The 72,089-nt window shown below is 43.4% G+C and overlaps 1 protein-coding gene across 1 annotated transcript; it reads left to right on the top strand.

Moving 5' to 3' along the window:
- The first annotated feature begins 18,976 nt into the window (after positions 1-18,976).
- On the top strand, positions 18,977-55,937 carry LOC123990829 (contactin-associated protein-like 5). The gene is made up of 22 exons (XM_046291758.1): positions 18,977-19,024; positions 20,501-20,648; positions 24,431-24,634; positions 24,865-25,049; positions 25,347-25,490; positions 26,493-26,760; positions 27,631-27,774; positions 27,935-28,103; positions 29,822-29,928; positions 33,951-34,070; positions 35,577-35,777; positions 38,055-38,211; positions 38,690-38,817; positions 38,956-39,126; positions 40,298-40,516; positions 43,218-43,457; positions 44,588-44,812; positions 44,895-45,028; positions 46,878-46,965; positions 49,003-49,203; positions 49,459-49,533; positions 54,517-55,937. Exons 1-22 carry the CDS (start codon positions 18,977-18,979, stop codon positions 54,756-54,758), a joined length of 3,618 nt encoding a protein of 1,205 aa, XP_046147714.1. The 3' UTR covers positions 54,759-55,937.
- Positions 55,938-72,089: the final 16,152 nt, after the last annotated feature.

Below are 72,089 nucleotides of genomic sequence, written 5' to 3'. Positions count from 1 at the left end.
AAATCAGTTCTACCAATTCTATCAACATGTTAAATGTGCAACCAGAGGGAAAAAATTCAAGATCACCTGTACTCCACACACTGAGACGCGTACAAAGCTCTCCCTCGCCCTCCATTTGGTCAATCCAACCACAATTCTATCCTCCTGATTCCTACTTACAAGCAAAAATTAAATCAGGAAGCACCAGTGACTCTGTCTATAAAAAAAGTGGTCAGATGAAGCAGATGCTAAACTACAGGACTGTTTTGCTATCACAGACTGGAACATGTTCCGGGATTCTTCTGATTGCATTGAGGAGTCCACCACATCAGTCATTGACTTCATCAATAAGTACATTGAGGTCGTCGTCTCCACATTGACTGTACGTACATACCCCAACCAGAAGCCATGGATTACAGGCAACATTCACACTGAGCTAAAGGGTAGAGCTGCTACTTTCAAGGTGCGGGACTCTAACCCGCAAGCAACACTGAGGCATGGATGAGAGCATCAGCTGTTCTGGACGACTGTGTGATCACTCTCTCCATAGCCGACGTGAGTAAGACTTTAAACAGGTCAACATACACAAGGCTGCGGGGCCAGACGGATTACCAGGACGTGTGCTCCGGATGAGTGCTGACCATCTGGCAGGTGTCTTCACTGACATTTTCCACATGTCCCTGATTGAGTCGGTAATACCAACACTTTTCAAGCAGACCACCATAGTCCCTGTGCCCAAGAACACTGAGGCAACCTGCCTAAATGACAACAGACGCGTAGCACTCACGTCCGTAGCCATGAAGTGCTTTGAAATGTTGGTAATGGCTCACATCGACACCATTATCCCAGAAAACCTAGACCGACTCCAACTTGCATACCGCCCAAACAGATCCACAGATGATGGAATCTCTATTGCACTCCACACTGCCCTTTCCCACCTGGACAAAAGGAACACTTACGTGAGAATGCTATTCTTTGATTACAGCTCAGCGTTCAACACCCTCGTACCCTCAAAGCTCATCACTAAGCTTAGGATCCTGGGACTAAACACCTCCCTCTGCAACTGGATCCTGGACTTCCTGACGGGCCGCACTCAGGTGGTGAGGGTAGGTAGCAACACATCTGCCATGCTGATCCTCAACACTGGAGCTCCACAGGGGTGCGTGCTCAGTCCCCTCCTGTACTCCCTGTTCACTCACGACTGCATGGCCAGGCATGACTCCAACACCATCATTAAGTTTGCAGACGACACAACACTGGTAGGCCTGATCACAGACAACGACGAGACAGCCTATAGGGAGGAGGTCAGAGACCTGGCCGTGTGGTGCCAGAATAAGAACCTATCCCTCAATGTAGCCAAGACTAAGGAGATGATTGTGGACTACAGGAAAAGGAGGACTGAGCATGCCCCCATTCTCCTCGATGGGGCTGTAGTGGAGCAGTTTGAGAGCTTGAAGTTCCTCGGTGACCACATCAACAACAAACTAGAATGGTCCAAACACACCAAGACAGTTGTGAAGATGACGAAGCCTATACCCCCTCAGGAAACGAAAAAGATTTTGCATGGGTCCTGAGATCCTCAAAAGGTTCTACAGCTGCAACATCGAGAGCATCCTGACTGGTTGCATCACTGCCTGGTACAGCAATTGCTCGGCCTCTGACCGCAAGGCACTACAGAGGGTAGTGCGTAAGGCCCAGTACAACACTGGAGCTAAGCTGCCTGCCATCCAGGACCTCTACACCAGGTGGTGTCTGAGGAAGGTCATAAAAATTGTCAAAGACCCCAGCCAACCCAGTCATAGACTGTTCTCTCTACTACCGCATGGCAAGCGGTACCGGAGTGCCAAGTCTAGGACAAAAATGCTTCTCAACACTTTTTACCCGCAAGCCATAACTCCTGAACAGGGTATCAAATGGCTACCTGGACTATTTGCATTGTGTGCCCCCCCAACCCCCAAAACCCTCTTTTTACACTGTTGCTTCTCTGTTTATCATATATGCATAGTCACTTTAACCATATCTACATGAACATACTACCTCAATCAGCCTGACTAACTGGTGTCTATATGTAGCCTCGCTACTTTTATAGCCTCGCTTCTGTATATAGCCTGTCTTTTTACTGTTGTTTTATTTCTTTACTTACCTATTGTTCACCTGACACCTTTTTTGCACTATTGGTTAGAGCCTGTAAGTGAGCATTTCACTGTTGTATTCGGCGCACGTGACAAATAAACTTTGATTTTATTTGAAGACCAAAGCAAAAGTAATATGATGTTTGGGACAAGTCATGCTTTTTGATAATCATAGATGGATTCATATTTCTCCCAAAAATTAAATTAGTCACATGACCACATGGTTTTGTTCAGGCATTTTAGTTCGCTTGACATTTGGCAATGTGAAACCAAAAGGACAAAATGAATCAAATGCAGATAATCAAGTTCTGATTTGAACTCTCAGAAAGAGGTGTGAAAACCCCCTTTTTGTCCTTAGCCTCTGGGGTGTTTGAGAGCGAGCAGAAGGTTAAACCTCTCTGTCTTTGTTCTGCTCTCATCAGAGATGCCACACTTTGTGGGGAAAACCATTAGGAGGATTCAGACTGTAAACTTGCTTTTTATCTCATTGCTTAAAATCCTTGTGAAGGAGACATTTTGTTAAGTTTGACGGTAGTGTGGGATGAAGTGTGGCTGTACTATACTCACTGACTCATTGCACATTCATCCTATTCGCCCTCTAATATGATTGTATCGCTAGTGCTTGGTTAGCACGTGTACATAATTGAGTTAACAACAAAAAATAAACTGTTCATGATGTTTTAGTGGACATACATTATTTAAAACCGGTTGTGTTCACTCCATTTATGTCAAATACAACTCAACATTCTTGCATTTTCTGCCATTCAGAATTTTTCTTACGATATCTCGGGGACAAATGTGTTTGCACATTAGCAATTCTCAAGAGTTTCTATCACATGGTGTATAATTTACAGTAGTTGAAGTTACAAGTGCAGACAGCATGTCCAGTCCACTATGGCAATATCTATTGAATTATTTATTATCTTCTATGTCTTTAAAAATACATGATTTACACTCAAATGTGGGATAATGTAGAAGTAATGGTGTAGTGTATGAACAATCCTTGACATGCCTTGAAATTGTTCTCAGTGATTGATTGTGACTGAATTGGGATATAGTAGTGAAGTGCATTGTGTTTTTTCATCTCTGTCTTTTGTGTTAAGTAATGGTATTTCAATGTTGTACTCTAACATACTGTTAGGTTGGGCCTTGGAATAGTCCCATAATTTGTCTGTATTCATACAGAGTGCATTTGAAGAGTTTATATGCTATACAGTGCATTCTGACTTGACTTTTTCCACATTTTATATGAGATTGTGTGTCACTGGACTACACACAATACCGCATAATGTCAAAGTGGATTTATGTTTTTCGAAATGTTTAGAAATGAATAAAAAATGGATAGCTCAGTCAATAAGTATTCAACCCCTTTGTTATTGCAAGCCTACATACATTCACAAATAAAAATGAGCTTAGCAGATCACATAATCATTTGCATGGTGTGTTTAGCATGGTTTTTGAATGACTACCTCATCTCTGTACCCCACACATATCATTAATTGTATGTAAGGTCCCTCAGACAAGCAGTGAATTTCAACCACTTTTGGAAAAAGTCAAGGGGTCTGAATACTTTCCGAATGCACTGTATATGCCATTTACCAGATGCTTTTCTCCAAAACGACTTAAGCATGCGTGCATACACTACCCTGGTATTACCAGCACCATGCTCCCACTACCCTGGTGTTACCAGCACCATGCTCCCACTACCCTGGCGTTACCAGCACCATGCTCCCACTACCCTGGCGTTACCAGCACCATGCTCCCACTACCCTGGCGTTACCAGCACCATGCTCCCAACTACCCTGGCGTTACCAGCACCATGCTCCCACTACCCTGGCGTTACAAGCACCATGCTCCCACTACCCTGGCGTTACCAGAAAAATGGGTGTGTGGTGTTAATTGGAATGATTCTTCAGTACGTTACAGTAAGTGGCTGTAGAGGGAGTTACAGTAAGTGGCTGTCGAGGGAGTTACAGGAAGTGGCTGTCGAGGGAGTTACAGTAAGTGGCTGTCGAGGGAGTTACAGTAAGTGGCTGTAGAGAGTTACAGTAAGTGGCTGTCGGGAGTTACAGTAAGTGGTTGTAGAGTGAGTTACAGTAAGTGGCTGTAGAGAGTTACAGTAAGTGGCTGTAGAGGGAGTTACAGTAAGTGGCTGTAGAGAGTTACAGTAAGTGGCTGTAGAGGGAGTTACAGTAAGTGCTGTCGAGAGGGTGTTACAATAAGTGGCTGTCGGGAGTTACAGTAAGTGGCTGTAGAGTGAGTTACAGTAAGTGGCTGTAGAGTGAGTTACAGTAAGTGGCTGTAGAGTGAGTTAAGGTAAGTGGCTGTAGAGTGAGTTACAGTAAGTGGCTGTCAAGGAAGTTACAGTAAGTGGCTATAGAGGGAGTTACAGTAAGTGGCTGTAGAGGGAGTTACAGTAAGTGGCTGTAGAGTGAGTTACAGTAAGTGGCTGTCGAGGGAGTTACAGTAAGTAACTGTCGAAGGAGTTACAGTAAGTGGCTGTCGAGGGAGTTACAGTAAGTGGCTGTCGAGAGAGTTACAGTAAGTGGCTGTCGAGGGAGTTACAGTAAGTAACTGTCAAAGGAGTTACAGTAAGTGGCTATCGAGGGAGTTACAGTAAGTGGCTGTCGAGGGAGTTACAGTAAGTGGCTGTCGAGGGAGTTACAGTAAGTAGCTGTCGAGGGAGTTACAGTAAGTGGCTGTCGAGGGAGTTACAGTAAGTGGCTGTCGAGGGAGTTACAGTAGGTGGCTATCGAGGGAGTTACAGTAAGTGGCTGTCGAGGGAGTTACAGTAAGTGGCTGTCGAGGGAGTTACAGTAAGTGGCTGTAGAGGGAGTTACAGTAAGTGGCTGTAGAGAGTTACAGTAAGTGGCTGTAGAGGGAGTTACAGTAAGTGCTGTCGAGAGGGTGTTACAATAAGTGGCTGTCGGGAGTTACAGTAAGTGGCTGTAGAGTGAGTTACAGTAAGTGGCTGTAGAGTGAGTTACAGTAAGTGGCTGTAGAGTGAGTTAAGGTAAGTGGCTGTAGAGTGAGTTACAGTAAGTGGCTGTCAAGGAAGTTACAGTAAGTGGCTATAGAGGGAGTTACAGTAAGTGGCTGTAGAGGGAGTTACAGTAAGTGGCTGTAGAGTGAGTTACAGTAAGTGGCTGTCGAGGGAGTTACAGTAAGTAACTGTCGAAGGATTTACAGTAAGTGGCTGTCGAGGGAGTTACAGTAAGTGGCTGTCGAGAGAGTTACAGTAAGTGGCTGTCGAGGGAGTTACAGTAAGTAACTGTCAAAGGAGTTACAGTAAGTGGCTATCGAGGGAGTTACAGTAAGTGGCTGTCGAGGGAGTTACAGTAAGTGGCTGTCGAGGGAGTTACAGTAAGTAGCTGTCGAGGGAGTTACAGTAAGTGGCTGTTGAGGGAGTTACAGTAAGTGGCTATCGAGGGAGTTACAGTAAGTGGCTGTCGAGGGAGTTACAGTAAGTGGCTGTCGAGGGAGTTACAGTAAGTGGCTGTCGAGGGAGTTACAGTAAGTGGCTGTCGAGGGAGTTACAGTAAGTGGCTGTCGAGGGATTTACAGTAAGTGGCTATAGAGGGAGTTACAGTAAGTGGCTGTAGAGGGAGTTACAGTAAGTAACTGTCAAGGGAGTTACAGTAGGTGGCTATAGAGGTAATTACAGTAAGTGGCTGTCGAGGGAGTTACAGTAAGTGGCTGACGAGGGAGTTACAGTAAGTGGCTGTCGAGGGATTTACATTAAGTGGCTGTCGAGGGAGTTACAGTAAGTGGCTGTAGAGGGAGTTACAGTAAGTGGCTGTAGAGTGAGTTACAGAAAGTGGCTGTAGATGGAGTTACAGTAAGTAGCTGTAGAGGAGTTACATGAACTGGATATGGAGCCAATAGAATTAGAACGAGAGCCCCATCACATGCTGGGGCTCCTGAGTGGCGCAGCGGTCTAAGGCATTCCATCTCAGTGCTAGAGGCGTTACTACAGACAGGTCTGATTCCAGCTTGTATCACAACCGGCCGTGATTGGGAGTGCACAATTGTCCCAGCGTTGTCCGGGTTTGGCCCGTGTAGGCCGTCATTGTAAATAAGAAGGTGTTCTTAATTAACTGACTTGCCTAGTTAAATAAACGTTTAAATAAATAAGAAATTATGATAAATGCGCGGAATACAACAGGTGTAGACCTTACCGTGAAATGCTTACTTTACAAGCACTTAACCAACACTGCAGGTCAAGAAATAGAGTCAAGAAAAGATTTACAAAATTGACTAAGGTAAAAAATGTCATAAAAAGTAACATAATAAAATAACATTAACAAGGCTATATACAGGGGTTAGCGGTACCTAGTCAATGTGCGGGAGTACAGAGTAGTCGAGGTAATTTGTACATGTAGGTAGGGGTAAAGTAACTATGCACAGATAATTAACAGTAAGTAGCAGCAGTGTAAAAACAAAGGGGGGTGATGTGGATGTAAATAGTCCGGGTGGCCATTTGATTAATTGTTCAGCAGTCTTTTATGGCTTGGGGGTAGAAGCTGTTAAAGAGCCTTTTGGATCTGCCTTGGCCCTCTGGTACCTCTTGCCGTGTGGTAGCAGAGAGAACAATCTATGACTTGGGTGACTGGAGTCCCTGACAATTTTTTGGGGCCTTCCTCTGACACCGCCTAGTATATAGGTCTTGGATGGCAGGAAGCTTGGCCCCAGGGATGTACTGGACCGTACGCACCACCCACTGTAGAACCTTACGGTCGGATGCCGAGCAGTTGCCATACCAGGCGGTGATGCAACCGATCAGGATGCTCTCGATGGTGCAGCTGTAGAACTTTTTGAGGATCTGGGGACCCATGACAAATCTTTTCAGTCTCCTGAGGGGGAAAAGGTGTTGTCGTGCCCTCTTCACGGCTGTCTTGGTGTGTTTGGACCATGATAGTTTGTTGGTGATGTTGGACACCTAGGAACTTGAAACTCTCAACCAGCTCCACTACAGCCCCGTCTACGTTAATGGGGGCCTGTTTGGCCCTCCTTTTCCTGTAGTCCACAATCAGCTCCTTTTTCTTGCTCACAGAGGTTGTTGTCCTGGAACCACACTGCCAGCTCTCTGACCTCCTCCGTATAGGCTGTCTCATAGTTGTCGAGCATCAGAGCCTGTGTAGTAGGATTCAATATTAGTCCTGTATTGACGCTTTGCCTGTTTCATAGTTTTTCTGAGGCCATAGCGGGATTTCTTATAAGCGTCCGGATAAGTGTCCGGCTCCTTGAAAGTGGCAGCTCTAGCCTTTAGCTCTGTGAGGATGTTGCCTGTAATCAATGGCTTCTGGTTGGGATATGTACGTACGGTCACTGTGGGGATGACGTCGTCAATGCACTTGTTGATGAAGCCGATGACTGAGGTGGTATACTCCTCAATACCATTGGATGAGTCAAGGAACATATTCCAGTCTGTGCTAGCAAAATAGATGATAATTGTTCAATTTCTTTTATGAAAGCTATAGCATTTTAGCCATCAAACCTACCCCTACCTCTCTACTCTTGTTATAAATGCAATGTGCTGCTTTGAAATCAGTCAAATAGTTAATGATTTTTCAGTTAGTTAATTGAAAACAAAGAACATGCCAGTTGCCTGGTGTCAATCAACAAGACACAGAGGAGACAACATCTGCTGAATAGTCATGCCATTCACTTCTTTGTTAATGTAAGAAGACAAAAGGTGTCATTTGGTTTTGAAACCTGCCTACAGAAACAGAAGTGGCAGCTAATTAGTGAGACAACCCTAATAAAGCGGACCAGAGGTGGGCGACCACAGTTTGACACTGTACGCCACACAGAGAATTGACATCTGTCTGGGAAGGGAAGTTGGAAGGTAATGGCCTGCTGATGGCGGTGCCGGCTGAGAGGGCTAATGAGAACACCAGCTGCCTGCGTCTGCCAGGTTGCAGCAACTCCTGTAAGTTTACAAGGTATTATGTGCTGCGTATGAAAATAGCAGTTTTGTTGCACTAAAGATTTACACACATTGACATAGGCACTTTCTCAACACTCTCCATCTCTCCTTTCTCTCTGTGACACACACATAATAACGTGCATGCACTGCAGATACGCACATATGCACGCACACAACCACATCAACACCCACAGCCACAAGACAGAGACAGAGGTTCAGTCCTTTTATCTCTGCCCTGTGCCAGACCAGGTCACAAGGGCAACATGATTATCTATTCTTGCAACTCTCAGCTGTCGTTGTCTTTTAGAGTCACACAGCCAGGCCAGCACTGCAATGGCACAACACGGAGTTCTTCAAGTTATGAACTACAGGATGGCACTCATGAACCAGCTGCTATTGATCCAATTAGAAAAAGTCAGGGAGAAATGAAAATGACTGATTGTGAGTGAGTGAGTGAGTGAGTGAGTGAGTGAGTGAGTGAGTGAGTGAGTGTGAGTGAGTGAGTGAGTGAGTGAGTGAGTGAGTGAGTGAGTGAGTGACCAGCTAGCTATTAGGTGATGAAATCTTGTATTATTTTGTGCTATGAAGTCTAATGATATTATTTGTACCTGTGGTGTGTTGGAAATTAGTTCACTTTTGTTTTTTGTGCTTCAAATCAGTTCATTTGAGAATGTAAGCTCAGTACAGTCTTTGGTTTTCAGAGAAAATGTATGCGATCTGCTCCAAATGTGCATAACATCATAAAGCTCTGTGTGCAGTTCCAATGTTAATGTATGTTCACGAAAACCCCTCTGAGCTTGTTAAGAAAGTACAATTGTTCCATCAATTTGCCAATTGTTCTACCCCTGGAGTGAAACAGTGTGTAGAACACAATCTAATGAGCTTAGTGTGTTGTGCTGTTGAAAACATACTGTTACAGCTGCTCTACAGTAATGAGGGGATATAAACCTTATTCAGATATCATCTCTATGATCCTTGGGGAAGAGGCTGTTGAGGTGCTGTTGTTTTTGTCTCCTTCTTTACTTGTTGCCATATATACACTCAGTGTACAAAACATTAACACCTTCCTAATATTGAGTTGCACCCCTTCCTTTTGCCCTCAGAACAGCCTCAATTTGTCGGGCAGGGACTCTACAAGATGTTCAAAAGTGTTCCACAGGGATGCTGGCCAATGTTGACTCCAATGCTTCCCACGGTTGTGTCAAGTTGATTGGATGTCGTTTAGGTGGTGGACTATTCCTGATGCACATGGGTAACTGTTCAGAGTGAAAAACCCAGCAGCGTTGCAATTCTTGCACAAACCGGTACGCCCGTCACCTACTACCATATCTCGTTCAAAGGCACTTAAATATTTTGTTTTGCCCATTCACCCTCTGAATGGCACAAAAACACAATCCATGTCTCAATTGTCCCACGGCTTGAAAATCCTTCTTAATCTACACCGATTTAATTGGATTTAACAAGTGACATCAATAATAGATAGCTTTCACCTGGATTCACCTGGTCAGCGTACAGTATGTCATAGAAAGAGCAGCTGTTCTTAATGTTTTGTGTTCTCAGTATATTTTTTATCATTGATTGACATGCCTGTTAGCTATGAATATTAATTCAAAATTTGGTGAAAAAGAGCCACCCGGCTCTATGTATTTTACTGGTTTGTGACCCACTGACACACAGCCTGCTATAAACAACAACACACACTGGAAATGAACCGAACAGCGCCCTCGGCAGAGGGATTCTGTAAGATTTGGGTAATTAGAGTAAATTGCCTTTGTGCCATATCTTCTCTATACTCTAAATACTTTGGTGAACAGAATGAGATAAGTCTTCTGTGGACCCTACAGAATGTTGAGTAAATTACAAGATGCTTGATTAGCTACTGTGTAGTTATTTGATCGGTGGAACTCCGTGCAATGTGTGATTTTAAAATGTAGGCTGATTCGATAATACAAGAACCCATGACATTAGGAAGATTATCAGGATGATATATACAGTACCAATCAAAAGTTTGGACACCTACTCATTCAAGGGTTTTTCTTTATTTTTACTATTTTCTACATTGTAGAATACTAGTGAAGACATCAACACTATGAAATAACACATATGGTATCATGTCATAACCGAAAAGGTTTTAAGCAAATCAAAATATATTTGAGATTCTTTAAAGTAGCTACCCTTTTCCTTGATGACAGCTTTGTACAATCTTGGCATTCTCTCAACCAACTTCATGAGGTAGTCACCTGGAATGCATTTAAATTAACAGGTGTTAACAGGTCTTGATGAAAGTTAATTTGTGGAATTTCTAAACTCAATGTGTTTGAGCCAATCAGTTGTGTTCTGACAAGGTAGGGGTGGTATACAGAAGATGGCTCTATTTGGTAAAAGACCAAGTCCATATTATGGCAAGAGGTCAAATAAGCTAAGAGAAACAACAGTCCGTCATTACTTTAAGACATGAAGGTCAGTCAATTCTGAAAATTTCAAGAACTTTGAAAGTTTCTTCAAGAGCAGTCGTTAAAACCGTTAAGCGCTATGAAGAAACTGTCTCTCATGATGAACGCCACAGGAAAGAAAGACCCAGAGATACCTCTGCTGCAGAGGATACAGTTTGTTAAAGTTAACTGAACCTCAGATTGGAGCCCAAATAAATGTTTCTCAGAGTTCAAGTAACATACACATCTCAACATCAACTGTTCAGAGGAGACTATGTGAATCAGGCCTTCATGTTCCAATTGCTGCAAATAAATCACTACTAAAGGACACCAATAAGAAGAAGATACTTGCTTGGGCCAAGCAACACGAGCAATGGACATTAGACCAGTGGAAATCTGTCCTTTGGTCTGATGAGTCCAAATGTTATAGTTTTGGTTCCAACCGCCGTGTCTTCGTGAGACGAGGAGTAGGTGAACGGATGATGTCCGTATCTGAAGCATGGAGGAGGAGGTGTGATGGTGTGGGGGTGCTTTGCTGGTGATGCTGTCTGTGATTTATTTCAAATTCAAGGAATATTTAACAGCATGGCTACCACAGGATTCTGCAGCAATACACCATCTCATTTGGTTTGCGCTTAGTGGGACTATCGTTTGTTTTTCAACAGGACAATGACCCAACACACTGTTTGTGTAAGGGTTATTTGACCAAAAAGGAGAGTGATGGAGTGGTGCATCAGATGACCTAGCCTCCACAATCACCCAACCTTAACCCAATTGAGATCGTTTAGGATGAGTTGGACCACATAATCAAGGAAAAGCATCCAACAAGTTCTCAGCATTTGTAGGAACTCCTTCAATACTGTTGGAAAAGCATTCCAGGTGAAACTGGTTGAGAGAATGCCAAGAGTGTGCAAAGCTGTCATCAAGGCAAAGGGTGGCTACTTTGAAGAATATAAAATATATTTTGATTTAACACTTTTTTTATTACTACATGATTCCATATGTGTTATTTCATTGTCTTCACTATTATATCTACAATGTAGAACATAGTAAAAATAAAGAAAAGGACATCTTGTGTTTCGAATGAGTAGGTGTGTCCAAACTTTTGACTGATACTGTACATGTACTTGATCCCCAATTAATGTTGATTTCCTGGCATCCAGGCCTTCAATAGTGATGTTTCACATTGGAGTGTATGTACTCTTGGCTGACGTATGTGACGTTAGGGATCTTGTCATGAGAGAGGAAGAGTAGAGTCGTAATGAACGGGGAGGGAGGCCATCGGTTCAGGGTGGATACAGGATAGAAATCATGAAGTCACTGTGGGGTTAGGAGCTGTTTATGTGGACAGTGACCAACATGAAGCTCTGGTCCAATGGGAGGTCTTTTGTCCTCTCAAGAGTTCCAGATATGTTGGTTTACATCTGCACAATAATTGGACAGAACCTCTAACCTGGAAAAGAAAATGTCATCTTGGAGTGCTGCCTCCATCTGCATAGGAAATGGATATATTGACACCTTATGAAGTACAACTCAACTATTGATTGCAATCAAGGGAATAATTTAATGTCCAGTCAAAATGTATTTCCCAAACTACCTTTGGGAAATAAGAGATTGAATTGTTTTGACTGGATGAGCTCAGTTTCAGCTGTTTTCCCTTGAAAAAAATAGGGATTATTTCAGGGTCCATCCGTTTGTTGCTTCCTCACAGGTATTATATAAATACTGAAAAACAAAAGGTCTACACACTGTTCCTCCCTGGAAAGCAATTATCTGGAATTGCAATAAAGAGGAGACATTTATTTGTCATCAAATACCATTTCACTATTTCTTCTAAACTCTGGCTTTATCCTGGTCGATATTCTGTGCAGAAAACCTCGACTATTATAGTTTGAGCTACTGTAGTAGCTACTGTACTCTACTGCCTGCCTGAAGGATATAAGAGCTTGTTTAGCTGATTTTTCTCTCTAGTAATAGTAGGCCTGTCTTTGGAGGTTATTGTGGTAAATTGCTGTAATCATCTCATGGATATTGAGAAATATATTTTTCTCAGTAATGAATATATATGCCATATTTTGGTGAAGCAAACCATTTTGTAATTTAATTTGCTAAATAAGTTACTTTACATTGTGGAGGATATGCATTCCAGTAGCCTGCATGGTCTGAATGGATGAGTAAACCCTAGCGAGTTTCCAAATGCTTATCTTGCATAGACATGAGTTACAATGCATTTGCAAGTGCTTAGCTTGCACCTCTTCTAAAATACTGTCGCCAGGCTCCACTTAAATGGACTCAGAAAAGCATGTGCATAAATCACAATAACAGCCTAAATAGTTGACTTGCAGGACTGTCTCTTTGTCTACCAAGAGACCAGTTGTTATGTACTCTCCTTCAGAGAGGTGACACTCCACCTCCATTCTACTGCATGCATTCCATGTGTGTGTAATTTGTGCCTCTTATACTACCTCCCCATGTGCTTTTGTGTTTTCAACTGCAGGGAGAAGTGAATTAATGACCCTGTTGGACTATTCGCAAAGTCTGGAGCCCCGGTGTCAACAATCCCTCTTTCCTTTACTCTGTGATACACATCATTATCCATTTAGTTCGTCACCTGCCTTGAATCCGTTATGACAGTCGCTTGTGATCTGTCATCCCAGTTTCTTTTACTTTTTTCTCGTTCTCTTTCACTCCGTTCATCACCCTCAGCCTCCCAATACAGATTGTTGATGCAGTGGAGGTTACAGGGATAGGGGGATGGAAATGAAGAAGAATAATGACATCTCACATTCTCAGAGAAAGGTCATTTTTTATCTCCCTGGGAGCAGATGATATGTGGTACTATTTTTTTTCTTTCTTCACAGTCACTACTTGCCACAGTACTGCCCCCCTGAGTAGTGTGGTCGTGCACTGGTGGAAATTCTCACCATTCCAACCCACGCAGCATGATCCATGCAACGCGACCCACGCAACACATGTGAACTTTTTCATCTTAAAGCAGAGTCATTTGGATAGAGTTTTGCTTCGTCGCAACATAGTAATGTTTCATACCTTTCACATTTCGTGGGAACTACATCCATTTATATTTATGATGCAAACATTTGTCCTAGAAAACACAAACCCCTTTTCAATTCTTTGCTGAAAGCCATTTTCCTAGACAAGATACAAGGTCAGTTCAGACATACGTGGTTAACATCGACTCCTTTGATAACAGAGCTGTAATTGCTCTCCGGTTTTGTTTAAAGAACACAGTTCCCTCAAGATGTTCGTTTTTCATGTATAGTTATTAGTTAGTTACATTACCGTTCAAAAGTTTGGAGTCACTTAAAAATGTCCTTGTTTTTTAAAGAAAAGCAAAAGAAATGTGTCCATTAAAATAACATCAAATTATCAGAAATACAGTGTAGACATTGTTAATGTTGTAAATAACTATTGTAGTTGGAAACGGCTGATTTTTAATGGAAAATCTACATCGGCGTACAGGGGCCCATTATCAGCAACCATCACTCCAGTGTTCCAATGGCACGTTGTGTTAGCTAATCCAAGTTTATAATTTTAAAAGGCTAATTGATCATGAGAACAAATAATACATGGAAATTACACATTAGTATTCAGACCCTTTACTCAGTACTTTGTCGAAGCACCTTTGGCAGCGATTACAGCCTTGAGTCTTCTTGGGTATGATGCTACAAACATGGCACACCTGTATTTGGAGAGTTTCTCCCATTCTTTTCTTCAGATCCATTCAAGCTCTGTCAGGTTGGATGGGGAGTGTTGCTGCACAGCTATTTTCAGGTGTCTCCAGAGATGTTTGATCGAGTTCAAGTCCGGGCTCTGGCTGGGCCACTCAAGGACATTCAGAGACGTGTCCCGAAGCAACTCCTGCATTGTCTTGGCTGTGTGCACAGGGCCATTGTACTGTTGGAATGTAAACCTTCGCCCCAGTCTGAGGTCCTGAGCACTCGGGAGCAGGATATCATCAAGGATCTCTCTGTAATTTGCTTCGTTCCTCTTTCCCTGGATTCTGACTAGCCTCCGAGTTGCTGCTGCTGAAAAACATCCCAACAGCCTGATGCTGCCACCACCATGCTTCACCATAGGGTCGGTGTCAGGTTTCCTCCAGACATGATATTTGGCAATCAGGCCAAAAAGTTCAATCTTGGTTTCATCAGACCAATGAATCTGGTTTCTCATGGTCTGAGTCCTTTAGGTGCCTTTGGCAAAGTCCAAGCAGGCTGTCATGTGCATTTTACTGAGGAATGGCTTCCACTACCATTAAGGCCTGATTGGTGGAGTGTTGCAGAGATGGTTGTCCTTCTGGAAGGTTCTACCATGGCCACAGAGGAACTTTGGAGCTCTGTCAGAGTGACCATTGGTTTCTTGGTCACCTCCCCGACCAAGGCCCTTCTCACCCGATTGCTCATTTTGGCCGGGCTGCCAGCTCTAGGAAGAATCTTGGTGGTTACAAACTTCTTCCATTTACAGTGCCTTGCAAAAGTATTCATCTCCCTTGGCGTTTTTCCTATTTTGTTGCGTTACAACCTGTCATTTAAATATATTTTTATTTGGTTGTCATGTAATGGACATACACAAAATAGTCCAAATTGAAGTGAAATGAAAACAATTACTTGTTTCAAAAAAATATATTTAAACTGGTAAGTGGTACATGTGTATGTATTCACCCCTTTTACTACGAATCTCCTAAATAAGACCTGGTGCAACCAATTACCTTCAGAAATCACATAATTAGTTAAATAAAGTCCACCTATGTGCAGTCTAAGTATCACATGATCTGTCACATGATCTCAGTGTATATATACACCTGTCCTGAAAGGCCCCAGTGTGTGCAACACCACCAAGCAAGGAACACCACCAAGCAAGCGGCACCATGAAGACCAAGGAGTTCTCCAAAATGGTCAGGGACAAAGTTGTGGAAAGTACAGATCAGGGTTGGGTTATAAAAAAATATCATAAACTCTGAACATTCCACGGAGCACCATTTAAATCCATTCTTAAAAAATTGAAAGAATACGGCACCACAACAAACCTGCCAAGAGAGGGCTGCCCACCAAAACTCAAGGACCAGGCAAAGAGGGCATTAATCAGAGAGGCAACAAAGAGACCAAAGATAACCCTGAAGGAGCTGCAAAGCTCCACAACGATTGGAGTACCTGTCCATAGGACCACTTTAAGCCGTACACTCCACAGAGCTGGTTTTTACTGAAGAGTGGCCAGAAAAAAACATTGCTAAAATAAATAAATAAGACAACACATTTGGTGTTTGCCCAAAGGTATCTGGGAGACTCTCCAAACATATGTAAGAAGGTCCTCTGGTCAGAGAAGACTAAAATTGAGCTTTTTGGCCATCAAGGAAAATGCTATGTCTGGCACAAACCCAACACCTCTCATCACCCTGGGAACTTCATCCCCACAGGGAAGCATGGTGCTGGCAACATCATGCTGTGGGGATGTTTTTAATCGACAGGGACTGTGAAACTGGCCAGAATTGAAGGAATGATGGATGACGTTAAATGCAGGGCAATTATTGAGGGATATTCTAAATTCTAAAGAAATCACAGACAGTGTCACCAGCAAAGCACCCCCACACCATTACACCTCCTCCATGCTTTATGGTGGGAAATACACATGCGGAGACCATCCATTCACCCACACTGCTTCTCACAAAGACAGGGCGGTTGGAACCAAAAATCATCCATTTGGACTGCAGACCAAAGGACATATTTCCACTGGTCTAATGTCCATTGCTCGTGTTTCTTGGCCCAAGCACGTCTCTTCTTCTTATTGGTGTCCTTAGGTAGTGGGTTCTTTACAGCAATTCGATCATGAAGGCTGATTCACACAGTCTCCTCTGAACAGTTGATGTTGAGATGTGTCTGTTACATGAACTCCGTGAAGCATTTATTTGGGCTGCAATTGAGAGGTAATTCAGAGGTAATTCTGGGTCTTCCATTGTTGTGGCAGTCCTCATGAGAGCCAGTTTGATCATAGCGCTTGATGGTTTTTGCGACTGCATTTGAAGAAACTTTCAAAGTTCTTGACATTTTCCATATTGACTAACCTTCATGTCTTAGACTAATGATGGACTGTCATTTCTCTTTACTTATTTGAGCTGTTCTTGCTATAATATGGTCTTTTACCAAATATAGCTATCTTCTGTATACCACCTGTCGTGTCTTTGGGTATGCCGGATTAAGTGATATGACATGCTATTCTATAAAATAATTTCTCCGTAATTAATATTACCTGATTGAGCTAATCATGTAAATGTAATTAACTAGAGAGTCTGGGCACCACAAAATAATATTTTTAGTGCTGTTATCTTCCGAATAAAATCTTAAAGACCTAGTCATCACACTCTGACCATTATTTGTGTTGTTTGTTTCTATGTTTTGTTTGGTCAGAGTGTGATATGAGTGGGCATTCTATGTTGCATGTCTAGTTAGTCTATTTCTTTGTGTTTTGGCCTGATATGGTTCTCAATCAGTGGCAGGTGTTTGTCGTTGTCTCTGATTGGGAACCATATGTAGATAGCCTGTTTTGTAATGTGGTCCGTGGGTTATTGTCTATGTGATGTTGCATGTTTGCACACAGTATTGATAACGGTTACGTTCGTCTTATTATTTTGTTTGTTTGTTTAGTGTTCTTCGTGTTCATTCGTCTAACATTAAAATAATTTATTCACACCACGCTGCGCTTTGGTCTCCTCACTACGACGAACGTGACACTAGTAATATTTTACATCAATAGCAGTCAATATTAATCGTCATCTTAATTCAGTCTCATCTGAAAGTTGTAAATTCTTGGTTATCTTCACGAACCCTGGCTAACAAGTTAAATCAGCAATAAAAAATTGGGTTTAATTATTTATTTACTAAATACCTAACTAATCACACAGAATTAGACATACACATAATTAAATCATAACTTGATTACAAATTACGTCATAAAGGAAAACGTCCCTAGCGGGCGGAACAGACATGACAACTTGTTACACAAAAGAAACGGGGCTGGGTTTGAGTGAAAGAGCGGGAAGACTGAGGAATAAAGGGCGAAGCTGTGCAATCGTAAATACAGTATCTTATGCATTCTAAATTACCGCCCATTTGGAAAAGGAAAATGGAATAAATATTTACTCTGAGCTGCACTTCAGTAGGTTGGTGGTAGACGGAAGGCCGTGTTGTCCAGCCGAGTCCTTTGTCCTTTGAAGAATGTCTCTGGTTGTCAATTGGATACGTTGTAGTAACGTCGTTGTGTGATAGACGGGATACTCTTTCTGTTCCTTCCTAACCCTCGTTTGCAGCGGCTGTTGCTAACTCAACGGATAGGAGGTATCACTTCTGTAGTGAATAAGAGTTCAAAGTTCATACCATTCGCAACCAAAGCTCACGCTGATGTTGGCTTCGTTCTGTAGTTATTATCTGAACCATTCTGACATCGGACCGTCGTCCCCACATCCTCGGAACAGGAGGTTATATTGTCGTCAAGGCTTTATATAGGAAGGGAGAGGAGGGCGTGTTTGAAAAGTTTTATAGCCCATGTCCCTTCACAGGGGCGGACCACTGATTGAGCAGAGCCCTACCTTATGAAAACCCAAATCTCACACTTTAGAAGCTAAAATCACATTTCATCCCATCAAGAATAATTTCATATTCAAACATTTAAGTTGAACAACAATTCCATGTGAATCTGATGTGTAGACTTTCCACTGTAGAATTTGTCATCTTATCATTGATGAGAATGTCTCAGATGACAACCGAACTGACATCATATTCATAAGTACCATCATATGTTCAATTGGTCGGATTACCGGAATATTATTCATTTTCCCCCACCTTCTGATTTTCCCAGAATCTCTATGTTAATCAAGGGTTTTGCAAATGTAACATCAGTAGGGTAGAGAGAGAGAGGAAAAGGGGGGGAAGAGGTATTTATGACTCATAAACCTATCTCCCAGGCCAACATCATGACACACTCCTACCTTTTCACAACATAACTGATTGGCTCAAACCCTTGTGTTGTTTTAGGGGTAAAAAATGTCCCACTACTATGTTTAACAGCAGAGAAAATGCCGTAAATTATATTTTTTGCTAGGGTGACCCACAACATGAGAAAAAGTGAAACGTAGCCTTAGTTCATATTTCCATGAAAGCTGTACACCACCAGGGTACAAAGATTATCAAATCATTTACACACCACAAAAACCACACACACACACAATGAGAAATTGAGATTGTGTGCTACTGATTGAACTCAGCCAGCAGCTCCTGAAGAGGAGGATCACCATGGTTGGCACAGTTAGAAAGAACAAGTCTGAGCTCCCCCCTGCACTCCTCACAACAAGGGGGAGAGAGGCCTTCTCATCAAAGTTTGCCTTCACTATCACTCTAGTTTCTTACCTCCCAAAGAGGAACCTGAATGTGGTCCTCCTGAGCACACTGCACAAAACGGCTGAGATCAGAGATCGCGACGACAGGAAGCCCGCCGTCATGCTGGACTACAACCACAACAAAGGAGGCATGGACAACCTGGACAAGGTCATTGGAATTTACAGCTGCAGGAGGATGACTGGCCTCTGGTCATCTTCCATAACATCTTTGATGTGTCCTCATACAATAACTTTGTAGTATGGAACAAGTTCAACCCTACCTGGATGCCTGATAAGTGGAAAAAGAGGAGGGTGTTCTTGGAGCAGCTGGGAAAGGCACTTGTAACCTCACACATTCAAAGAAGGGAGCGCCTCCCCCGCACATCAGCCTCTGCAGTGCTTGTGAAAGCTGTTCAGGGGGCTGAATCTTGTCCTGATCCACCTGAGGCTGCAGCTGGGGCAGGCAAGAGGAGGAGATGCCAATTATGCCCCCCAAAGAAGGACTGGAAAACAAATATGTGCTGCACATGTGAGAAATATATCTGCAAAGTCCATGCACACACACTTGCATATTGTCCTACATGTGCTAATTAGAGTTGATTGAATCATGTTCTTCACGTTTTTGTTTTGTATCTCTATTAATTTATTCTTATTTATTGTTGTTGTTTTTACACCTTGTGGTTGTGAGCATTGGCTCAACAAAATGGTAGAAGACTAGTATTTTGTAGTTGAATTCCTCATTGTACAGTATATAAGAATATATCACTATGTTGCCAAATAAAGTTCAAGACTGTTCTTGTTTCTCTTCAATAAAATGCATTCGAAACTACTTTCTGCACATTTCGGCTACTTTTTTAGGCTTTACAAGTGCTATCTCTTGCTAAAGAATGTATGTTTACACCTATGTAGTAACTTAGCAATAATAATAATAAATCTCTACTTTAGTAAAGAAAACAATCATGACAGGTGTGTTGTAATAGAAAATGAGGGTTTCCACTGATTTAAATGCAGTCTTTCAGCATTGTGAAGAGGGACAAAGTTTGTGATGAATGAAAGGTTGTTTCTTCATGCAAAATAGATTTAAAATTCAATTAAGCTGCTTTATTATTGGGGTTCAGTGAAGGTGGGTCATTTTTGACACTTAGGAAAAGGGGAGTATACAGAATGTTAAGTCTACATAAGGGTTAAGAAGGAAAGAAATTCCACAAATTAACTTTTAAGGTGGCACATGTCTTAATTGAAATGCATTCCAGGTGACTACCTCATGAAGCTGGTGGAGAGAATGCCATGGGTGTGCAAAGCTGTCATCGAGGCAAAGGGTGGCTATTTGAAGAATCTCACATATAATATATATTTTTATTTGTTTAACACTTTTTTGGTTACAACATGATTCCATATGTGTTATTTAATAGTTTTGACATTTTCACTATTATTGTACAATGCAGAAAATAGTAAAATTAAGGAAAACCCTTGAATGAGTAGGTGTTCTTAAACTTTTGACCGTAGTGTATATATTAAATACGTATTTATATATTTATGTTGGCGTTTCCCTGCTGCCTGTTCTCCTCTCACTCTCCTCTCACTCCTCTCTCATTCTTCTCTTCCTCCTCCCTACTCTCTTCCTCCTCTCTCCATCTGTCTGCAGAGGTTTGTGGGGAACGTGAACGCTGACGGTGTCGTCCACCACAAGTTGTCCCACTCTATCAGAAGCCGCTTCCTGCGCTTCGTCCCCCTGGACTGGAACCCCAGTGGCTGGGTGGGACTCAGAGTGGAGGTCTACGGCTGTGCCTACAGTGAGTGATCAGACCACCATCCCTTACATTCAGACCATATAGGCTGTGACTACAGTGAGTGATCAGACCACCAGCCCTTACATTCAGACCAAACACGTTCAGCTAATATCATAATGCCTACAGTAAGTAGCCCCTCCACCCATTACATCCAGAACACCATACTTCTGTGTATAACCTTGAATGAAAGCAGGATGTTTGAGGACAACTGCAGAAATATAGTAGATAGGATTTTGATATTGATGCAATTCTCTCTTTTATCACAAATTCTTAAAGTAAAATGCCGACCAAGAGAGACAGACAGTAACAGCCAGGCAGGCATGCCAGTTGAGATCCAGGGTAATGCTATATTAACCAATCTAATCAAATTAACGTTTATTGGCCGTGTACAAAGATTTTGCAGGTGTTACAACAGGTGCAGCAAAATGCTGAAGTTACTAGCTCCAACAATAAATTAAAATACTCTAATCAACAAGTGAATTACCATCATACTAATATATATATATATCATTAGTGTATTACTGGACAGTTGTAATTATCCCTGAGTGAGCACTTTCATCATGCCGACTGGTTCCACAGCATGATCCCTGTATTCATGTTGGATGCTCTGCTAATAAATGCAGCTCAAAGTACAGTAAATAAAAGGAGGGGCAATACACATCTTCATTTTGAACTATAAAATAGGTTGATCAATTCATGACACAGAGAGAAAAGAGCGAGTGAGGGAGAGAGATGAAAAATAGTTTTTTTGTTGTTGTTCTGCAATGTTCATGTCATTACATTAATGGATATGTAAATAGAGATGAATGTACTCCAGGTCTCTCAGTGAATAAATTCAATGGGTAAGGCTGACAATTCTCCCTATGGCAAACTAATAACTTGCCTTTTTGAACACTTACAGGAATCAATTGTGTATGACAGAAAGGGGTGAGTGAGTACAAGAACTAGATACTGCAATTATCTAAGAAAAATAACAAGTCTATGTCAGAGATTTTCCCTATCCAGTTACACATGGAAATGGCTTCCAGCATAATGTATACTGAAAAAATATATAAACGCAACAATGCAACAATTTCAAAGATTTTTCAAGAGTTACCATTCATATAAGGAAATCAGTCAATTTAAACATTAATTTGGCCCTAATCTATGGATTTCACATGACTGGGAATACAGATATGCATCTGTTGGTCACAGATACTTTTGTTGTTGTAGTGTATGTGGCCTGTAAGACAAATACAGTCTAAATCAATCTTGGATGAGTTCAAACAAATATGTATGTGAATAAGTATTTACTGATGGTGTTAAATCATGTTTTATGGACATAACAAAAGGTGTCCCACAGGGATCGATTCTTGGTCCGGTTCTTTTCAATATTTAAATGTATGATATTCATTTATCTGTACAAAATTGTAACTTTATAGTGTATACAGATGACACTGTGGTGTATGCTATTGCTCCCACAGCTGATAAAGCTCTGTCAGAGTTTCACTCTGCCTTTATTGCCCTGCAGAAAGCCTTTGTTGAACTGAAATTAGTACTTAATGCAGGTAAAAACCAAGTACACTACATGACCAAAAGTATGTGGACACCTGCTCGTCGAACATCTCATTGCAAAATCATGGGCATTAATATGGAGTTGGTCCACCCTTTGCTGCTATAATAGCTTCCACTCTTGTGGGAAGGCTTTCCACTAGATGTTGGGACATTGCTGCGGGGACTTGCTTCCATTCAGCCACAAGCTTTAGTGAGATCGGCTGGCTCGCAGTCGGCTTTCCAATTCATCCCAAAGGTGTTCGATGTACTTAATGTCAGGGCTCTGTGCTGGCCAGTCAAGTTCTTCCACATCGATCTCAACAACATTTCTGTATGGACCTCGCTTTCAGCACGGGGGCATCTGAAACAGGAAAGGGCCTTCCTCAAACTGTTGCCACAAAGTTGGAAGCATAGAATCGTCAAGAATGTCATCGAATGCTGTAGCTTTAAGATTTCCCTTCACTGGAACTAAGGGATGAAAAACAGCCCCAAACCATTATTCCTCCTCTACCAAACTTTACAGATGGTACTGTACATTCGGGCAGGTAGCGTTCTCATGGCATCCACCAAATCCAGATCCCTCCTTTCGATTGCCAGATGGTGAAGTGTGATTCATCACTCCAGAGAATACATTCACACTGCTCCAGAGTCCAATGGGGGCAAGCTTTACACAACTCCAGTTGACACTTGGCATTGCTCATGGTGATCTTAGGCTTGTGTGAGGCTGCTCGGCCATGGAAACCCACTTCATGAAGCTCCCGACAAACAGTTATTATGCTGACATTGCCCCCAGAGGCAGTTTGGAACTCGGTAGTGTGTTGCAGATGAGGACAGATGATTTTTACACGCTACGCACTTCAGCACTCTGCGATTCCATCTGTGAGCTTGTGTGGCCTACCACTTTGCGGCTGAACCGTTGTTGCTCCTAGACGTTTCCAATTCACAATAACACCACTTACAGTTGACCGGGGCAGCTCTAGCTGGGCAGAAATTTGACAAACTGGCTTGTTGGAAAGGTGGCATTCTATGACAGTGCCATGTTGAAAGTCAATGAGCTCTTCAGTAAGACCATTCTACTGCCAACATTTGTCTATGGAGATTGCATGGCTGTGTGCTCGATTTTATACAACAACGGGTGTGGCTGAAATAGCCGAATATACTAATTTGAAGGCGTGTCTCAATAATTTTGTATATACTGTATAGTGTACCTTAAAACAAAAGGTAGGGGCATGGATCAGAAAACCAGTCAGTATCTGCTGTGACCACTATTTGCCTCATGCAGCAGAACACTTCTCATAGAGTTGATCTATGATTGAGGCTGTTGATTGGGGCCTGTGGAATGTTGTTCCACTCCTCTTAAATGGCTGTGCATAGTTGGTCTATATTGGCAGGAACTGGAACACGCTGTTGTACACGTCAATCCAGAGCGTCCCAAAAATGCTCAATGCGTGACATGTCTGGTGAGTATGCAAGCCACTGAAGAACTGGGACATTTTCAGCTTCCAGGAATTGCGACATGGGGCCCTGCATTATCATGCTGAAACATGAGGTGATGGCGGTGGATGAATGGTACAACAAAGGCCTAAGGATCTCATCACGGCATCGCTGTGCATTTCAATTGCCATAGATAAAAAGCAATTGTTTTTGTTGTCCGTAGCTTATTCCCGCCAATACCATAACCCCACCGCCACCATGGGGCATTCTGTTCACAACGTTCTCACCAGCAAACACCATACCATAACCCCACCGCCACCATGGGGCATTCTGTTCACAACGTTCTCACCAGCAAACTGCTCCCCCACACGACACATTGCACACCCCCTCAAAACTTGAGACTTATGAGGCATTGTGTTGTGTGACGAAACTGAACATTTTAGAGTGTCCTTTTCTGTTCCCCGCACAAGGCGCACCTGTGTAATGATCATGCTGTTTAATCAGCTTCTTGATATGCCACACCTGTCAGGTGTAAACAATTCTGTGCACAAGATTTGAGAGAAATAAGATTTTTGTGCTTATGGAACATTTCGGAGATCTTTTATTTCAGCTCATGAAACATGGGACCAACACTTTACATGTTGCTTTATATTTTTGTTCAGTGTACATTTAAATACGACCATTGGTGTAGACACTAGCATTTCCTTCATAGGTATGAAGTGCAGAGAGCTATAGCAGTGTGTTCATAATAGGTTCTTTGTGACAGGGAGCAAGTAATCCAATGCCAAACCGTTTAACTGTCTGTTGATTGCCTTCAGAATCAGACGTGGCAGACTTTGATGGCAGAAGTTCCCTGCTCTACCGGTTTAACCAGAAGTCCATGAGCACGGTGAAGGATGTGATCTCATTGCGCTTCAAGAGCCGCCAGGCTGAGGGGGTGCTGCTCCATGGAGAGGGTCAGAGGGGCAACTACATTACACTGGAGCTGCACCGGGCCAGGCTGGCCCTCTACCTCAACCTGGGTGAGTTAGTCACACCGGGGCAGGCTGGCCGTCTACCTCAACCTGGGTGAGTTAGTCACACCGGGGCAGGCTGGCCCTCTACCTCAACCTGGTAAAGGTCATCTCGCTGAGGTCAAGGAGTCAAAGGTCATGTGTAACAGGACACAAGGAGACTTCTTCTTTCCTCAATATACTGGACTGTGTTATGATCTATATCAAAGTAACCATATTATCTTGCTCTCTGTCTTCAGATGACACAAGGCTGCGGTTCAGCAGTGGTCGTGTTGCGGTCACTCTCAGCAGTCTTCTGGACGACCAGCACTGGCACTCTGTCCTCATTGAGCGCTTCAACAAGCAGGTCAACCTCACCGTGGACACCCACACACAGCACTTCAGGACCAAGGGGGAAGGAGACTCCCTGGAAGTGGACTATGAGGTGTGTCTATCCAAACACCTTATTGTAGAATAGTCAGACACTTTTTTTTTTTTTTTTACCTTTATTTAACTAGGCAAGTCAGTTAAGAACAAATTCTTATTTTCAATGACGGCCTAGGAACAGTGGGTTAACTGCCTGTTCAGGGGCAGAACGACAGATTTGTACCTTGTCAGCTCGGGGGTTTGAACTTGCAACCTTCTGGTTACTAGTCCAACGCTCTAACCACTAGGCAATTTGAATTAATCCTGTATACGTTTAATAGTGATGTCATTGTTTCACCCTTTTTCCTCATCAAAGCTCAGCTTTGGGGGCATCCCACTGCCAGGTAAGCCTGGTACCTTCCTGAGGAAGAACTTCCATGGCTGCATTGAGAACCTCTACTACAATGGGATCAACATCATCGACCTAGCCAAGCGACGCAAGCCTCAGATCTACAGCGTGGTATGACAACCATTGTCAACCAACCATACCATAGATTATTAGTACATCCTTAAAATAGTATGGGGACAAAGTAGTTAATCAACCAAGGCCTCTGTGAACTCAGACTGTTTTAATTGCACTGTTGCAGTGAGATTTCACGTTTGCCTACAATGTGATTCGACTATGTTTAATCACACTTGTATTTGAGTTAGTCACATAGCTTTCTGTCCGTAGAGGAAAACATTGAGTGAGAAAACCAATCTATATTCTCTCTACCGTTTAAGTTATATCTGACCCCCCCCCCCCCCCCCCCCCCCCCCCCCATCAAATCAGACAGAAGCCTAAGTGCCACATAATTGTATCACAGGCACCTTTTTTTCCCTTGAAATTCTGATTGCTATGTTAAAAAGCCTTTACTTACAATTGAGAAAGTGAGCAATTTTTTCTCACTGACTGCCATGATGGAATCCGTAATGGAATTTCAATGTGAAATGGAACCTGAGGTGGTGGTCTGGTGGCGAGGGATCACATTGAGAGTCAAGTGCTGCCGATTGCTCTTCCCTGCCTCTGAGGCTCTGGGATTGATGGGCCGCTGACCTCAATTGACATGGCTGCTCTTTAGCTCCATGTACCACGCAAGGCCTCTGGACCACTTGGAATTAGTGTGTTCTTTCTTTGCCCACCTGACGGCTGACCTAGATTGGAGCGGAGAAACTCAGAAATGTCACAGTTTGATATTGTATTACATTTCTGCATTTGTGGTGGTCTTGTAATGCACCTTTTACATTTCAGATAGTCATTTGGCTTTATATGCCATTCTCAATATTTTTTGGGGTTCTTACAGGCAATTTAGTTATCTAAGTACCATATTCAGTTGATACCTTCCTTTACCAGCCCACTGTTTGTCATTCTGCTCAGATGAACGTACAGTAAACCCAACATGAGATTCATTATGTATTCATCATGTTGTTGATGGTGTGAGTAAATCATTCCGTCATATGTGTGCTCTGTGTGTGTCACCAGGGCAACGTGACCTTCTCGTGCTCTGAGCCCCAGCTGGTGTCCACTACCTTCCTGAGCTCCAGCAGCAGCTTCCTGTCGCTCCCGGCCACGCTGTCTGCTTCGGGGGGCTTCGCTCTGCGTTTCCAGTTCAGAACGTGGAATCCAGATGGGCTACTGCTCTCCACCCGGCTGGCCCTGGAGCCCCAGCGACTGGAGCTGCAGATCAGCAACAGTCGGCTGCGCCTGACCCACCACATGTCAGCCCAGCAGAAAGAAGAGGTCTCCACCGGTGAGGGCCAACAGCCTCGAGTCTAGCTGACCCAGACCCACTCTATGCTGGAATCAGTGGTTCTGTCTATGGGGACTCAGAGTATAAAAGGCTTTTTGTTCCAGTGAAACGGGCAGACAGTGAAAAATTCATCCATCATCCAGGCAGAGACCATCTGTGTTTGGTTTTGCACATTTCATATACATCATTTCTATTATCTTTTGCCACCTATAAACTCAGAGGACGCTTCATCTTCTTTGAATGGTTTGAGTTAAAATGCCATCCTTTATATCTTGTATTTTGGATGCCAGTTCTGCAGGATTGCAGTCAGACAGAAATGTAGAATTACGTTGGATTGCAGAGCCCAGACTTTCAGCAGATGGCAGGCACAGAGGGAATTATAGACCTGCAGAAAGACCGCCACAGCTTGGAAGCCCTTCATTATAAAGGACAGTCAAAATTAATATCCCACAATCCACTGTTACTGTAGGTCTATTTTGAGTTGGCACCGACTGCCAAATCAATGTTTCATCCAACAATAATCACCAGTACAGTCACAGCATTACGTTCTGTCCTCTGGCAATGATTTAGCTTCAATCTGACCAACCACATAGTCATTCATTTGTATTTCCATGTCCTCTTCTCTTCATAGTACAGTGTAGTATGTCGTAGCACGTGACCATAGATTACACAGCCAATGACAGGCTCTGATTTGCAATATGTAGGCCTAGCACGAACAACGTAATCTGAAATATTACATATGTTGGAGATCACAATCCCAACAGTCCCTGAGAGAACCTGCGAGTGATGTCTGAAAAGCCTGTAATAGAGATTGGTGGTGTCTCATTGAAAAGTGACGTGCACAGCAACAACACCTCGCTGTGTCCACAGGTCACAGAGTCAATGATGGACTGTGGCACTCTGCGAGTCTCAGCTCCCGAGGTCTCCAGGTCACCATGACTCTGGACAATGAGCCGTCCTCAACTATGGAGCTGGGAGACCACATGGAGGCAGGAGACAGTCTCTACTTTGGAGGTAAGGCCACACACTTGTCTGCATAACTGTCTCATGACACCAGGTCTTGGTGGTCAGGTTTTGGTGCAGCTTCTGAAGACATCATCTAAAGATGGATACAGGAAATGCAGGATGAGGAAAATATGTTGATTTTGCAACAGTTTTTCAATCTGTGTCACAGGTTGTCCGTCTCTGAACGTCTCAGGCTGTGAGAACCCCACATTGGCATTCCAGGGGTGCATGCGTCTCTTCTCCATCAACAGCCAGCCCATGGACCTGAACCTGGTGCACCAAGGACAACTAGGAGACTACAAGGAGCTGCAGTTTGACACATGTAGCATCCATGACAGGTTGGACTTTAGGGTTTCTGCAGACGTTATACCAAGTAAGGTGGGGCTCCAAATGTTGGTGTGTTTGGATGAGAAACTAAAACAAACGGCATTTATTCTCTCCACCACAGCCAATAGAGATAGCCTTACAGATAGGCTCGGCCAATTAGACCATGCAATGGAGCCTGGTACTGTAGCCTCATCATCCTGGTTGAGAGCCCTGCTAACAAGGAACACTTACAGGGAGGAGACAAACAAGAGAGCAGGCGTTTCTCCTTGTATTCACCCTGAGGGGAATCCTACCTCTGATGTCAGATCACAGCTATACCTGATTGTTCTGTTTGGAATGCGAACCGGCAGATTGAAATTCTGTTGGAGTGTGTGGAACAATTACAGATTAAATGTTAGTTGATGTTAGTTAAAGCAATAGAATTTGTAAAAAGAAGAAATGAGATGCTTGGTGACAACAAAACAGCTGTCTGTGTGTATTGGCTGCCTCTCATGGAGCCTTCCTCAAAGAGTACGCTGAATGTGTTGTAGATTTCACTGCCATGCAATATTATTTAGGGAGGCTAGTGCAAGCAGACGGTTGGAAATGTGTCATCGTCCATCAGAGTGGCGTGTCTTGATGTAACTACCAGAACTATGCTTCATTAAAAGGATTGGAAGATTAACCTTTACGAGTGCTAATCTTCTTTTCTCTGTGTCCAATCAAATTTCATGACGACAGTTTTTTGCAAGTGTTCACTTCTGTGCCGCGGCTTCTAATTTCATGACCTGTGAGGGCAGCCGTGAACACAACACTAGAAACAGTACTACTGTAATGAAACCACGGCGTGTTACCTTATCCACTGCTGCTTATCCACTGCTGCGGTCACTCCGGTCCATAGCAATTCATCGGAGAAAGACGACAGTGTATGAAATTGTAGATGCCTGCTTGTATAGCTGCGTGCTTGAAAGCCGGGCAATTACGCAAAACTGAAGGAGGCTTGAGGAGAATACTATTAATCAGGAAATTGAGGTTAGCAGAGGAATTTCTGTGAAGCGCTGGGTGTTCAAATAACCATAAACACATGTTCTGTGTTTGATGTGATTATGCTGCCGTTTATTTTTTTCAAACATAATAACACAGTACTGTGTTTGTTTACCAGTTGCCCAAACAATCTGAGTTTGAGGGGTACCAATTCATTTGGGATTTACCGAGCGGTTGTGTAATTCATAAATTAACAACGGCAAAAGAAAAATGCACAAACTGTGTCGTCTCACCTCTTGAGTACTCGGTGTCAGACCTTGATAACGACAAATATATTGGGAGGAGTCTCCTTAGCAGATAATGCAAGGTTCAGGATAGTAGGCCTGGACACAAACACAAATCACATTTTGACCGTCTTTACAGAAAGGATTGTGAGATCTTACAGATATGTGTTTGGGCTGTGATTGCATTTCTTTGTTTGCCAACACGTTATCCTTCGAAGACTTTTCGTTGTGTGAGTGTTTGTGTTTATTACTGGGAAAACAAGTTTAGAATCTTTCAAACAAATAACTAGTAAACGTACAGTATGTCATCAATCTCTGAGATTGTAAAAAACAGATTTTGCAGTTGATTTTCTACCTTATCAAATCTTTAGAATGTTTTTTAATTTTTTAAATAATGAACACACTGGCATTTGCTCATGCATAGTATAGATATCTTTATACATGACAACATCATGTATATTTCTGCTTTTGCCTATCTCCAGATGTCTGCCCAACTTCTGTGAACATGGAGGGCAGTGTTCCCAGTCTTGGAGCTGCTTCTACTGCGACTGCTCTGGGACAGGATACACTGGAGCCACCTGCCACAACTGTGAGTCCCCACCTGCTCTTCTTAGCTACACTATATACAGTACCTTACAGTAACACTCACCACTCCTTTCTCAAATGTGTTCTTGACAATACTGCACAATACACCCCATGACGGGATATGCACTATATTTAAATGTATCTCACAATCACATAGAGCTGTTATCCATGTGCTTCCCTCCTTATAAAGTGTCATTCAAAGGGGTAACAACATGAGATGGTTTAAAGCCAGATGGAAGCTGTAGTGATCAGTCCCCTGACTTAACTATCTGGGTCTCAGGTCATCCCTGTTAGTGGTACATCAAGATCCTCAGTCTGACACATGGAAGTTTCTTGTCTCATCTGTCGTCTCCAGACAGATACCCTTTTCGATATTCACCACTGAGCGCTCTCAGAACCCTCTGCTCCTGAATACTGATTTCTTGTTTATTCGCCAGCGGATGCAGTGTACCTTGATATGAATGTGCACCACATGATTGAAAATGCCCCCACTTACTTCGAACATACTCTTTTTAATGTATAATGGTGTCTGGCTTTGTACCTTTTCCTGGTTACAGTATGCATATGTGTGCAATATGACATGCAATATGGGAAGGCGACAACATTAGTATGACAAGGTCCAATTGTATTTCTATGTATTATCAATCCCCATTAGTTCCTACGTAGGCAGTAGCTACTCTTCCTGGGGTCCCCAAAAAATCAAGGCAGTTATACAATTTTCAAAACATTACAATACATTCACAACAGATTTCACAACACGTTAAGTGTGAGCCCTCAGGCCACTACTCTACTACCACATATCTACAACACAAAATCCATGTGTATAATATGTGTAGAGTGCATAAGGTGTTTTTTTATCTGTTTTTTTCTTCTCCTGATTCTGCTGCTTGCATCCGTTACCTGATGTGGAAGAGTTCCATGTAGTCATGGCTCTATGTAGTACTGTGTGCGCCTTCCATAGTTTGTTCTGGATTTGGGGACTGTGAAGAGACCTCTGGTGGCATGTATTGTGGGGTATGGATGGGTGTCAGACAGCTAGGTGCATTCAACATGTCAATACCTCTCACATATACAAATAGTTGTAAAAGTCAATCTCTCATCTACTTTGAGCCAGGAGAGACTTACATGCATATTATTAATGTTAGCTCTCCATGTAAATATGAGAGCCAGCTGTTCTGCCCTGTTTTTCCCTGTTCTGCCCTGTTCTGCCCTGTTCTTCCCTGTTCTGCCCTGTTCTGCCCTGTTCTGCCCTGTTCTGCCCTGTTCTGCCCTGTTCTGCCCTGTTTTTCCCTGTTCTGCCCTGTTCTGCCCTGTTCTTCCCTGTTCTGCCCTGTTCTTCCCAGTTCTGCCCTGTTCTGCCCTGTTCTGCCCTGTTCTTCCCAGTTCTGCCCTGTTCTGCCCTGTTCTGCCCTGTTCTTCCCAGTTCTTCCCAGTTCCGCCCTGTTCTGCCCTGTTTTTCCCTGTTCTGCCCTGTTCTGCCCTGTTCTTCCCTGTTCTGCCCTGTTCTTCCCAGTTCCGCCCTGTTCTGCCCTGTTCTGCCCTGTTCTTCCCAGTTCTGCCCTGTTCTGCCCTGTTCTGCCCTGTTCTTCCCAGTTCTGCCCTGTTATGCCCTATTCTGCCCTGTTCTGCCCTGTTCTGCCCTGTTCTGCCCTGTTCTTCCCTGTTCTGCCCTGTTCTTCCCAGTTCTGCCCTGTTCTGCCCTGTTCTGCCCTGTTCTTCCCAGTTCTGCCCTGTTATGCCCTATTCTGCCCTGTTCTGCCCTGTTCTTCCCTGTTCTTCCCTGTTCTGCACTGTTCTTCCCTGTTCTGCCCTGTTCTGCCCTGTTCTTCCCTGTTCTGCCCTGTTCTGCCCTGTTCTGCCCTGTTCTTCCCTGTTCTTTGTTGCACCTGACCATATGACTGGACAGTGTTCCAGTTGTGACAAAACTAGGGCCTAGGACCTGCCCTGTTGATATCATTGTTAAGAAGACAGAGTAGTGCTTTATTATGGACAGTCCTTAGCTACTGTTGCATCAACATGTTTTGACCATAACAGTTTACCATCCATGGTTGCGCCAAGCAGTTTAGTCTCCTCAACTTGCTCAATTTCCACATTATTCACTACAATATGTAGTTGAGGTTTAGGATTTAGTGGATGAATTGTCCCAAATACAATGCTTTTAGGTTTTGAAATATTTAGCATTAACTTATTTCTTGCCACCAATTCTGATACTGACTGCAGCCCTTTAAGTAATTTCACTTGCTGTGGTAGCTGACATGTGTAGAGTGTAGAGTCATCACCATACATAGACACACAGGCTTTACTCAGAGCCAGTAGCAGGTCATTAGTAAAGATTGAAAAAAAGTAAGAGGCCTAGACAGCCGCCCTGGGGAATGCCTGACTACCTGGATTATGTTGGTGAGGCTTCCATTAAAGAACTCTCTGTGTTCTGTTAGACAGGTAACTGTCTACATTTTTATTTTATTTCACCTTTATTTAACCAGGTAGGCAAGTTGAGAACAAGTTCTCATTTACAATTGCGACCTGGCCAAGATAAAGCAAAGCAGTTCGACACATACAACAACACAGAGTTACACATGGAGTAAAACAAACATACAGTCAATAATACAGTAGAAAAATAAGTCTATATACGATGTGAGCAAATGAGGTAAGATAAGGGATGTAAAGGCAAAAACAGGCCATTTACTTAGTGTTGGTAACAGGCTGATTGGTTGGCTGTTTGGTCCTTCTGTAGCTCAGTTGGTAGAGCATGGCGTTTGTAACGCCAGGATAGTGGGTTCGATCCCCGGGACCACCCATACGTAGAATGTATGCACACATGACTGTAAGTCGCTTTGGATAAAAGCGTCTGCTAAATGGCATATATTATTATTATTATATTAAAGGGTGCATTGCTATTCTTGGGTAGCGGAATGACTTTTCCTTCCCTCCAGGCCTGAGGGAACACTATTTCCTGTAGGCTAAGATTGAAGAGATCGCAAATAGGAGTGGCAATATAGTCCACTATCATCCTCAATATCGTCCACTATCATCCTCAGTAATTTTCCATCCAGATTGTCAGACCCCGGTGGCTTGTCATTGTTGATAGACAACAATACTTTTTTTCACCTCTTCCACACTCACTTTACGGAATTCAAAATGACTATGCTTGTTTTTCATAATTTGGTCAGTTATACTTGGATGTGTAGTTTCATATAAAGCATGTATAAAGCATATATATTTATGTACCATATATTATATTTCTATCTTCAAAGGTAGATGTCTGTGTTTTAGAGTTTCTCAACTAATATCCACTCAGAACTATGGCAAATTTGCCAGCCACTTTGCAATTATGTTACATGCTAGCCAATACAATCATTTTTAAACTTTCTCATCAAATTTCTGTCAGACATTTGAGAGCATGATGTATCCCTGTGTTCCTCTGTAGTCATCTATGAGACGTCATGTTTCCCTGTGTTCCTCTGTAGCCATCTATGAGTCATGATGTTTCCCTGTGTTCCTCTGTAGCCATCTATGAGTCATGATGTTTCTCTGTGTTCCTCTGTAGCCATCTATGAGACATGATGTTTCCCTGTGTTCCTCTGTAGCCATCTATGAGTCATGATGTTTCCCTGTGTTCCTCTGTAGCCATCTATGAGTCATGATGTTTCCCTGTGTTCCTCTGTAGCCATCTATGAGTCATGATGTTTCCCTGTGTTCCTCTGTAGCCATCTATGAGTCATGATGTTTCCCTGTGTTCCTCTGTAGCCATCTATGAGTCATGATGTTTCCCTGTGTTCCTCTGTAGCCATCTATGAGTCATGATGTTTCCTGTGTTCCTCTGTAGCCATCTATGAGACGTCATGTTTCCCTGTGTTCCTCTGTAGCCATCTATGAGACGTCATATTTCTCTGTGTTCCTCTGTAGCCATCTACGAGTCATGATGTTTCCCTGTGTTCCTCTGTAGCCATCTATGAGACGTCATGTTTCCCTGTGTTCCTCTGTAGCCATCTATGAGGCATGATGTTTCCCTGTGTTCCTCTGTAGCCATCTATGAGGCATCATGTGAGGCCTACCGTCTGACTGGCAGCTCCTCAGGCTACTTCTCCATTGATCCAGATGGCAGTGGTCCACTGGCGCCCACACAAGTCTACTGCAACATGACAGGTGAGCTTCCACCGGGGCCCCCAGTTTTGGTAAAAAATATCCGATTCAGTCACTGACAGATCACATTGCTTTGACCCACAGCACAACTGGCAGCCAAGCTATCATGTGGAAAATCATTAGGGTTACTCAATATGGACCTGCCCGTTGGTTACAATGAGAGCTTCAAATAAATATTTGGGTAAATCTCTGCTGTAAATAAGAACGTATTTGTGTAAAAGTGTGCAAAGTTACTAAAAAAGTGGGGGAAAAAAGTGAATACACAAAATGATCAAGGATCTGATTCATGTCTGTGTCTCATGTCTTCAGGGCTTTAGACTTTTGACAGACGGAGTAAAGGAATGAGAGCTTGATGCCTCAACGCTGGCACTCAAGACAATATCCATTACTTGCTGTCATGAGCTTACAGCTCTGACCTTTACGGAGGTAAATGCAACATTTAAGTAATTACGGAGGCTGTTTGGCTGGCTGGCTGGCTGGCTGGCTGGTTGGCTGGGTGGTTGGCTGGCTGGGTGGTTGGCTGGCTGGCTGGCTGGCTGGCTGGCTGGTGGTTGGCTGGCTGGCTGGCTGGCTGGGTGGCTGGCTGGCTGGCTGGCTGGCTGGGTGGTTGGCTGGCTGGCTGGCTGGCTGGCTGGCTGGTTGGCTGGCCGGCTGGCTGGCTGGCTGGCTGGCTGGCTGGTTGGCTGGCTGGGTGGTTGGCTGGGAGGCTGGCTGGCTGGCTGGCTGGCTGGCTGGGTGGTTGGCTGGGAGGCTGGCTGGCTGGCTGGCTGGCTGGCTGGCTGGCTGGCTGGCTGGCTGGCTGGTTGGCTGGCTGGGTGGTTGGCTGGCCGGCTGGCTGGGAGGCTGGCTGGCTGGGAGGGTGGGTGGGTGGGTGGGTGGGTGGGTGGGTGGGTGGGTGGGTGGTTGGCTGGCCGGCTGGCTGGCTGGGTGGCTGGCTGGCTGCCTGTTGATAGTCTGGCAGCTGCCTGTTGATAGTCTGGCTCAATATCACAATGTTTGCCTTTTTTTTTGCCCTCCACAAATCCTAATAATTTTGCATTGAGTCGCCTCAGGTTGACCTCAATTAAAGAATCTATTAGAGATGTAAATAACTCTCAGCTTGACAACCTGGGATGTGAATAATCACAAAGTGGAAGAGGATTTTCTCTCAGGCAAGGTAAACACCAATTCCCCCATAGTACATCAAATGGGGGGATGGTAATGAATAGAGGTTCTCACCTCATTGAATCATGCAAACTATTCACACTTGGTTAGAGAGCCTACAGAAAGTCTTATGTTTGACTGTGGATTACTGTACATGCAGGAAGCCCATTTTTAATCAACCTAATCATTAATTCAACATGTTTATTTGGATATTGGCTTGTACTAAGTCAAAGCTTGTGAATGTATCCAAGGTTTTATAATCAAAAGGTTCACAATGATACAACCAACCGGCTCTGCACATCATTTACAGCATGTTACAGGTCAAAATGTCTTCAGGTTTGTGTTTTGTTCTATGTTGTGTTGTAGAGAACAAGGTGTGGACAGTAGTGACCCACAACAGCACAGATCCAGTCAGGGTCCAAGGTTCTACACTACATAATCCCTACATTATGAAGTTTAACTACAGCGCCTCACCTGAACAACTGATGGCCCTCGTGTCCGGGTCAGAGCAGTGTCAACAGGAAGTAGTATACAGCTGCAGGAAGTCCCGCCTCTTCAACACCAGAGGTGAGTTGGGTTGATAGCATCCTGTTCATCTTATAAAGTCAAACTTAGACATGTTCCCAGATGGACCTGTTCCATAATATGACTGGTTAGTATTCTAAGAATGAACCTGACTCTGACCAGAGTGTGTGAATATACGCTCAATCCTCTAAACATTGATCCCATTATCTTGCAATAACTTGAAAGGCTACCGCCCAGCATGTTTCTGAGCATCAATCTTCAATTGCTTTGAGAGCAAACGGTCTCCCAGGCATCCCACATTTGCTCCTAAATCATGAAAGATTCATGAAGTTCTGAATTCCCTGATTCCCTGGCTGTCATGTGTGCGCAAACAAACAAGTTAATTTTCACAGTGGATCAATAAGAGACAGGAAACAAGTCATTTCATGGGCTATATATGAACAGTGTCAGATGGAACATGAATACTGTAGGTTGTTTTCTGCTGGCTGTCGTGCTTCAACACATATATTCTCTCTATTGAAGATCAATGATGTTCAGCCCCTCTGTCATACACAGCATGTTACTTAGCTGTTCAATAAATATAGCGATCAATAATTGTTAATTATTAGACCAATTTGGCAAATGGATTTATGTAAATTTGCATGATTTAAAAAGTGTATTTTTGTGAACTCATACATCACACCGTAATGAATGTGTAACCTGCACACATTAATGGAATATGGTTCACATTAGTTTAATATGTTTGATTGTTATTAATTTGTTCGTCATTTTCATTTGTTTAATTATGTGTCTGTAGTGTCGGGCACAGGCAACAGCTGCAGCTTGTAATATGACAAGAAAAGGCCAATTAGCATCCCACAATGACACTGTAATTTTGACTCGTCTTCTCGATTCATTATACCGTTTCATCTTCAGGGCATTCGGAAAGTATTCAGACCCCTTGATTTTATCCACATTTTGGTACGTTACAGCCTTATTCTAAAATTGATTAAATTATTATTTTTCCTCATAAATCTACACACTCCTTAATGATAAATGCAAAACATGTTTCCAGAAATTAGCAAATGTTTTAAAAATAAAAAACTGAAATATGACATTTACATAAGTATTCATACCCTTTACTCAGTACTTTGTTGAATCACCTTTGGCAGCGATTACAGCCTCAAGTCTTCTTGGGTATGACGCTACAAGCTTGGCACACCTGTATTTGGGGTGTTTCTCCCATTCTTCTCTGCAGATCCTCTCAAGCTCTGTCAGGTTGGATGGGGAGCGTCGCTGCACAGCTATTTTCAGGTCTCTCAGAGATGTTCGATCGGGTTCAAGTCCGGGCTCTGCCTGGGCCACTCAAGGACATTCAGAGACTCCTGCGTTGTCTTAGCTATGTGCTTAGGGTCGTTGCACAGCTATTTTCAGGTCTCTCAGAGATGTTCGATCGGGTTCAAGTCCGGGCTCTGCCTGGGCCACTCAAGGACATTCAGAGACTCCTGCGTTGTCTTAGCTATGTGCTTAGGGTCGTTGGAAGGTGAATCTTCGCCTCAGCCTGGGGAGATTTTCATCAAGGATCTCTCAGTACTTTGTTGCGTTCATCTTTTCCTGGATCCTGACTAGTCTCCAAGCCCCTGCTGCTGAAAAACATCTCAGCATGATGCTGCCACCACCATGCTTCACCGTAGGGATGGTGCCAAAGAGTTCAATCTTGGTTTCATCTTGCTTCTCATGGTCTGAGACGCTTTAGGTGCCTTTTAGCAAACTCCAAGCGGGCTGTCATGTGCCTTTTTACTGAAGAATGCCTTCCATCTGGCCACTCTACCACAAAGGCCTGATTGGTGGAGTGCTGCAGAGATGGTTGTCCTTCTAGAAGGTTCCATGTTGTGTTGATAGAAGCCTATATCTATGCAGATAACTGAGAGGATACTTCCTGCAGGCCCGGAGTGTCTCTCAGGCAGAGTCATGTTGTGTTGATAGAAGCCTATATCTATGCAGAGAACTGAGAGGATACTTCCTGCAGGCCTGTAGTGTCTCTCAGGCAGAGTCATGTTGTGTTGATAGAAGCCTATATCTATGCAGAGAACTGAGAGGATACTTCCTGCAGGCCTGTAGTGTCTCTCAGGCAGAGTCATGTTGTGGGACAGAAGACTGTAGCAGGGCCACTTACAGATGCTCCAGGAAATGAGCCCTGCGAGTCTAACTGACATCACTGAGGACTCATTGACACAATGCCATGGGATACCAAAAGATTCCCAGGGCTCTAATCACATTCACTGTGCAGATTCTGTTTCTCTACATGTGGACCTAATTGTAATCCTGTGACTGGTCCAGATGGCAGCCCTCTGTCCTGGTGGGTGGACCAGGGTGGAGAGAGACGGACCTACTGGGGAGGCTTCCTGCCAGGTGTTCAGCAGTGCTCCTGCAGCCTGGAGGAGAACTGCATGGACATGAACTACTTCTGCAACTGTGATGCCGACACAGACTCATGGTAACTAGGCAAATATGTCTCTCTGTGTATCTACTGGGCTGTTCGTTGATCAATATAAAGGCTGGACAGACCTTTGCGTTTGTCTTTTTGATCATAATGAAAATGTTTTTGGCGCATTACTTATTTTCCATATAGAACTTTAAATACAGGGATATCTTCATCACAATTCAACTGCTGGAAAACATTTACTATACGAAGGTAGAAATCACTATAAAACATATTCAACTGCAGTTCTTATGATAATATTCTTAATTACATCATTTGTTTTAAACTAGAATTCTGTTGTGTACATTATTTTTTAAACATTTATTCTCACCCTGTGTTCCCCCATGTAATTTTGCATTTCTCCTGAGATACGGTCCAGACCTTGATCACTCCATCTTTATAGGGTTTATTCTGAAGTTTCAATGCTGACTGAGGATTGGATTAGTTTATCAGTAGTGAAATTAAGAGGCTTCTCTCCCTCTGTCTATTGCAGGGCTAATGACACTGGAGTACTTTCTTACAAAGAGCACTTACCAGTGAGTGAGATCGTGATTGGAGACACCAACAGAACTGGCTCTGAGGCGCTCTACAGAATCGGCCCGCTGCGTTGTTATGGCGACAGTAGGTGAACTGTTTTATTTTGTAACATTTTTATCTTACAGATGGTCCCTTTGAACATCCTTGTTTTTCCAGGCAAAATGTTGAGTAACTATTGACTGTGTTCAAACTTAGAAAATACGTGTATTTCCTGTTTTCTAGAGTCTGTGTGGAATGCAGCGTCCTTCTACCAGGAGTCATCCTACCTGCACTTCCCCACCCTCCAGGCAGAGCTCAGCGCTGACATCTCCTTCTACTTCAAGACCAGCGCTCCCTCAGGAGTCTTCCTGGAGAACGTGGGCCTCAAGGACTTCATCAGAGTGGAGCTCAGCTGTGAGTTTGTTAGCCGTACTCGCACGCACATGCACACACTCACACGCACACACACACGCACGCACACACACACACACGCACGCACGCATGCACGCACACACGTACACACACACACGCACGCACACACGCACACACGCACACGCACGCACGCACGCACGCACGCACGCACGCACACACACACACACACACACACACACACACACACACACACACACACACACACACACACACACACACACACACACACACACACACACACCAGGATCCATTTGGAGGAGGCCAGTGGTTTGAAATCATAAATATTCTGTTTTCTGATGAAAGCACTTCCCAGCTACAGTAGCCGACATTTGACATGCAGCTAGAAAAATGTGCAAGATGTCATGACCTGCGCTGCATAATGTAATACTAATGACACACACGGTGCTCTGTTATCAAGATGTCACTCCTGACCTGCGCTGCATAATGTAATACTAATGACACACACGGTGCTCTGTTATCAAGCTGTCACTCCTGACCTGCGCTGCATAATGTAATACTAATGACACACACGGTGCTCTGTTATCAAGCTGTCACTCCTGACCTGCGCTGCATAATGTAATACTAATGACACACACGGTGCTCTGTTATCAAGCTGTCAAGCCTCTAAAAACATTTTCCTTGGCAGCCATGTAAACAGCGGCTGTTGAATAAAATAATGATCAAACTACATTGTGAATGTATTGGCTAGCAATGTCTTGAGTTCAAAATGAGTCTGTAAAAGCTTATCTTGAAGTCTTTCGTAATGTTCCATTTGGAGCTCTGAAATAAGTGCAGCGTGTATGCATATATAATATGACTGTAAGGTACTGTGGTTGGATGGATGGATGGATGGAGACGTAGGATGAGGTTGGGGGTGGAGGCTCACTTCTTTTTATTTATTTTATTTACATACAGGTGGAAGCTATCTTTTCAATTATATTAATTTGTGTATTGCACCTATAGCCCCCGCCTCCCCCCAACAAGAAAATAAATTGTGTAAAGATTTGGTCACAAATAAAGCCTTTGAAGATCAATGCATCACATTTGTATCTCATCGACACAGAACGAAATGGTGTCCCATAGAAAAGAGGAGTCTCAGATTCACTACTAACCTGAATGACTGTCAGCTTGTGTCCCCGTTCTGTTCCCCCAGCTCCATTCGCAGTGACGTTCTCCTTTGATGTGGGAAACGGGCCGGTGGTCCTGGCCATTAAGTCCCACATGCCCCTGAATGACAGGCAGTGGCACTATGTGAGGGCGGAGCGCAGCGTGAAGGAGGCCTCCCTGCAGGTGGACCAGCTACCCCTGCGCTTCCTGGAAGCTCCATCTGAGGGACACCTCCGCCTCCGGCTCAACAGCCAGCTGTTTGTGGGTAGGACCAGCCTCATAGTCTCAGTCTCAACAGCCAGCTGTGTGTTGGTAGGACCAGCCTCATAGTCTCAGTCTCAACAGCCAGCTGTTTGTGGGTAGGACCAGCCCCATAGTCTCAGTCTCAACAGCCAGCTGTGTGTTGGTAGGGCTGGCCTGGCCTCATAGCCTTAGTTTCAGTCTCATCAGCCAGCTGTGTGTTGGTAGGGCTGGCCTCATAGTCTCAGTCTCAACAGCCAGCTGTGTGTTGGTAGAGCTGGCCTCATAGTCTCAGTCCCAGCCAGCTGTGTGTTGGTTGGGCTGGCCTCATAGTCTCAGTCTCATCAGCCAGCTGTGTGTTGGTAGAGCTGGCCTCATAGTCTCAGTCTCATCAGCCAGCTGTGTGTTGGTAGGGCTGGCCTCATAGTCTCAGTTGCATCAGCCAGCTGTGTGTTGGTTGGGCTGGCCTCATAGCCTTAGTTTCAGTCTCATCAGCCAGCTGTGTGTTGGTAGAGCTGGCCTCATAGTCTCAGTCTCATCAGCCAGCTGTGTGTTGGTAGGGCTGGCCTCATAGTCTCAGTTGCATCAGCCAGCTGTGTGTTGGTTGGGCTGGCCTCATAGTCTCAGTTTTATCAGCCAGCTGTGTGTTGGTAGGGCTGTCCTCATAGCCTCAGTCTCATCAGTCAGCTGTGTGTTGGTAGAGCTGGCCTCATTAGTCTCAGTCTTATCAGCCAGCTGTGTGTTGGTAGGGCTTATCCTCATAGTCTCAGTCTCATCAGCCAGCTGTGTGTTGGTAGAGCTGGCCTCATAGTCTCAGTCTCATCAGCCAGCTGTGTGTTGGTAGGGCTGGCCTGGCCTCATAGCCTTAGTTTCAGTCTCATCAGCCAGCTGTGTGTTGGTAGAGCTGGCCTCATAGTCTCAGTCTCATCAGCCAGCTGTGTGTTGGTAGGGCTGGCCTCATAGTCTCAGTCTCATCAGCCAGCTGTGTGTTGGTAGGGCTGGCCTCATAGTCTCAGTCTCATCAGCCAGCTGTGTGTTGGTAGAGCTGGCCTCATAGTCTCAGTCTCATCAGCCAGCTGTGTGTTGGTAGAGCTGCCTCATTAGTCTCAGTCTTATCAGCCAGCTGTGTGTTGGTAGGGCTGGCCTCATAGTCTCAGTCTCATCAGCCAGCTGTGTGTTGGTAGAGCTGGCCTCATAGTCTCAGTCTCATCAGCCAGCTGTGTGTTGGTAGGGCTGGCCTCATAGTCTCAGTCTCATCAGCCAGCTGTGTGTTGGTAGGGCTGGCCTCATAGTCTCAGTCTCATCAGCCAGCTGTGTGTTGGTAGGGCTGGCCTCATAGTCTCAGTCTCATCAGCCAGCTGTGTGTTGGTAGAGCTGTCCTCATAGTCTCAGTCTCATCAGCCAGCTGTGTGTTGGTAGGGCTGGCCTGGCCTCATAGTCTCAGTCTCATCAGCCAGCTGTGTGTTGGTAGAGCTGTCCTCATAGCCTCAGTCTCATCAGCCAGCTGTGTGTTGGTAGAGCTGTCCTCATAGTCTCAGTCTCATCAGCCAGCTGTGTGTTGGTAGAGCTGTCCTCATAGTCTCAGTCTCATCAGCCAGCTGTGTGTTGGTAGGGCTGGCCTGGCCTCATAGTCTCAGTCTCATCAGCCAGCTGTGTGTTGGTAGAGCTGTCCTCATAGCCTCAGTCTCATCAGCCAGCTGTGTGTTGGTAGAGCTGTCCTCATAGTCTCAGTCTCATCAGCCAGCTGTGTGTTGGTAGAGCTGTCCTCATAGTCTCAGTCTCATCAGCCAGCTGTGTGTTGGTAGGGCTGGCCTCATAGTCTCAGTCTCATCAGCCAGCTGTGTGTTGGTAGAGCTGTCCTCATAGTCTCAGTCTCATCAGCCAGCTGTGTGTTGGTAGAGCTGTCCTCATAGCCTCAGTCTCATCAGCCAGCTGTGTGTTGGTAGGGCTGGCCTCATAGTCTCAGTCTCATCAGCCAGCTGTGTGTTGTTAGAGCTGGCCTCATAGCCTCAGTCTCATCAGCCAGCTGTGTGTTGGTAGAGCTAGTGTTAACAGCCCCTCTGTGGATTAATATGTACATAGAGCAGTTCTAAATGTGTTACCATATAAACCATATAAATGAGTTGTAACTAATACAGTATTTTAAAATACAAAGCAAGTACTTTTATGTATGTGGTCTCTGTTTCAATCCCTGGCATCTCCACCATTGTTTGGCTCCCGAGTGGCGCAGCGGTTTAAGACACTGCATCTCAGTGCATATGCAGTCACTGTAGTCCCTGATTGGAATCCAGGCTGCATCACATCCTGGAAGTCCCATTGGGTGGCTCACAATTGGCCCAGCGTCAATTATTTTTTTACCTTTATTTAACTAGGCAAGTCAGTTAAGAACAAACTCTTATTCCTAGGCCGTTTCAATGACGGGGCAGAAGGACAGATTTGTACCTTGTCAGCTTGTGGATTTGAACTTGCAACCTATCGGTTACTAGTCCAACGCTCTAACCACTAGGCTACCCTGCCGCCCGATACCTGAATACCTGAAATATGATTTGAACCCAGGTCTGGTTGTAACATTGTAACAGGCATTATGAACTAGTTATAACCTGTCGTCCCTCCTCCAGGGGGAACAGCAGCTGGTACTCAGTAGAATGTGATGCTTTATATACTAATTGTGTTATAACACTGTAATAAACATATGAACTAGTTATAACCTGTCGTCTCTCCTCCAGGGGGAACGGCGGCTAGGCAGAGGGGCTTCTTGGGTTGCATCAGAACTCTGACTATAAACGGTGTGAACTTTAACCTGGAGGAGCGGGCTAAGATGACCCCGGGGGTGAGCGCTGGCTGCCCCGGCCACTGCAGTGGCTCCAGCAGTCTCTGCCACAACAGCGGGAGGTGCATTGAGAAGAACAGCGGCTACATCTGTGACTGCTCTCAGTCTGCCTATGGGGGGCCCTCCTGCAAGGAAGGTGTGAAAAGCATAGTAACTCCATCACAGAGGTTAAGGGGTTAATTTAGCTGTAATGTTGTTTCATCTATTCATTCTGATGCTGAATCTACGATTCTAACCTTTAACTTCAAGTGTACGTACAAAACATGCACTTCCAGTTTGTATAGTATCATTTCTAACAGCTGGGGGAAAGTTCCCTCGCCAAGTGCAATCTGCTGCAGTCTGGAGAAGTTCCCTCGCCAAGTGCAATCTGCTGCAGTCAGGAGAAGTTCCCTCGCCAAGTGCAATCTGCTGCAGTCAGGAGAAGTTCCCTCGCCAAGTGCAATCTGCTGCAGTCAGGAGAAGTTCCCTCGCCAAGTGCAATCTGCTGCAGTCAGGAGAAGTTCCCTCGCCAAGTGCAATCTGCTGCAGTCAGGAGAAGTTCCCTCGCCAAGTGCAATCTGCTGCAGTCTGGAGAAGTTCCCTCGCCAAGTGCAATCTGCTGCAGTCAGGAGAAGTTGACTAACATAGAGCTGTGTCACGACAGCCCTTTTACAGAAATCTAACGTCGCTCAGAGGTGATGAAAACCTTGAATATTTAGTGTTTTCAAGTGAAATATTCGATGCCAGCAAAGATCTTAGGCCAAAGATCTTATCAAGATCTTATCCTCAGTCCTAATGTTCACTTGCTCTTGAAGTATTGAAGTAGAGGTGTTGAGATCAGTGGCAGAGTGCAGATTGGAGTCCATCTGAAGAAGAGATCAAAGAGGGATGAGATGAGATGACAGATCCTTCATCCTCCGCTGTCTTTGGTCTGTCTCTGCTCTCACATTCACACTAATCTAGGCCTCCATTATCATGGAGCAGACAAGCCTGAAATCTTCCACTGGTCTGAAATACAATAGTCTCACTTTGATCCAATCCCACTACCGTAGCATCTGGAACACAGAACTTACACAATATTGTTATTTTTTTAAACATTTTTCTTTTTACTTTTAGATGGCCATAAACATATTAGCAGAATGGCAGATGCTATTTAAGTTGCTGCCTCTGGGGTAGTTACTGTAGCATGATGGCTAGCAACAAGTAAGAGAGGACCATATTGTGCTGGACTGTCACCCATGATAAAATACATTACCTAACCCATGCTCTCTCTCCCTGTCCCTACAGAGGTGTCTGTGTCGTTTAACAGAGAGTCGTCGGTGACCTACACCTTCCAGGAGCCTTTCTCTGTGATGCAGAATAGGAGCTTCCAGGCCTCCAGTGTCTACAGAGGGAACAGCAGGGCCAGAGAGAACATGGCTTTCATCTTCATGACCACACAGAGCCCTGCCATGCTGCTCACTGTCAGCACCTTCAGCCAGCAGTACATAGCAGTCATCCTGGCACGCAACGGTAGGGACACGTCTAGGATTATCAAGGTAGGCTTCAACCCTTTGAATTCACAGTTTAACCCAGCTTGTGTTGTGGTCTACAGGGAGTATCCAGATCTGGTACCATCTCCATGTGGACAGGAGACCAGATGTGTTCAGTCCCAGACCCTCCAGCCTGGCAGACGGACGCCTCCACCGTATCAGAATCCACCGTGAGGGAAAAGACGTCTACCTACAGGTGAGCAAAGGATAAATATGGGACTTTTACAACAAATGGGATTTCTACATTTGAGGTATGAAATAGAAATGTAGGAACAGGAGAGGGTGAGGAGCAGGGGAGGGAGAATAAGGTGAGGAGCAGGGGAGAGTGAAGAGGGTGAGGAGCAGGGGAGAGAGAATAGGGTGAGGAGCAGGGGAGAGAGAATAGCGTGAGGAGCAGGGGAGAGAGAATAGGGTGAGGAGCAGGGGAGAGAGAAGAGGGTGAAGAGCAGGGGAGAGAGAATAGGGTGAGGAGCAGGGGAGAGAGAATAGGGTGAAGAGCAGGGGAGAGAGAACCGGGTGAGGAGCAGGGGAGAGAGAATAGGGTGAGGAGCAGGGGAGAGTGAAGAGGGTGAGGAGCAGGGGAGAGAGAATAGGGTGAGGAGCAGGGGAGAAATAATAGGGTGAGGAGCAGGGGAGAGAGAATAGGCTGAGGAGCAGGATTAGAGAGAATAAGGTGAGGAGCAGGGGAGAGAGAATAGGATGAGGAGCAGGGGAGAAAGAATAGGGTGAGGAGCAGGGGAGAGAGAATAGGGTGAGGAGCAGGGGAGAGAGAATAGGATGAGGAGCAAGGGAGAAAGAATAGGGTGAGGAGCAGGGGAGAGAGAATAGGATGAGGAGCAGGGGAGAAAGAATAGGGTGAGGAGCAGGGGAGAGAGAATAGGGTGAGGAGCAGGGGAGAGTGAAGAGGGTGAGGAGCAGGGGAGAGAGAATAGGGTGAGGAGCAGGGGAGAGAGAATAGGATGAGGAGCAGGGGAGAGTGAAGAGGGTGAGGAGCAGGGGAGAGAGAATAGGGTGAGGAGCAGGGGAGAGAGAATAGGGTGAGGAGCAGGGGAGAGAGAATAAGGTGAGGAGCAGGGGAGAGAGAATAGGATGAGGAGCATCAGAGAAAGAATAGGGTGAGGAGCAGGGGAGAGAGAATAGGGTGAGGAGCAGGGGAGAGAGAATAGGGTGAAGAGCAGGGGAGAGAGAACCGGGTGAGGAGCAGGGGAGATAGAAGAGGGTGAAGAGCAGGGGAGAGAAAATAGGGTGAAGAGCAGGGGAGAGAGAACTGGGTGAGGAGCAGGGGAGATAGAAGAGGGAGAGAAGCAGGGGAGAGAGAAGAGGGTGAGGAGTAGGTGGTGAAGAGGGTGAGGAGTAGGGGATGAAGAGGGTAAGGAGTAGGGGGTGAAGAGGGTGAGGAGTAGGGGGTGAAGAGGGTGAGGAGTAGGGGGTGAAGAGGGTGAGGAGTAGGGGGTGAAGAGGGTGAGGATCAGGGGAGAGAGAAGAGGATGAGGAGCAGGGGAGAGAGAATAGGGTGAGGAACAGTAGAGATTGAGGAGGGTGAGGAGCAGGGGAGAGAGAAGAGTGTGAGGAGCAGGGGAGATAGAAGAGGGTGAGAAGCAGGGGAGAGACAAGAGGGTGAGGGAGTAGGGTGGGGTGAAGAGGGTGAGGAGTAGGGGGTGAAGAGGGTGAGGAGTGAGGGCAGGGGAGGTGAAGGGGGGCAGTAGGAGTAGGAGGGTGAGGAGTAGGGAGTGAAGAGGGTGAGGAGTAGGGGGTGAAGAGGGTGAGGAGTAGGGGGTGAGGAGGGTGAGGAGTAGGCTAGTGAAGAGTGTGAGGAGTAGGCTAGTGAAGAGTGTGAGGAGTAGGCTAGTGAAGAGTGTGAGGAGTAGGCTAGTGAAGAGTGTGAGGAGTAGGCTAGTGAAGAGTGTGAGGATTAGGGGGTGAAGAGGGTGAGGAGTAGGAGGGTGAGGAGCAGGAGAGTGAGGAGCAGGGCGTAACGAGGGTGAGGAGCAGGAGGGTTGTGTGTGTTCTTCACACCTCCATGTCCTTTTTTCCCTATCCACTAGATTGACAAGGACATGAACCTAAAGTACAGCCTGTCATCAGACACAGAGTTCATCTCCATCAAATCATTGACCTTGGGGAAGGTCACAGGTGAGCCCACCAGAGAAATGAGGACGTGTTTGTTGAGGTAGTTTGAAATGATTAAATGACTGGAGGCTACTGTCATGGTTTTTACTGTAAATGAACAGCCTACCACAGTGCAGGGCTTAGAAGAATCAGTCTTTGCAATTAAGGCAAAGCTTGTAAGCTGGAAGAGCTAGACGAGTCGTGTCTGTGATCTAACTTGATATAGACAATCTAAGCTCTAGATTTGGTCAAATAATCACTTCTCGCATCTGATCTAGATTTGACAGGCTGATTCGGAGGGTTGTCAGCCACCCCACCAGGACAGGGTATCTGTCTAATAATCTGTTTCACATATTGCACGCATCACAAATCTTGGGAGTATTGTACTCAAGGTTATCACTTCAAACATTAGTCAGGAGATAAATGGAACTGTTAAGTAAACCAAGCGTAATTTATCTAACACAGAGATTCACAATAGTTTAGGGAACGAGTAAATCTATGCTAATTGAAACATCATTTTTGCATTTCAAAACAAATGTATTCATTTGATCATTAAGGTGCTGGGGATCTCCTATGGGATGAGGGTGCATATATGTACGAATAGATGCTGTCTTTAAGACATTGATCGTTGACGATGTATTAGATATTTAGAATGATTGAATCAAAAATACTGAACATAGGCAGGCCTAAGCATCAATCATTTTAAATGGTTTCCAATTTTTCATCAAACTCATGAAAAGTCATGAAAGTAAAGTTAAACACACAAAATCTAAACCACATTATGTAAATCTGGGTTATTGTATACAGGACAAAAGTTCCATTCCCTCTAGAGTATGCCTGTTCTATCTTTCACACATACTGTATTCATATGACTCCAGCACAGCACAACAGCATCCACTACTTACAATGTGTTTTCTGCAGGATGAAAGGAAAGACATTCTTGGCTGGGTTATGTCTCCTAGGGATCTATTAAGTCAAAAGGAATGCTGCAGCACCACAAACAAAGACCAATGATGAACATGGTGGCGATGATCATCGTTACACTTTTTGGGGGTCAATTACACTACTTCCTGTACAGTAAATTGCCCCCTATGGGAAGTATGGTAATTATAGATTTCAAACCAAATAGATACAATATTACTTTAAAGGGAAGAAGCTGTTGAATGTTGACCCTCGTGGTCTGATTGGCTCCATTATATTTAAATATCTAATATCTTTAGACAAATTACCAGCACACACTGATCTCTCTTGTATCTTATGCCCATCTACTCTTGTCCTTAACACAAATCAAAATAGCAAATTGCTTTCAGAGCTCGTATCTCTGATTTAATGATATTCAAGCGCTCTAAGCAGCCACCATCCTATCTACAGATTGCTTTCAGAGCTCGTATCTCTGATTTAATGATATTCAAGCGCTCTAAGCAGCCAGCATCCTATCTACAGATTGCTTTCAGAGCTCGTATCTCTGATTTAATGATATTCAAGCGCTCTAAGCAGCCAGCATCCTATCTACAGATTTGGCAGTTGTTATGATTCATTTACTGCAAATGCTGAGAAATGTTGAAATGAATTGATTGTCCTTGACTAATCTGTACCCCCAGCACATTGACTCGGTACCTCCTGTACATAGATATGTACATAGCCTCGTTATTGTTATTTTACTGTTGTTTTTTTTACTTTACTTTATTTAGTAAATATTTTCTTAACTTATTTTTATTAAAACTGCACTGTTGGAATACCTGTTGTATTCAGCGCATGTGAACAAATCATCTTTGGACTTGATTTTAGTGGAGCTCTAATTGGATTTGTATAGAGTTCATATATATTTACCGACTGTCTCATTGAACACAACAAGCAGGGACAATTGACATACAGTCTCAAGAGGGCCTGTTCAGTGGTTCATGCTATCTCACATTGACAAAGAGAGAGATTGCTTTGAGGGATGCTACTCAACATGTGCATTAGTCAATGTCGTTGTGGACGTTGGATTCCTTTATTACCATTCTGATTAATCAGGTAAATCTGTGAGTTTGATTAGTACCTTCCTTGTTGTTTACATAGTTGACACTATGGATGAGGAAGTGATGCGGGCAGGATCTAAGGGCTTCATTGGCTGCCTGTCCTCAGTCCAGTTCAATCACATGGCTCCACTGAAGGCAGCGCTACTGAACCGTGCCAGCTCATTGGTCAGCGTACGGGGTCACTTGGTGGAGTCTAACTGTGGTGCGCTGGCTGATTCAACAATATTTCACTCTCAGTCAGGTGAGGAATGTAGAATGTATTCAGAATATACTGTATTTCTGTGGACGATGTCGTCTAACATTTTAATATTGTACACTGTCAACACAGAAGCCCGGATAGAGTTTTCAGTCTACAGATTCTTCCATTGTCACAATGACGGTTCCCAAGGGAACGTTGCTCATTGTTTTGTCGGTCCCCTGTCCTCAAACAAATGACAGATCAATGATGTAATACATTCCTCATGATGTCACCGCACTCTCTTCCCTCTTCCGGTAGATCATTCAGAGACAGTCGGCAGAGGCAGGGGGCCATTAAGGAACGCTTCACAAAGCAACTATGCGGTAATTGGAGGTGAGATTTCCAATTCAGAGTTGTTAAAGTGCTCAATTGCCAAAGTCAGTGTCCTGTGAAATGAGCCCCGGCTATCTCTGCCTCTTGCTCTCTCCTCAGACGTTTTCTTGGAATAATGTGTGTCTGTCAGGACAGGATAACATGGCACAATTTAGACATTTCCAGCACTGGAGAGACTTCCAAAGTAATTACCCAGAAGGGCTGTTATTTGCACTGTAAAGTAAGTCTAGGTCCAAAAGGCTCATTAACAGCTTCTACCCCCAAGCCATAAGACTGCTGAACAGTTAATCAAATGGCCACTCAGACACTCCTTATCTATGCATAGTCACTTTACAAATGACCTCGACTAACCTGTACCCCTGCACATTAACTCAGTACCGGTACCCCTTTTATATAGCCTCGTTATTGGTATGTATATATCTTGTTACTTTATTTATTTATTTTTTACTTTAGTTTATTTATTTAGTAAATATTTTCTTAACTCTTTCTTGAACTGCATTGTTGGTTATGGGCTTGTAAGTAAGCTTTTCACGGGTAAGGTCTACTACACCTGTTGTATTCGGCGCATGTGACATACAATTTGATTTGATTTAAAAGGTCTTACGAATTGACTTTAAGTCAGATATGTTTGTAGATAATGAAGCTAATGGATAATATAATAATAATAATAATATATGCCATTTAGCAGACGCTTTTATCCAAAGCGACTTACAGTCATGTGTGCATACATTCTACGTATGGGTGGTCCCAGGGATCGAACCCACTACACTGGCTTTACAAGCGCCATGCTCTACCAACTGAGCTACAGAAGGACCAAGGATTAAAAAAAAGGGAAAAATGAAGACCGAATACCATTCCTAATTAAATTTGGGAACGCTTTATTTGACACCTAGTGTCATAATATGTCGTAATATGGTCATGACTCATATTTAGATCTGTTGTGACATATACTGCATTATTTTATGGCTCGTTATGACACCTACATAAGAGTGTCAAAACCCACAAAACCTACCACACAAGGCAAAACAATCCATTACACCATCGGCTACTTGTAAACAGTATGTTTATCTTATAGAACTTTTTCTGTTATTGACCATATTAAGTTATCATTGTAATTGCGCACACATTGATGTCAGACATGCACATACCCCAATGCTCTGTTGCTGATGACTGGGATGAATGCAGGAGCAGATTTCAGGAGCAGGACAAGACACCCTCTTTGTGACTGATGACTGACATTAGGGCATGTACGTGATAGGTCCATCTGGCTTATATGATTAGGATGGTCATAATGCTTCATGATAGTGTCATAAAGTGTGTTTTCTACAAGTTTTTCAAAATACAATGAACAAAAAAAACAAGACTGTAAAGAATAAATTACAACATCAAGGATTTAACTCCTAAATTGTATTTTTTATTCAAATCTGTTTTTTTCCCTGTGAAGAAGGTTCCTTTCATTTGAAAGTTTGTTTCTGTAGCCTCCCTCAAGGTCTTCACCGCCACTCCTGGATGCAGTAGATGCTATACTAAGTAAAGACAGAAATTAGAATAGAGTATGCTACAATGCAGTGACACCACTAAAGAAAGCTGAAAACTAAAACGTTATACCAAATATATTATGGCAATAGCAAACACTTTCACACATTATCAAATAAATTACAATCCAGTTTTCTCAATGTTTTCATAACATAGCTAAAGCTAGCTGTCAACTATTCATGTAGCTAGCTAGCTAACAGTTAGTTACCATCTAGTTAAGTGGTCACCAAAGGGTCGATCACGATTGACTGGTTGAGCTCCAAGGCATTCTTTGTCGATTGCCAAACATTTCTGTGAAAACCCAAAGATAAGCCGTGCGTTCCTATTTCTTTAATTTGTGTCGTGCCGGGTATAAAACGTGTTCCCGTTTTGAACCGCCTCATATGTCTCAAGGCACAAACTCAGCCTTCCCGTTGGGGAGCAATTCAAGTGGACTATAAGCCTTCCACTGACCAATTGGATGGCTCAGATTATTGTGTCTGCAGTAACGTAGCAGGCGTAAAAAGAAAGATACAGCAAAGTTGATGTGAGATTTCCAAACTTTTAGAGACTGTCAACAATTACAACAAAGAGCTGCTGTTTTTACGAGTGAGTTCATGTTTACGTTTTCAGCACTGTCAACACTTTCTATTCAACACTTTTATACTCCATAAAAATCTACCTTCACACTACTTCCACTTGCACTACAACAAGCACTGCAGCTGCAATGAATGAGTTGGAAAGTGTATCGATGAGCTTGCGTTATTTTTAGCAGCTTTGGTATTTTTTTTAAATTGAGGAATATTTCATTTTCTCTGATCATAAGAGAAACAACATGAATTTGTGCATGAAGCATAAATAATACAGTACAACTCTAGTTTTGTTAACAGCTGGAAGATGGTGTCCCTATTTGGTCATTGAGGAAAGGGAGAGCAAAGGGTGTTGAGAGGCGGACCCTGCGCTGAGACTGACCATCAGATAAAGGCCCCATCAGTGCGTAAATGTATGCTCACCCAGGGCTGTGGTGCTCGTGCAAATAACTCTGGTCATTGACAATTCATTCACATCAACATAAACAATTTGACATGCACTTGATAATATTCCCACCCATCAAGATTAATTTCTATTTATAATGGGCCACAAAAAAACATAATCCGTAGCCTGCAATCGAATAGGGATGTTACGTGTGGTTACCTCTTTAATATGTAAGCATAGGCAGTGTGTCCATAATGCTAGGGGAAGCTAAACTTTTGCTAATGTAAATTCAGTTAAATTGCCAAAATGATATAGCCTAATTCGCTTTCTCCTGTCTATACAGAAATAAATACAATTGTTAATAAATTGGCTACTTAATAAGCATGATTTGGCCACAGAGGATCATTAGCTTCTTCTTTGTTTTATTAAATCGTATTGCCTACAGTCAGAAGGAAAAACGGTGCACGCAATTTGGGGAGATTATTGTGTTGCGACTGTCTGTGAAAAGTAGAGGACAAGCCAGGCATATTGAAATATTTCAAAATACAATCTCAGGGAAACCTAGTTTGGAAATCAAATGGTTATTGCTGTAAAGAGAGGAACATGAAAACCTAATATTTCTGTTATCAAAATCTTATTTGCACCAGCAGAGAGCATTGGCAATATCTCCGCTGAGTGTGCCACTGTGCATATTCACTACTTATCATTGTTGGGTCAGTGCTACTTAAAAGTTTGTTGTTTGACAATAATTTCCTCCTCCAGTTTAGATGGACGTCATATTATATTTGTGTCTCCCCTTCTCGTAGGCCTATTATATGGACAGAGTTGTTTTATTGATCTGCTTGTCGGTGTCAGCAGAGTAGGCTTCCCTGTAATGTGTCATATTAAAAAAGATGCGGCTCATGTCTCCAGTCATATAAAATGTTGTAGTACTCCATGAAATGGGGTTATGAAAGGCCACATTTTTCCAATGCAAATAAAGAAGAAACGTATCTGTGTCACGGTCGTTAGAATAACTGGACCAAAGCTCAGCGTAATCTGGGTTCCACATCTTTTTATTACTAGGTGAAACTTACAGCAAAACAAAACAATAAATAACACAATGAAACGTGAAGCTGCTATAGTGCTCACAGGCAACTATACAATGTCAAGATCCCACAAAGGGGAAATGGCTGCCTAAAGCTGTCTCTGATTGGGAACCATACCAGGCCTACATAGAAATATAATGACCTAGATGACCCACCCTCGTCACACCTCAACCTAACCAACATAGAGAATAAAAGCTCTCTATGGTCAGGGCGTGACAATCTGATACACAGCCTAGGCCTACTCTATGCTACATACTTTTTTAGCGAACATTGATTGATTTAGATTATTAGCCTAAATTATGACTATGCAATCTACTCATCACATTACGAATAGTAGACTATCTTACATAAGTCTGCAAACGCGATGATGCATAGATTGCTTTATTATCAAGGTTAAAAAAAATGTTTTAAATGTTTGTTTTAACACGTTGTAAAGCGGATTAATGTGCTTCATTTTAAGAATTGAGCAAGAAATACGGGGGGCATGATCATTCTGTAATCGTCTTTTAAAAAGTGTCCAGGCAAAACTCTTCTGTTTATTATTACGGGTGATTATATACTGTAAGCCATATGGGCCTATCACGTACATGACCACATGTCAGTCATAAGTCCCAAAAGGGGTGTTTTGCCCTGCTCCAATATTCATCCCCGTCAACACAGCACTGGGCTAGGCACATGTTTGACATCAGTGTGTGCACAATTACAATGGAAATAAAATGGCCCGTTTTGAGAAATGTTATATAACATATTATTTATAAGTAGAATGGAATGGTTTGCCTTGTGTGGTAGGATTTGTGGGCTTTGACACTCTTATGTAGGTGTCATAAGCAGCCATAAAATATTGCAATATGTCACAACACGTCTAAATGTGTGTCATGACCATATCATGACAGCGTTATGACAGATAATGTCAGCTCTTATGAAATATTATGACATGGTTATGACCGTGTCATAACGTGTTCTGACACTAGGTGCCAAATAAAGTGTTACCGTAAATTCTTGAAGTGTAAGAAACATATTTGGCAAGGGATTTTAAGTTTTAGCTCACAATTATCTCAGTGCCAGTTAAATTAATATGAAATGTACTTTTTCTGAGTCTAAACAGCTAAATTAATAAATACTTAATAAATAATATAGAAATCTGTCAAATCCTCACAACTGAAAGAACTTCCTCTGTAGTCCACTAAAGATCTTCCTCTGTAGTCCACTAAAGAACTTCCTCTGTAGTCCACTAAAGAACTTCCTCTGTAGTCCACTAAAGATCTTCCTCTGTAGTCCACTAAAGATCTTCCTCTGTAGTCCACTAAAGATCTTCCTCTGTAGTCCACTAAATAACTTATTATATAGTCCACTAAAGAACTTCCTCTGTAGTCCAATAAAGATGGCTGCCCTTGCTCCCCCGCAGGTGTGGTGACAGCAGTAGTCTTCATCACTCTGTGTGTAGTGGCGGTGATGACCCGTTTCCTGTACCAGCATCGGCAGGCCCAGAGAGACGCCAGCATCAAGGAGAAGGAGCACCCGACTAACCTGGAAACAGCCTACCGGAGAGAAGCAGCCTACCGTGCAGAAACAGCCTACCGGACAGAGTTCCACCTCCATGACAGTCATAGCTCCACCTTCAATGACAACAGGGAGTACTACATCTGAACACCTGTGTCCCAGTCCCCTGGTCATCAGGGAAGGCCTCTCCTCTGAAAGTGGATTGGGAGGTGGAGATGTCACTGCAGAATTCCGGACAAGAAAATGGCCAAGAGTCCGAGCCCAGAACCCTTCTCCAGGGATTCTGCTCGGGAATTTGCCCATTGTCCGATTATTACAAAACATGTATGTAGTGGACTACACGTTTAGCAGGTGTTTAGGGCTGTAGGTGTATCATGTGGTCAGTAAAACTGTCAGACAATATGGAGCGAATATGCAGGTGTGTTTTCGGAACAATCTCTCAACCAGCAGAGGAAAGGACCGAGACAAAGAAGGGAAGGAACCATGAGAACATTGAATGTCACCTGTCACACCATCTGAATGTGTCGTACAAACTCCTGAAGACATCATTCTTCTTGTGACCCCCAATATTCTTCAAGATTTTCCACATCGTTCTGTGGAATGTCCTAAATGACATCTGAAAGATGTAGGTTAAGCATGTATGTGAACTGTGAACTCTGCCGTGTGGCAATGACGGAACATTGAAATGAGAGAATGAAAGAATGAAGGACTTTACTGCCTTCTGTTAGAGTGCCTCTTCATGTTGTTTTAACCTCCTTTTTTCTAAACCCTTTAGATCTTTGTTTAAATTAATTAGTGTTCATTTGTGTTTCCTTTATGTGCTAAGGGAAACATAGATCTGAACATGAACCACCTGTACTGTAATCATCATCTGTTCAAGTCTATAACAAATGGATGGTGTAATTTGGTGTATTACACAATGTTGTCATTTATCTAAGTAATGTTTCAAAGATGGATAATGCTCAAAGGTGAAACATTTTGCTGTAAAGTAGAAAGATGAGTTTGTTCCGCCAGGTAAAGTCACTGATGTATGTGTTTCACACAACAACAACAAAAAGACGAAACATAACAGCCTGATAGGGCCAGATCCTATCCTTTAGGGAAATGCCTGTGACTGGAATTTACCTTAACACATCTGCCATTTTAATCAATGTATGGTTGTGATAAAGTTAAAGTCACAAAGGTGTGTATGAAGAGAGGATCTCTAATCAGGTTTTTCTGATTATAACAATATTTGAAATTGATTTACCTTTAACTTATTTATGTTGTGTATAGTTGCAGTTGTACAGATATATTGTATAGATGTATATTTATTAATAAATTGAAGATTTTATTAATTATATGTTGTAACGTGGCTTATTCCCATTCCTTGTAATTAGTTCAGTTGACTGTGATGTCAATTAAAATTCTGAGCTTTGCAAGTCAATCTGATCTTCCCGAAATATAGTAACTTACATTGAAAATGTGTTGATTGTAAAAATCAATGTCCAATGCATGATTTAAAATGCCCTGTGTCCTCATCTAAACTCTCGTGATCCTCCAGGCAAATTTACATGCTCAATAGAGGTATGATACAGTCAGTTGGAAATAGAACAATTCAATGAGTCATCTTAAATGTCACTGTGGATATAAAAGAATCCCCTAGTTCAAACACCACTCTATTGATGCACCAACCTTAAAAATACATCACTTTCTCTTTCGAAGAGCAGGGATAGAGTGCAGTCTGAAACCATAGAATACTCATCTGACTTCTGACTACTAGTTCGGCAGCGTCTGCCACTCTTTCAGCGCGGGGGAAGCACGCCTCTTGTTTCATGCAGAGAATCAGAGCAGTTATTCCACTTTCGGGAGAAATGGTAATGCTGAATATAAACACAACCTGTTCAGTGCTGGTCCCACATTTCATGAACAATAAGCTTATTTCTCAACTTTTGTGCACAAATTTGTTTACATCCCTGATAGCAAGCATTGCTCCTTTGCGAATATCATCCATCCACCTGACAGGTGTGGCATATCAAGAAGATGATTAAACAGCTTGAACATTACACAGTTGCACCTTGTGCCACAGTTGCACCACAGTTGCACTGTGCCACAGATGTCTCAAGTTTTCAGGGAGTATTCATTTGACATGCTGATTGCAAAAATGTCCACCAGAGCTGTTATCAGAGAATTTAATGTTAATTTCTCTACCATAATCTGCCTCCAATGTCGTTTTAGAGAATTTGGCCTCACAACCGCAGTCCCACATGTATGGCGTCGTGTGGGTGAGTGGCTTGTTGATATCAACGTTGTGAATAGAGTGACCCATGGTCATGGTGGAGTTATGGTTTGGGCAGGTGTAAGCAATTTATTTTCTTTAAAAAAAAATTGTACCTTTATTTAACTAGGCAAATTCAGTGGCACGGCTGTCTAAGGCACCGCATCTCAGTGCTAGCAGTGTTTTTAAAGGTAATTGTGACCAACAGATGCATATCTGTATTCCCAGTCATGTGAAGTTCATAGATTAGGGCCTAATGAGTTGATTTCAATTGACTGATTTCCTTATTTGAACTGTAGCTCAGGAAGATATTTGAAATTGTTGCATATTGCGTTTATATTTTTGTTCAGTATATGTTAATTGCATGCAAATAAAGGTTGATTCACAACCACACCTGCAACAGAAGCACAATTTGGGCCTTGGATTTGCAGGTGGAGACTTCTGTGAGGAGAGGAGCAGCTCTACTGCTTTAAGGAGATATCTGAAACACAGTTTCCAAATGCTGACTACACCAGCCACGCGCTTGCGTCCACCTGATTTTTGTCCATCCTCACCAGATGGAATTATGACACTCAGGATTTCATATCAAAACCAACTGTGAACAAACTATATTAATTCGGGAGCAGGTCGAAACAGGCATGAAACATTCATGGACATTTAGCTCACTAGCTATTGCTAGTTAGTTTGTCCTGGGAGATGGGTAGTCATTTTACCTGACACGCGTACAGTATGGTCCTCTTTGTATCTGGTTACAGGTATATATGTTTCTCTACTCCAATGATTAATTCACAGATAAAAAGGGAAACCTAGTCAGTTATCTTTAATTATTCTCACCTTCTTGGTCTTTCAAGTATCCACGTGGGTCTGTATCTTCCTAATATCCAATAGAGGACTTGCAGAACGGCTCAAACAGAACCCAGTTATATTTGAGCTCCTAGCTACACAGATACTCATTCACATGCGAGCAGTGTGGGTTTGTTTTTTTAAAGAATGCAATGCTCTCCGGTGAGGTTTGCATGGGCTACCCAGTATTCATCACAGAATAGGCTATCCAATTATTTCAGATATTGCAGAAAGGCTTTAATTAGACTTTTTGTGATTCCTTAGTAAAAGGGAGTTCTGAAATCAGAAGACATGTTACGTTAAGCAAGACACATTAAACCAATAATAGTCACTGTTTCAAACATTAACTTCAGCGCTGCACAGGTGCTTGAATCGTCTTTGGTCTTTTTAGTGAAATAAACATTGTGGTTTTTGTAATGTTGTGGTTTCTTTGACATTGTGGTTTTTGTAATGTTGTGATTTCTTTAACATTGTGGTTTTTGTAACGTTGTGGTTTTTGTAATGTTGTGGTTTTTGTAATGTTGTGGTTTTTGTAATGTTGTGGTTTTTGTAATGTTGTGGTTTTTGTAATGTTGTGGTTTCTTTAATGTTGTGGTTTTTGTAATGTTGTGGTTTCTTTAACGTTGTGGTTTTTGTAATGTTGTGGTTTCTTTAATGTTGTGGTTTTTGTAATGTTGTGGTTTCTTTAATGTTGTGGTTTCTTTAATGTTGTGGTTTCTTTAATGTTGTTGTTTTTGTAATGTTGTGGTTTTTGTAACGTTGTGGTTTTTGTAACGTTGTGGTTTTTGTAACGTTGTGTGGTTTCTTTAATGTTGTGGGGGTTTTTAACATTAATGTAACGTTGTTCGTCTGTTGAATGAAGAGAGACCGAAATGCAGCGTGTAGGTTACTTTAATGAAGATAATAGCGGTACATGAAATAACTGATATTAGAAAACAACAAACGGAACGTGAACTAAGTACAGCCTATCTGGTGACAAACACAGAGACAGGTACAATCACCCACAAAATACAATGCGCACTCAGGCTACCTAAATACGGTTCCCAATCCGAGACAACGAGAATCAGCTGACTCCAATTGGGAATCGCCTCAGGCAGCCAAGCCTAACTAGACACACCCCTAATCATACACAATCCCAATTAATACAAACCCCAATACGAAATACAACATATAAACCCATGTCACACCCTGGCCTACCTAAACATATAACAAAAACACAAGAACAATGACCAAGGCGTGACAATTAAGGTTTCTTTAACATTGTGGTTTCTTTAACATTTCTGTAACACAAGAGGTCAGAGGATGCTCTTTATTTAATTTTTTTATTATTCCTTTATTTAACTAGGCAAGTCAGTTAAGAACAAATTCTTATTTTCAATGACGGCCTAGGAACAGTGGGTTAACTGCCTGTTCAGGGGCTGAAAGACAGATTTGTACCTTGTCAGCTAGGGGATTTGAACTTGCAACCTTCCGGTTACTAGTCCAACGCTCTAACCACTAGGCTACCCTGCCGTCCCGCTCTGCATGGATCTGAAGATTAACTTGTAATAGGCATGACACCCATTTATGTACTCATAGGCAAAACCATACTTTCAGTTCGCATTTGTTAGACTGGGACAGCAGGTTAGATAAACTGGGACCAGTACACAGTATGCACATTTACATCACAATTTGGCACAGTGCATTATTTAACATCAAAAGGGGAAAAAAAGCTCCCCTATGACATTATGCTAATGAAGTGATGTGCTTTTGATCACGTGGTTTCTCTGCAAGGGATTAGTAACAATAGTTTAGATTTTCTCTCGTCAGACCAAGGTCAGACCAAGAAATAAATGTGTCAGGATTACGCTGTTCCAGTTTATAAGATGTCCCACTCTTTCTGAATTCCCCCTTTATGTCAAGCCAAAGCTCTCAACCATGTCAGCCCGCTCTTAATTTCTATTCAGTTCGACACTCCAGAAAATGTGTGAGAACTGTGCATAAGTTAATCAAGATGAAAGTTGGGCTGTGTTGGGATAATAAATTGAGAGATCTGTCATTCATTCAATGATTGATTTGGTCAAGAGAGATCTCAAGATGCGTTAGTGCTGAACATGGTCCTTTAGGGATTTATTCAATCAGATCCTTTTTAGCTGGGGTCCACATAGCAGTCGTTTTGGCAGTTGTTTTGGCAGTGTTGGAGGTGAAACTAAATTAGAGATGTCAAGTCTACAAGCGGCTCAATTTGAGCGTAATTATTTCTATATAACACACTTTCTCATTCTGGACTTCTAACACAAGTGGAACTGGTGTGGTTTCTTGACAAGTGATCGCAAGAACAGCTGCTCAGCGATTTTTAACGGATCCAATGCAGTTACACCTCCGACACTGCCCCCCCCCAGATATCTGCTATGCGGCTGTCTGCTATCCCCGGTTATGCTTGATCTAATTAACATTTGCACTCAAAGCAGCAACTTTAATGTCTCCCAGAATGGACAAACCAAGTATAAATAACATGCTGGTGTGTGTATAGTTCCTCTTGGGGGGAGTGTATACACCCCCAGAAGGGATGACTTCTTAACATTGGCATGTAAGAGACATAGAAAGAGACATAGTAAGAGACATAGAAAGAGGCAGTATGGATGTCAAATTTTAGGGCAGCGTAGAAGCATTCAGAAATACGGGAACCAGACAGGTGAGGATACCCACTTTACCCAATCAGTAATGATTTAATTTGACCTTTATTTTACTAGGCAAGTCAGTTAAGAACAAATTCTTATTTTCAATGACGGCTTAGGAACAGTGGGTTAACTGCCTGTTCAGGGGCAGAATGACAGATTTGTACCTTGTCAGCTCGGGGGTTTGAAATTGCAACCTTCCGGTTACTAGTCCAACACTCTAACCACTAGACTACCCTGCCGCCCCATGATGCACCAATTACCTGTAAATACCTAACAGGTTCTAATTACCTGTAAAAACCTAACAGGTAAAACATTTATTGGACACATGTTTATCAGATGTTATTGCGCGTGTAGCGAAATGCTTGTGTTTCGAGCTCCAAAGGTGCAGTAATATGTAACAATACACACATCTAAAAGTAAAAGAATGGAATTAAGAAATATATAACTTATTTCCGGCTGTATGTAATAACTCAAAACAAATCCTGGGCTAATAATGTAAGAAATAACACACCAAATAAAAAATATGGCAAAGTTGCTTAGGAGCTAGAAGCAGAGCTGCCGGCACCACCTTGTCATCTTCATGTGACTGGCGTAGATTGCCTATGCTTTGTGTTTTGATCAGCGAACAGATGACCAGAGGATCAGGTCTAATGAGGTTAAGTTGTCTGATAATGGAAATTCATTCCATTAAAAAAATGCTATAATGCCCTTTTACGTCAACTCCTCTTCCACATGGATACAGTAAAACGAGCCCAATATAACAGTAATCTTGTTTCACATACTGTAAGTTAATATTATAAGGTAAATGCAATGGACAGTCTGAAATAGAATTGTACAGCATAGCCAAGTGTTTCACTACCCCAGTCCTTGAAACACCCCTAACAGTACACATTTTTATTGTAACCGTGAACAAGCACACATGATTCAACTTGTCAACTAATCATCTAGCCCTCAAATGAGTATGGGCAGAGACCTGACAACTTTCTCAAGGATAGCCAGGCATTATGCACAGTGATGTGTACTTATGAACAACTAATAGTCAGTCAAATTTCGTCAAAATATCTTAACAAACAAAAACACATGCCATTCCTGATAATGGTAAGATGGCGCCGAAAGAGATGGTCGCCTTGCTTCAAGTCCTTAGGAAACTATGCAGTATTTTGTTTTTTTAATGTATTATTTCTTACATTGTTAGCCCAAAAAATCTTAAAACAAACAATACACAAAACAAAGTCTCTGCAGAAGAGGTAGACGGAGCAGCCTCCTGGTCAGGATTCAAAGGCGATAACACGAAATTAGGGCAAGGGTTGGATGGATGGCGTTATTCACACAAAACTGAAATTGTGATTCAACCATGGAAAGAGGACTGGGAATATTGCCGAATTTAAACAGTGTAATTATTCCCTCCGCAAGGCAATCAAACAAGCGAAAAGTCAGTATAGAGACAAAGTGGAGTCGTAATTCAACGGCTCAGACACAAGACGTGTGTGGCAGGGTCTGCAGGCAATTATGGACTACAAAAAGAAAACCAGCAACGTCACGGACACAATGTATTGCTTCCAGACAAACTAAACACCTTCTTTGCCCGCTTTGAGGATAATACAGTGCCGCTAACAAGGACTGCACCCCCCTCCTTATCCGTGGCCAACGTGAGTAAGACATTTAAACATGTTAACCCTTGCAAGGCTGCTGGCCCAGACGGGATCCCTAGCGGCGTCCTCAGAGCATGCTCAGGCCAGCTGGCTGGAATGTTTACCGACATTCAGTCACTCCCTGTCCCAGTCTGCTGTCCCCACATGATTCAAGATGGCCACCATTGTTCCTGTACCCAAGAAGGCAAAGGTAACTGAACTAAATGACTATCGCCCCGTAGCACTCACTTCTGTCATCATGAAGTGCTTTGAGAGACTAGTCAAGGATCATATCACCTCCACCTTACCGGCCAGCCTAGATCCACTTCAGTTTGCATACCGCCCCAACAGGTCCACAGACGATGCAATCTCCATCACACTGCACACTGCCCTATCCCTTCTGGACAAGAGGAATACCTATGTACGAATGCTGTTCATTGACTACAGCTCAGCATTCAACACCATAGTCCCATACAAGCTCATCATTAAGCTGGAGGCCCTGGGTCTCAACCCCACCCTGTGTAATTGGGTCCTCGACTTTCTGACGGTCCGCCCCAAGGTGGTGAAGGTAGGAAACAACATCACCACAAGGTTGTGTGCTCAGCCCCCTCATGTACTCCCTGTTCACCCATGACTGCGTGGCCATGCATGCTTCCAACTCAATCATCAAGTTGCAGATGACACAACAGTAGTAGGCTTGATTACCAACAATGACGAGACAGCCTACAGGGAGGAGGTGAGGGCACCCGGCGCATGGTGTCAGGAAAACAACATTTCGCTCAACGTCAACAAAACATAGGAAACAGCAGAGGGAACACCCCCCTATCCATATTCAATGGACAGTAGTGGAGAAGGTGGAACATTTTAAGTTCCTCGGTGTACACATCACAGACAAACTGAAATGGTCCAACCACACAGACAGTGTGGTGAAAAAGGCGCGACAGAGCCTCTTGAATCTCAGGAGGCTAAAGAAATGTGGCTTGTCACCTAAAAACTTGACAAGCTTTTACACCGCCCCCAACCCCAAGGCTCTCCAGAGGGTGGTGAGGTCTGCATAATGCGTCACCAGGGGGAAACTACCAGCCCTCCAGGACACCTACAGCACCCAATGTCACAGGATGCCAAAAAGATAATCAAGGACAGCAACCTCCCGAACCACTGCCTGTTCACCCTGCTTCCATCCAGAAGGCGAGATCAGTACAGATGTATCAAAACAAGACAAAACAAGATAAGGGAAAGGGAGGAGACGAAAGGACTTAGAAAAACGATCCACAACAACCAGGATCATGGTGTTACCCTATGAGGGAGGAAGTTCGGTCAGGAAATCTACTGACAGGTGCGACCACGGCCGTTGTGGAACGGGTAAGGGTTGTAACTTACCTCTGGGCAGGTGCCTAGGAGCCTTGCACTGGGCGCACACTGAGCAGGAGGAAACATAAACCCTCACATCCTTAGCCAAAGTGGGCCACCAGTACTTCCCACTAAGACAGCACACCGTCCAACCGATACCAGGATGACCAGAGGAGGGTGACGTGTGGGCCCAATAGATCAGCCGGTCGCGGACAGCAAACGGAACGTACAGACACCCAGCTGGACACTGGAGGGAGCGGGTCTGTACGTAAAGCCTGCTCAATGTCCAGCTCCCTTACGACCGGCGCTACCAGACTGGAGGCCAGGAGTATGGGAGTATGACCCATGAACATTTTGGGAACTTGGTCTGTAGAACAGGGTAAACACAAAACGGGTTAAAAAAAACATGGCCCAACTTGCCTGACGAGGATTCAGTCTCCTCACAGCCTGGATGTACTCCAGGTTGTGGTGGTCAGTCCAGATGAGAAAAGGGTGTTTAGCCCCCTCATGCCAATGTCTCTACGCCTTTAAGGCTTTCACCACAGCCAACAACTCCCGGTCCCCCACATCATAGTTCTGTTCCACCGGGCTGAGCTTCTTTGAGAAGAAAGCACAGAGGCGGAGCTTCGGTGGCGTGCCCGAGCGCTGAGAGAGCACGACTCCTATCCCAGCCTCGGATGCGTCCACCTCCACTATGAACGCCAAAGAAGGATCAGCAGGGGAGCCGAGGACCACAGAGCACTTAGGTGACCAAAATCCCTGTCCGCCTCAGCTGCCCACTGCAAACGTACAGGACCCCCCTTCAGCAGTGAGGTAATGGAAGCTGCCACCTGGCCAAAACCCTGGATAAACCTCCGGTAGTAATTGGCAAACCCTAAAAACCGCTGCCTCTCCTCTACCGTGGTGGGAGTCGGTCAATTACGCACGGCTGAAATGCAGTCACTCTCCATCTCCACCACTGATGTGAAAATGCGGTACCCTAGGAAGGAGATGGCCTGCTGGAAGAACAAGCATTTCTCAGCCTTGATGTACAGATCATGCTCCAACAATCGTCCAAGCACCCTGCACACCAGGGACACATGCTCGGCATGTGTAGTGGAGTATATCAGAATGTCATCAATATGCACCACTACACCCTGCCTGAAAATCTCGTCTACAAAGGCTTAGAAAATTGATGGAGCATACATCAACCCATATGGCATGACGAGGTACTCATAATGCACTGAGGTGGTACTGAACGCCATCTTCCACCAGGTTGTACGCACTCCTGAGATCTAGTTTCGTGAAGAAGCATGCCCCATACATTGACTCAATCGCCGTGGCGATGAGTGGTAGCAAGTAACTATACCTTACAGTGATCTGGTTTAGACCTCGATAGTCAATACACGGGCGCAGACCTCCCTCCTACACAAAAAATAAACTTGAGAATGCGGGTGAAGTGGATGACCGAATGTACCCCTGACGCAGGGATTCGGAGACATATGTTTCCATAACCACCGTCTCCGCCTGTGACAGGGGATACACGTGACTCCTGGGAAGTGCGTTCCGTTGCCACGAAACAGTGGGATCATGACAGACCAACCAGGGTAGGCCTAGCACCATGGGAAACGCAGGAGAGTCAATAAGGAAGAGACTGATTCTTATGACCCTCTTGCGTCACCATGCCCAGGGGCGTGGTGACACAAAGACCTCCCTAATCAACCCGGACCCTAATGGTCAACTGTCTAGGGCATGAACTGGGAAGGGCATATCCACTGGAACAATGGGGATCCCTAATCTATGGGCAAATGATCTGTCAAGGAAATTCCCAGCTGCGCCTAAATCGACGAGCACCTTATGCTGGGAATGCAGGGAAAACTCAGGAAAAGTAACGTTCAAAAACATGTGGGCAACAGAGAGCTCTGGGTGAGCATGGTGCCGGCTCACCTGGGGTGACACGAGAGTGCCCTGCCTGCTGCCTCGACTCCCAGAAGACTCTGCGGCCACAGATGGTACCTAAAACGGAACCTCCTCCAGTCTGCCTAAGCGAAGCACCTCCCAGCTCCATGGGCGTCAGAGCGGTGGTACTGGGGGATGGAACCCTGACCCTGATCTGGACGTCCGCGGGTAGCCAACAGGTTATCCAACCAGAAGTCCAGAGCGAAATTCTGGGCGCTCCTCGTCCCCTGCCTTAGATGTATGAGACGTTCACCTGCCACTCTACCCTCAGGCGGGTGGTCGAAGAAAATCTACAAAGTGGTCCAACTCCGTATCTCCTTCCTCCTACACGCCGTTGGTCCACTCCAGGGCTCTCCCTGAGAGGCATGAGACAAGGGCGGACACACTCTCTTGGTCCGAGGGCGCCGGGTGGACGGTTGCTAGTTAGAGCTACAGTTGTAATAGGAAGCCCTGACATCGTGCAACCGTCCCATCATACTCCATAGGGAGGGCCAGACGAATACCCCTGGACTGGGTGAAAGAGGGGAGAGTAGTGGAGTCCTTGGTTGCTTTTGCGGAGGCGCTGGAGGACCTCCCTTTCTCTCCCAGCGATCCATAGTCTTTAGGACGCGATCCATGGTGGCGTCGAGATGATGGAGCATCGCCGCTTGCTCCTGGATGCGCTCCTCGACCGTAACAACAAGGGTACCTGCTCCTGCTGACTCCATGACAATTGGGGTGCGTGATTCTGTCAGGCGGTGGGTGTAGCTGGTGCATGAAGTCAGGCGCAGGAGAGCAGAGATAAATGAACAATAAAGGCAAAAGCACAAAGTAACAAACCCAATGTGCGAACAAAATAACGGTTGCCACTAAACACGGGTAAAACAGCACCCGGGAATAAACTAGCAAGAAACATACCGACCTAACAACAAACAATCACGCACAAAGACATGGGGGAAAAAGAGGGCTAAATACACAACACATAATGAGGGACATGAAACCAGGTGTGTGGGAAAACAAGACAACACAAATGGAAAATTAAAAATGGATCAGCGATGGCTAGAAGACCGGCGAAGTCGATCGCCGAACACCGCCCGAACAAGGAGAGGCATCAACTTCGGCAGAAGTCGTGACACCGAGAGACTGAAAAACAGCTTTTATCTCAATGCCATCAGACTGCTAAACTGCAATCACTAACTCAGAGAGGATGTTGCCTACATAGAAACTCACTAGTCACTTTAAACAATGCCACTTTAATAATGTTGACATATCTTACTCATCGCATATGTATATATTGTGTCTTATACCATCTATTGCATCTTGCCTATTCTGCTCGGCCATCACTCATCCATATATTTATACAGTATGTACATATTCTTATTCCATCCCTTTAGATTTGTGTTTTAGGTAGTTGTTGGGGAATTGTTAGATTACTTGTTAGATATTACTGCCCTGTTGGAGCTAGAAAAACAAGGATTTCGCTACACTTGCATTAACATCTGCTAAACATGTGTCTGTGACCAATAACATATGATTTGATTTGATTTGAATGACTGGAAAGACTTCCAGAAACAAAATGTTGTGCTGCCATTATGCACTAACTCCTATACAAGTTAACAAAGTAAGAGGTCATGTAGCCCAATGATGACATGTACAGAGAAAAGTACAGTAACTGGCTAGCATGTACAGCATTCACAAATCAACAGATAAAAAGTTCATAAATGACTGGAATGCATACATATCACAATTTAATGGTGGGAGGCCATTATAATAAACAGTCAGTGACCATATCAACTCATTGTACTGTAAGTGTAACAAATAGGATTGATTATGATTTCATGAAACAATTTTACAGTAATGTATCTCTTCCACATGGGTACAGTAGACAGGGAAGGGGTAAGGGGTCAGGATGTTGATGAGGGGGAATACAGAAGGAGAAGGAAAGGTGCAGCATTAAAAAGGACACTTACAACAACAAAGGGAATGTACAGCAATATCTGAACTATTCACATGGTGTGTAATTATACAACATGAAATTCAACACTTGTTACAGATGACAATATTTTTTAGGGAGAAAAAGCATATTAGCAAAAGTCTGTGAATTTGTAAGTCCTAGGTCCAAACATGGACAGCCATTTTGAAAGAAAGGCTGAACACAAAAACTATGATTTTGAAAAGATTGTAATTTCCATTCTTACTTTAGAATGGAAAAACAACCGATATGTATGTTACAAAGTCTGAAATAGACTTTCAAGTCTTAAAGATTTCTTGATCAAGCTCAGTGATCTGGCTCAATTCATCTTCCTCCAACGTCACTGCAGAATTAGGCACCAACATACATACATGGATGTTTCTATCTGGAGAAAGCTAGCATCACGATTTATGATATTTTCTAAATCATCTCTTTTGGGACGATTGTCTTGGAGCAGCTTCTACATCTACCTGAGAAGGTACTTCAAATTGTATGTGTCACATCTGCCGAATGCTTACATACAAGCCCTTAACCAACAATGCAGTTTTAAGAAAATAGAGTTAAGAAAATATTTACTAAATATACACCTAAAGTAAAACATAAAATAAAAAGTAACACAATAAAATAACAATAACGAGGGGGGTACCGGTACTGAGTCAATGTGGGGGGGGGTTACAGGTTACAGGTTAGTCCAGGTAATTTGTAAATGTAGGTAGGGGTAGGGTGACTATGCAGAGATAATAAACAGTGAGTAGCAGCTGTGTAAAAACAAAAGGGGATGGTGGGGGGGTGTTGTCAATGCAAAATTTCCAGGTGTCCAGTTGATTATTTGTTCAGCAGTCTTATGACATGGGGGTAGCATCTGTTAAGGAGCCTTTTGGACCTGATGTTCCGGTACCGCTTGCCGTGTGGTAGCAGAGAGAACAGTCTATGACCAGGGTGATTTTTTGGGGCCTTCTTCTGACACAGTTCTACAGAGCCAGATGAGGGTAACACGTTTAGTCCAGACTGCTCATTATGGACAATCAGGGTGATGTTTGTTGATGTACAGTATTAGGACTCGTCGTTTTATTCCGGTCCCATTTTCCTCTGTGTTTGGCCTATACAGCTCTGTGTGTTCCTGGGGTTCTCTCGATATGTCTTCAGACAGAGGGTGGTGTCTCTCTTAGAGGGAGTTTTCAAGCTATGTAATAAGAGGGTTATACTGTAATGTCATGAACTGTTCACTGTATTCAACATGTATTTTATTTTAGTAAGACGTCGTTGGTCGGACCATAATTTGAATGTGGTGTGCTAGATAGCTAATACTAATGCTAGGCTAATTGTTTATAGCTTATTGGCTAATTATATTTCAGTAGCTGCATGCCCTCTCTTCAGCAACCTATGTAGGCCTCCAGACAAATAGATGCAAAACACTCCACACTTTACATGCTCAATGGAAGTACGATACGGTCAGTTTAAAATAAGTAAACTAGGTCACTAGCCACCTAAAAAACATGCCCCTGTTGACACTGTATGTAAAATAATCTCATCATCAAGACCTTGGGATGGTAAACTGAGAGAGCCATTATTCATTCCATGATTGAGTTATTCAAGAGAGATCTCCAGAAAGCAGATGTTGAAGATGGATGACCTTGTCTTCGCAGCAATAAGTGGACATTTCTTTTTCTGCTATAGTACTGAACATAGTTTTCTCTTTTTGTCTCCTATGTCCTCCAAGTGTGCAGGGGGTGAACCTTCAGCAGCCTCTAAAAGTCCTCCTGGTTTCTATGGTGTTTTTCAGTTTATTACACCAAACAACGATAATGTTCTTTGTTTGTCAAGTTGCAATCACTCCTTTTGTCTATGGACTTTATTTGACCCTGAAGCAATTATTCTACTTCACCAATGTGGTCAACCTGTCTTCAGTGACCTGGCTCAGCATCCTCTACTACGTCAACATTGTGCCTAACAACGGACAACTTTTCATCTGGATAAAGAGACACATCAAGAATGTGGTGTACTTTGGTCTGGTTGCAGACCGGGGTATTGTTCTAACTGCAGGGGTATTGGATTATGTGTCAACACACAGGCCAGAAGAACAACCCTTGAATTCATCGTCCTCTTTCAACGTCACTGCAGAATTAAGCAGTGATAGGGATGTATATTTCTATCTGGGGAAAATCTGCACTGTAATATATTCATTTCATCTCCTCATCTCTTTTGGGACTATGATTTTGTCTTGGAGCAGCACTTACATTTACCTGCGAAGGCACATGAAGAGGATGGAGGAGAGTAGCAGTCCTTTCTCCCAGCCCCAGTTTCAAAGCCAGATGAGGGTCACTGTAACAGGTTTAGTCCAGGCAGCGCTGTTTTTCCCCTACTGTCTGTTAATAATTACTCTGGTAGTTACGCACAGTCTGCCAGGTTATAATGACTTTGATCCCAATGATAACATCCAGACTACAGTTTCCTCGCTGTTTGGCCTGTGCAGCTCTGTGTGCCTGGGATTCTCTCAATCTGTCTTCAGACAGAGGGTGGTATCTCTCTTAGAGGGAGTTTTCAAGCAATGTAATAACCTTAATGTGTAAATGTTTTGTGTTCTATTTTAATAATAGAATTTCCATTACTCTGAGGGGTTGTTTCCGGACACTGTTTAAGTCTACTAGTAGATGAAAAAGCATGTTCAATGGAGATTCTACAGGACTATGCCTTATCAGTGTCCAGGTAATTGGCACTAAATAGTACTTGAATTAACTTTCTTGGTAATTAATTGTGGTGATGGGTGCAAGTCACAGATGATTGTTTGTATTAGCATTAGAACTAGCCCAGACAAATAAGGTATGTTATTTTACAGAAGGCACATCTGGTGATTTGTTTTTTATTGTAGTAAACTATGCAAAACTTCAGGTTGAGTTGAAGTGTAACAACATGCCTCATGAATTTCATTTGATGTCAGGATTTACATGAACTATTAGAGTTTGTCTTTGGTAAATTAATATGTAAATACTGTATGTTAGGACTAAATTCCAACAGGTTTCAGTCATAAAGTTAGAATTTTTGAGAGACAAAGTGAGACAAAGAGACTGGGTCACTGTCCATCATCGGTCTTCTCCTCTATATGTTGGCACCTGGGAAGGATGAAGAGAGAACTTTGCGTCAGCCCGTGAAACTCCTGTTTTTCTTAGAAGTGGGATGCAGTTTGGTGCTTCGAATGTCTGAGCTTGTGATACTCTTTGCGGCGCAGTACTACAACATTCTGGAGTATTTGGTGAGGTTGGTCATGTCGGCTTGCATGTCCTCATGAGTATGGCGTCTTCGACCATCGTCTTCTACCACACCAAGATCTTCCCAAACCAGCGACCACTCTCCGTCAGGGTGAGGAGGAACATCAATGTAGCTGTCTACGGTGGCCTTATTGTTCACACACTCTACCTTAGTAAGAAATGTGTAATTGTTGTAGGTTACGAGTATGTCAAATCCACCCATGTAACATTGTTTTAGGACTAAGTTTTAAAGTACCTTCAGTTTTACCAAGATTGTGTTGGTCAAATGATTGGCGAATGGAATTAGGTGGATTGCCTATAAATGTAGAATTGTGTGAAATATTTAAAATGTGTTTTCCATTAGGTTTGTTTAGTTTCAGGGTTTTAGTTAGTATTATATGCATTCTATTACAGATTTTTTTTTTTAAGAAATACACTTATCGTTATATACTCTGATAACATTTCTGTCTGAAGGCAGTTTTTGGTATTTAATAACAATATTACATGGATTGCATTGGTAGGATGTGTTATGTGGTGTAGGCCATACATCACAATAAGACTAAATCAATTGCACAACTGTACGCTGTTTAGAACATTAAATAGGCTGACATGCCTATTTCTACATCTGTTATACCACCAACTGTTGCTGTACAAATACACAGTCTATACATTTATATAAATGGAACTTTTTTTTAGCGCACACACACACACACACATGCTAATATTCTGATTCATTAGCTATGGTTCAAATAGCATCTCCCATTAACTTTAGCAAGGTTTGCATGGTGTTGCTTAACACATATCTACATGTATTTCATATATGGGGCATCTGGTAGTCTCGTGGTTAGAGTGTTGGGCCAGTAACAAAAAGATTGCTGGATCGAATCCCCTAGCTGACAAGGTGAAAATCTGTCGTTCTTCCCCTGAACAAGGCAGTTAACCCACTGTTCCCCGGTAGGCCGTCATTGTTAATAATAATTCTTAAATGACTTGCCTAGTTTTTTAAATAAAGGTTAAATAACAATTATATATATATAAGGTTGACGTGGTCTAATATATATACCCATTATATATGTAATTGAATTATGTTTTGAGCTGTGGCAGAAATGCTGTGTGGTTTCACTGTTACCGTTGGTGTGACATTAACATATCAAGGACATGTTTGAGTCTGCACTTAAAGAAATGGAAAGTTTTACATAATACGTTAGCACACCCCACAATTATTTAAATAATAGATTTAACGTTTTCTAACACAATTAAACATAGTCAGGAAATTACACTGTAGGAAAAGTGTTGAGACCATCAAATATATTCAAACCGCAGCCTCTAAATTGAAAAATGTAGCACTTTCTGAGAGGGATTAGAAAAGCTCTCCACACACTGTGGTCGCAGCTTAACATGAGAAAGACTTATTTGAGATAAGAAATAAAAAATATTGCCTCATGGAAAGCAGCAGAAGAGTCTCAGGCAGAAATAACAGATTGTAATGTATGCCATAAAGTGTGGCACAATGATTTCATCTGATTGGTGCCTGTACACATATGTAACCTTTATTTAACTAGGCAAATCAGTTAAGAACAAATTCTTATTTACAATGACGGCC

The sequence above is a fragment of the Oncorhynchus gorbuscha genome, linkage group LG01, assembly GCF_021184085.1.
Source record: "Oncorhynchus gorbuscha isolate QuinsamMale2020 ecotype Even-year linkage group LG01, OgorEven_v1.0, whole genome shotgun sequence".
In the NCBI taxonomy this organism is placed as follows: domain Eukaryota; kingdom Metazoa; phylum Chordata; class Actinopteri; order Salmoniformes; family Salmonidae; genus Oncorhynchus; species Oncorhynchus gorbuscha.
This window is presented reverse-complemented; position numbering and strand designations above follow the sequence as displayed.

Bases quoted from the DNA above. Each gene is read 5' to 3' on its own strand.
- LOC123990829 (XM_046291758.1), top strand. From the start codon at position 18,977: ATGCTGGACTACAACCACAACAAAGGAGGCATGGACAACCTGGACAAG. The intron at 19,025-20,500 runs GTCATTGGAATT...ATCTGTCTGCAG, and splicing joins GCATGGACAACCTGGACAAG to AGGTTTGTGGGGAACGTGAA. The intron at 35,778-38,054 runs GTGAGTTGGGTT...TGACTGGTCCAG, and splicing joins CCGCCTCTTCAACACCAGAG to ATGGCAGCCCTCTGTCCTGG.